Source organism: Ammospiza nelsoni, chromosome 5, assembly GCF_027579445.1.
Source record: "Ammospiza nelsoni isolate bAmmNel1 chromosome 5, bAmmNel1.pri, whole genome shotgun sequence".
NCBI lineage: Eukaryota > Metazoa > Chordata > Aves > Passeriformes > Passerellidae > Ammospiza > Ammospiza nelsoni.
The window spans coordinates 17,740,402-17,812,490 of NC_080637.1; positions in this window are offsets into that span (position 1 = coordinate 17,740,402).

A 72,089-nucleotide genomic window follows, 5' to 3' on the forward strand; every position below is an offset into this window, starting at 1 on the left:
GTGCTTGCTGTTTAAATTTTTAGCGATGTTGAGAGTTATAAGGTGGAGATTCACATGAATCACAAGTGTATTCTAGAGAAAGAGGAGCAGACATTGCTGATCTTGATTAAGAGATGATCCCTTGGCTTACACAGATGTTTGCAAGCCAGAACAACTTGGCATGATGAGCTTTCTGCTGAGGTAAATGTTCAAGTATTTGCACTTCCATCTGAAAAGCTGATAGTGAAATCCTTGCCTGACTGGTTTCTTCAGGTCAGAAATTATTGTCAGTAATCCAATAGAGGCACAGTTCAGGCTGAAGAGGTTGCCAAAAGACAAAATGTTATCCAGACTAATTTCTTTTGATTCTTCAGCATGAGCAGACTGTGACAAAAGATTCTTCTTGTTAGGAAGTAATATTATTCTTCCTGACTGAGCAGTCTAGAACCACTAGCAATCTTTCTGGAGCATATAAGAGCTTTGTTTCCATGAAAGCAGTTCCATTTGCAGTGCTGTAGTGCAGGGAATATGATTTTTTGCCATTCCTAGTAAAAGGCCACAGGTTTGATCCTGAGACTTCAGTCTCAGGGCTGGCCTGGTTTCACTTTGTGCTTTGGGGGCAAGTGTCTCCCCTGCCTGAGCCTGAGCTGTGCCAATGCCTGCGTGGGAAGAGTCCAGCAAACCCAGGAGTTCATTGTCCTGGGGGAAAATTTGAGCCTGGGGAGGCTGTGAAATGGGCCATGCAGACAAGAGCCAGGAGCTTAGAGTAAGATTGATATATTAAAAAAAAATCAAACTTTTTGAGGAGAAAGGAACTCAGTCACTGTGTTTTACTCTACCCAACAAAGGCTTTGGGACTCTGGGGCAACCACTCATCACTGCTGGCTGAGGATGACTGGCACAGTTGACCACAGATCCAACAGGGTACTAGAAGGGAGAGTACAATGCTACTAATACTGCTAGCAAAATTGTTACAGAAGGAAACCAACTACTTGAAGACACAAATTAAGTAGAAAGAACTGTGCTCAATGTCAGTATGCCTGCTCAGTACAAGGACCAGGAACTTATTTCTGACTGCAAACCATAAGGCCTAAAACAATCTTGCAAATAATTTCAGAGAAGAAAACAATCTTTGAGATCTTAAGATTACCCCAGTATCTATTCAAAGGAAGGTATATTCTTTTTATAAGGCTAGTGATAAATACCCCAAATAATTCTCACAGAATTATTCAGGCTTTGATCCTTGATCTTTAGTAAGAACTGAAGAAAAATGCTAAGATTAAATAAAATATATTTTCATTTAAGTCTCAAGTATCAGTTTACAGAAATTTTCTTAGTTCATATTATGCCTTTCTGAGATTTTTTTTTTTGAGATTTTCATGTGATGCTAATAATTTATTGACTACATGAAAGATTTAGAGATGCCACTGAGACAAATGAAATGCAATTAAACTTTGACACTAATCGCTTTGATCAAGTAAGGTCAGAGACAATACTTGCACCTATTAATATTTTATGAAGCGAACTTTTTGCCTTGATTTCTGAATAAGAGGGAAAAACTCAAAGGATATGGTATGTCAAAAGTGTCAGACAGAATTTTTTAAAGTAATACACAAGTGAATCACTTGATGACACAAGTCATGCAGAAGCCATTCAGGTTCAAGTTATTGTGACAACTGTGCTAGCAACAGTTTTTTTCTCTAGATACAGACAGTGTTTTATCTAAAATCTAATTTGAATTACACTTGTGTTTTTCAGTCTCTCTGCTTTAGTTTTGGACTGAAATTTTTTAATTTACTCTTGCAACAATAAATACTTATATTAAGTATTAAAAGAAATAATTATATTTAAGAAAATATATAGGATATAATTAATAACACAAACCCACATAAAAATAATTACTTATAAATTAAATCACTTAAAGTAATATTCTAAAACATTCTATTGAAACATTGAATAGATATAGAAGAATTCATGTCCCTCTATTCATGTTCTGAAATAAAGTTAAGAACTAAATAACAAGTGCTACACTGACAATCAGGAGGAGCCCAAATACAGCAACCTAAAATCATAGAATTATTAGTGTAGTTTTTTTTATTTTCTATACTTCCAATAGCCATTTTTCTTAAACTGAATCAAGAAATGCATTTAAAAAATTGAAGTCACACATTGTTATCCAGCACCAGAGAATTCCTTCCCAAACTGCTGTCTCCATCATTTGATGATTAGTAGAAAGTAGACTGGACACAGGGATCATGATTGTGTGGGTGCTCCTTTATTTTTTGCGTTGTTTTCTTGTCACAAAAGAAAACATTTTTGACAGTATTCCATACTGAATACCATTTAACCTCTGTGAGAATATAGCAACACTAGTGAGACTCCTTTCAGTGTACAGTAAATCACAATCCATCATAGTAATCTCAAGCCTCTACAGCAGAAAATCTCTTGAGGATATATCTTGTACAGACAGAACTGTTTGGGTTATTAAAGCAAAACCAAAACATAGCCTGAGCAAAATGCTTGGTACAGCTTTTCCCAAATATAGTGGAACATAACAAAGGCTTGCTTCCAATTATGATGAAATTCTCTAACACTTACTGAGAAAATTCTTTTTGATATGTTTTTCAGTATATATATTTTTCAGCTTTTCATAATCCCTCTGTATTTCTATCACACTTTCATGCAGCACAGTTTTTCATTATGTTTATTTATTTATTTTCTGGCAACAATCCTAAGCAATTCTCCCTCTCTCTTATATTGTCTCCCTGTTTTTAAGTATTGACATGCCTTGTTCTGGAGGGTTTTGAAAAGAAAAGCCAAGTGGGGATTTACTGGAATTCAAGATGTTAATTTTATTCCTTCTAAGACAGCTGTTTTCTGCACAGCTAGCTGTTCACCAGCTTTTCAAATAGTAATGACATAACACAGTATTTAAAGTCATGTGGGTCACCCCTACAACTTTGTATGGAAAACAGTTTAATGAATCATTAGTAAATACCTATAAAATCAGAAAACACACTAAGAGGATATGGGAATAGATGCTGACATTTGGTAGTGCCAAGATAGAAATTTTCTGTGACACTTATTCTTCTGTGGTTACACATATGAGGATGAGAGATATTAAAACAAGCAAACAAACAAACTGGCCAGCCTGTGAAGTCAACTATCCTATTTGTGATAGATTGTAAAGGCAAATTTTGAGAGATATTTTTTGACTTAAAAATTCAAATTGGTTAATTATCTTATGGCGAACAAACAAGTATACATTAAAAAACACAGATTAAATACCATACTCCACTATTGTACCTGTCCAAACTTTAGTTATCTTTTACCATAAAGAGGCATATGCAGAGCCAGAAGACACCAAGTCTGATAGCCTAAGCAGCAGTTTGCTTTCTTTCCTAACTGCAAAGTTATCTTTGTGTTGCAGTCTCTCAAAACCCTGCACAAGTATCAGTGAGTGTACAAGAAACCCTCCAGTGTGTAAAGGAAACTGTTCCTGCTCATTATAAGGCACAGTGCACATTTTCTACATGAGGAATTATGTGCAATCTCTTTCAAGGACATCAAAGGAGCTAAGTAAAGCATATTAGGGTTTTTTTTTTTTTTATTTTTGTATAAATAGTATCAAAGCCTTGCTGCTAGCACCAATCACAGAAGTATTTCTAAGGATCACTTTCTTTGATACTGTTATCCAAGGAAGGATGTAATATGTTGCTTTTCTTAGTACAAGCAGCTTAAAGCATGAAGTTCAAATTTCTGATCTGCTATAAAAAAAGATCTTAATTCTGATCACAGAATGGTGAGCGTACCTGCATTTTAGAGTCCAGGTAGCACTACCAAATTAAACATTTTTTTGACATAGTTTAAAACATTAAGTGCACTGAAAATCATTATTAACAAATGCCCATCTTCATCATAGTCTCATTATGAACATCCTTATCTCTTAATAGAATGATAATAGAATGTGGTTGACAGTTTTTGTAATCCCATTAAGTCCTTTTAAAGTGAATGGTTATAGAAGTGCAAAGAGCTAAATCCACAATGGGATTTCAGTGCTATGGAAGACATCATCTCTCCTAAGGAACACAAAGCGTTCAGTAAATCAAGTGTTGATTGTTGGTGCTAGAAAACTGAAAACTTTTTCAAAGAGCATTTGTTCTCACAGGTTATTCAAGATTGCCCATAAGGAAGACCAAATTTTTGACTCTATTACGAAAACAGCTGGATACCTATTTTTTCTCAAAAACCTTAGAGAACATTTTGTGAACATTTGTCCTGAACTTTCATGCTCAGGTCAGGCTCCTCTTTCTCATGATGAAGAAATGAGAGATTTTTGTAGCCAGATGATGAAGAATATACTTGTTGCAGTCAAACAATAAACTAGGTGCTTTATCAGTGTTGACATTGTAAAAAGAAATGTTAAATTCAGTGTTGACAATATCCCAGTATTCATGCATCTCCTTAGAAGAGAAGAAGATTCTTTCTTTGTCAAGACTTAGGAATTTATACAGCAGAAATTGTAGTGTGTTCAGACTAGGCAATTCCAAAAATGGTGCAAATTAAGGCCAGGAGAGAACATTCAGACCAGTTCTCTTTCTGCTTCCCTGTGTAATTTTTTCCAGGGTCACTGATTAAGAAGAAGGAGGAAATGAGCCCTACTGTTAGTCTTGGAGGCAGTTGTGTGTTGGAGAAAACTTGACTATTGTCAGCATGTCCCCATTCACACTTTAACTGGGCTGGTTTAAAGTTCTACTTAGGCTTGGATAAACGTTGACCTACCTGCCAGTCCAGCTGTCAAATGAATAGGGAAACACTTTTTGGTGCCTATGAAACTTGTGAAATTACTGAAAGCTGAGTAGACATTCAGAGAGATAGCTCTAAATTCCAGATACATGTATAACAGGGATAAAGTAGATACATATGAAATGACAAGGGGCTAAATCACTCCTGTGGTTTATTCAGTCATTTGTAAAACACATGACAACATATTTTTAAAACTAAGCATTTCTAGAGGACTTATCTTTAAAGTGCTTTTCAGATTTTGAATCTGATGGTAGTCTTTATTTATGGATTTTGATGATGCAACCATACAACAGATAATCATTACTATCTATTAGGTTCCTCCATTAACATTTTGAGAGAAGAATGAAGGATAACTACAGAAATATCTATAAAAAAGCTCACTGAAAAGAAAAACAGTGTGGAGGTTTTCCACACTTTTTTTCAAGTGAAAAGAGATCAGCATATCTGGAAATCAAATTCACCTGGCACGTAGGAAGATGCTAACTTTGCTTGGAGACAGCAAAGATAGCAATGAACTAAGCAAAACTACATCAAGATTTTATGTTGAGGACCAAACTGAAATACAAGACTACTTGTATTTTATTGTGTTTTAATATAAGTAGGTGATGTTTTTCCCTCAAAGCATGCCAATGTTTACAGCAGAACTCCTCAGTTTGAGATAGCCCAAATATCAGTCAGAAACATCTACAAATTGATGTAGATATTTACCTAATTATTCTCCATAACATTAAGAAAATATTTCTTAGTCTTAAGAAATCGCAACCTCATGCTTATTTTTGAAGGATACTGCTCTAATGTTCAAGAATAACAATGGAAAATCAATTAAATACTTTTGGCAAATATATACCGGATATATACTCATTTAACACTTTTTTGCTTTCAGAAGGCAAGAAAATTTTAAACATATAAAATGAATAATATAGATATTTTAGGAGTACAATTTTTGAAAAGCAAGTTTGCATTTTAAAAAATTATTCCATTTTATTAACAATTAATTACTGATCGCTATAATAAGACAAATCCAAACAAATCTTAAAACATAATCATGCTCTGAATGGGGTTATGTTTCCTCAGTACTGTTAGTATGCCATAGGTTACCTAACTCAAATCACCATTATATCAAAATACCAATTATGATCTAAATTCCTCACTTCTCTGCCGTCACAGACTACACTCAGGTGTCCCTATACTCCAAATCACCATTTAAACACACACATAATTTTTAAGGCTGGGTCTTCAGATCCAACACTTTGTAAGATAGTCAAGACATGGGATTTGTTGTAATAAAAACAAAACAAATTTATTTTTTATGGCCTTGTCTTTCTATTTTTCAGTTCAAGGTTGTTTAAGGTTTATTTTCACTTTTCATTTCATCAAAATTTCAAGAAAAATGAACTGAAGAGATAAACCAAATGTACATTACACAGAAAAGTAGGAGGAAAAAAACACTCAACCAAAAAACACTCAAAAACAACCCAAAACCAAACCCTTTTGCAAACATTAGCAAATTTGGCTCAAATACTTTTGCTCCTTTGGGAGAGAAAAATAGATTTAATTCAGAACCCACTGCTATAAATATTCATTATTCTTCCTCTCCTATCTGGAAATGCATCAATTAATTAATTAACTATTCATAGAAGCGCTTCTTTTTCTCCTCACTTTCCACTCAAATTCCTTCCATATTTGAATTCTTCCTTATGCTACATTTAATATGCTTTTTGACTCTGCATTACATGGGCATATGCATCTACATAAATAAAGAAATTATTAGTAAACAAATACGATCATGGTTATGGCCTGTGTAAGAAGGAAAAGAAGGGGAGGAGAAAGAGAACTTTGGATTAAAATTATATTGCCATGACTAAAATATGGTTAACTGTCATACCTGAATGGTATGTGGGCTTACTAGAGTTATGTAAATACTTTGCCTTCTTGCACAACGCTCAGGAGATGGTTAGGTAGATAGAGTTACTACACTGAAGAAGAAAGACTATAATGTACTTCTCAATAATATATTTCTGTGTATAGCTTCATCTAGAAGTGATCAATTAGAGGTGTTAAAATTTTGGGTCATTACAAGATTCACAGGTTTGCTTGCAGATTCTGTCAAAAAGACGAATTTCATGCAAGTCTTGCCCTGTGATTATAACAAAAAATGAAGTTCTAGTTGATACGAAAAAGCAAACAAGACAGGTTTCTTTGATGTTTTACACCTTATTTATCAGTGTAAAGGAATCAGGTGGAAAAGATTCCAAAATCCTTAGGCTGTTATTTCCTATATGCATGAGAGAGAATCAGTTTAAAATTATAGTGAGGGTCTGGGCTTCCAAAGTGATCCAAGTGGAAGTATTTCCAGAAGTGGAATTTGTAATTCTTGCTATATCTTTTAATCACATGATTTTCTTAATAACTTAATCATAGTATGCCAACTCTGCCAATTCTCACAAAACAACAAAACCAACCAAACAAAAAGAACATATCTTTGGTTTTAGTTCCTGCAGATAAAAATATGCAATATGTGAAATATGAAATATTCACACCTAAGGATAGGAAGAAAAATATGAGTGCTTTACTTTTAGCAAAAATCATCTGAAAATTTTGCTGATGTGATTGCAATAGAAAAAATCAGAATTTATGTTATTTGTATTTCACTAAGCTTGCTTTAAGGGATAAGGCTTGTCTTAGAGCATGGGAAAACATTTGGTTATAGTCTTTATGCTCTGGCATTATTTGATATTTAAAGAGAGTGAAGAAAAGGACAGGATTTGAGCACTACAATTTAGGGCCATATAAAGACCTATTAATCAATCAAGACAATTGATTAAGAACTCTGGGGATAAAAGGTCACAAGGATTAATTTAGTTCAATTTTTTTTAAATTTAAATGAAGTGTCAAACATTCATGTGGGACAGAAGGGAATTTCAGTATTAATTCATTGGTATATATAGATAACCGATTTTCCATTCAATGAAAAAAGGTGGTTTTGGTTTTTTTAATGGAATTTTTTTTATTCAATTAAAACCATAACAACACATTGATCAGTATTTTCTATTAAGGTTTTCTGTTTTCCTTTCATGCATATGAACAAAGAATCCATGTTGGCCTAGGTGTTTAATGGAAGCAGATTAACTCAACAGAACTCTTAATTAGCATCTTTATCTAACCTAAAAGTTTGTGGTTTTAATTATATAGAGTTGAACTGGATATTCAGTATACGTATTTTAATATTAAAAATATGAAACTAAAAATCTCTTAAGCTGATTTTATCAATTATCTCCCCTGCTTCTTAATACATAGATTGATGTTGTGGGGAGGGGAGAAGAGAAGAATAATTCAGATTTATTCTGTCTTAGCATTCATGATAAGTGTGACTGGAATGCACACGTACTAACTTATGGAACTCATATTGATGAACACTTGAAGAAGTAAGTCTTTTTATAAAGTGCAGCCTACAGTAATGTTCATAAAATTTGCACAATAATTTGGTTGAGTTCTACAATGCTGAAGGTTTGGGGTTTTATATTTAACTCATTGATTTAAAAACTATTAGAGAATTAGCATTTGTCCTTGTCCTCTATTTTCCCTTTTAATTTTACCTTCCCATGGAAATCAATGATTCTATTTAATGAAATGAAGAACTCCTAGCTGGATATTTCCTGGGCATTTGCAGATTACATGTTTCTCAGTGTATTTCAGTGGGAGACTTACGAGGCATAAAGTTTTCTCTATTTTTCCCCATGATTCCCCATCACATCTCAGTAGATAGCACTGTGTGCACAATAGGTGAAATGTTAAGCCTCATAGTATGTGGTTTATTTCTAATTGGTGACAAACTAAATTATATTTTTTCTACAGTAATGTGTATTTACATTTGCCTTCGTTTTGTGGTCTGTTTTGGTTTTTTTTTCCTTTTTCCTTTGGTCTCTTACTCTTTCACTGTTCACTTTTTCCAACTATTTTATGCACTTTGGGTTTTTCAATTACCTCCATATTACCTATTTGGAGAGCACTGTTTTAAATGTGTATTTTAACACCACAATTTGGTTTGACAGAATGATTTGTAGTGCTGCAGGAAGCCATTCACCAGAGATCTGAAATCTCGTGCACAAACTCCCTAATCTAGCAAGCTTTAATTCCTAAGCTTACTGCTGTTCCTCCATTAAGGTAGTGATGAAATGCAAATCGGAAATTGTTCTGCAGAGCTACTAAGCTGCTAAAAAATGCAGAACTGCTGAAATTCTACAGAACTGTGACATTTAAAACATCATTGTATCAGAGTAATTTGCTTTTAATTAGGAGCAGGTAGAGGAGACTAAGGGGAGTATTTACGTGCATGTTATGTTGATGGAAAAAGAATGAGGAAGTGTCCTCAGCATCCTCTGCTTGATTACTAAATCTTTTGTTCATTCCCTGCTTTTTCAGGTTTTGTATTTATTTCACAATGACACATGTGCAATGAGAGGCAGTGAAAAAAAGGTCATCCCATCCTCACCAAGGGTTTCTTGGTAAAAGCACACTACAAGAATTCAAGTGTTCTGAGTTGGACACGTCACTCTGGTGGCCAACGTTCGCAATCCAGCTCCGTCAGTGCCTTCATCCCCAAAGAATTGTATCTAAAACATTATAAACCTCTTCTTTTCTGTTACTAGGCAGAGCTAAAAATGTTACCTTCACTTCAGGGCAAGAATCAGGCTTAGGGCACTTTATTACAAGGGAGCGTCCAAATAATGGCAACAAAGTTAACATCTTTCATGTTGATCATGACTAACAAGTTACTAAATTTTGTGTTTCCCATTGTAAAATTAAATTGTCAGTACAAGGAGAAATAATGTTTTGTGTAGGCAAGCGAAAATAGTAAAAATATAAGTTCCTTTGGGACACATAAATATAAAGTCTTATACTTCAGTCTGAGGTCAGAATTTTATCTGAGGTTCTGCAGATGCAGATCCTACTCTTGATATCTATTGTATATGACAAGGAATCCACTATATTACATTGTATTAGCAATACAGAATTAAATAAATTACTATTGTCTATGTCAGGGAAAATTTTTCAATTAAAAGAATCACACTGCCTTTCCAAAGTGAGCCTAATAGATGCTTAAAACTTATTCCATATGGCAGATTCATAATTCTCTTAGTGGAGAGGTCAGACAGAGGAGAACATAGCATGAGGTACAGTGGTGTTTGTCAGGTTTCCCTTCTGCAGACATATTCACCCTCATCTCTTTGGTCCCATTTTGCTCCTTGCAACAACTTTCTGTAGCTCCAATAAACCGCAATGCTTTTTTTCCTTGATGTCATAAATATGTCATGGGCACATTCAGAGTATCGGTTCATTCTTCTTCTTTTTAGTAAAAAAATCATATCTTTATTTGCCAAACAAAAAGAGTTTGTTTCTTTAAACTTTTGAGGAAGCCTAACCTTTCACTGAGATGTAGCAAATGTAAATGCAGGCTTTTTTCATAGCGGTAAAACACTTAGTACACCAATATACTAGACTGCTTTGATAGTTTAATCAGTTTTACGATACTAAACCACCAAATATTTGTTGTAATTAATTCAAATTAACAAATATTTTACTTAATTGATTTTGCAAATATTAAATATCTTCTTAATAAATAACATGGTTAAAGGGAATTTCTAATATAACAGCAAGAAAAAGACACAGTACCATTAGTGATATCTAAATTTAAATACTTCCGAACAATTTCATTACCTCGTTTTAACAGGATTTATTGAATTTATTTGAAATAGGTTTACAACTCTCATCAATTACAAAAATGTAGCTCCAAACTTTAACTTTACTTGCATAAATGCCTTCTATTCTTTATAGAAATAAAGCAGAAGAAACGTAAACTTTACATTAATCAGGTTTTCTTCTTGTATAGCCATGCACAAATGCAGGTATGTAGAAGGAAAACACCATTTGCAGTTCTGTAAAATAAATGCATCTGCCAATAAACAAATCAATAAACACAGGACTTAAAAGATTATATTACTTAAAATAATTTTAAGAAGAAAATAATGTTTTTAATGGCTAACTAGCAAGTTTAGAATGAGTAGACAATTCTTTTCATTAAAAATTTAAAACATTTCTCAATTAGCTTTACTCAGAAGAGACACTTAAATAAGGAACACATATATCTTGCAAATTTCTTTGCTAATTCTCTGGTAAGAAATTATAACTGCTGTGACTGGAATTGCTTGTTCACCAGTTTTAAAGATTCTGAATTCTATTTCATAAATCAAGCTTAGTACAAAATCACTGCATCCCATGTCAAACCCATAATTCAGTGATTAATTATTTTGTTGGAAGATTTAGATGTTTGAAAATAGTAAATTCATTGGCTCCATCTTTAATGTCACCTCAATTAAAATTGTTCTCTCTATAATTAGTTTAATTAATTGCACTAATATGCTCGCTTAGGTGAATATTTACTCGGCTGGCCACTTTAATCAAAGTAATAAAATACACAGAAAGGGTTTATTCCATCAAGTTGCAAGTTGGGTCGTGAAATATGAGAGTTTAACTAACTACATTAAATAATTTTTTAAAGAATTTGAAATTTTTTCCAGAATAAAATCATGGCACAGACTCAACCCCTTTACCCCTTCCCCACTCTTCCTATGCATACAGATCCCGATAGCTAGATAGAATATAGTATTTTACGTCAAAATCTGTGATCTTGAAAACTCAAAGATCCCTCTAAGGTTAGTAGTATCACATATTTTTACCTATTTTTATGTACTTTTTTACTTTAATTCTAAGCACTGAAAGTTTTTGTCCTGAGTATGGCCACAGGTCTCTCAAACTTGAGATTGCTGAGATATGTGCCATCACAGGAGAGCCTCTGCCTGACTGCAAGTCAGAAACCATCATGATGGTGTGCAAGTCCCCTCAGGGGCTGGACCCGACGGTGTCGTTCAGAGAATCCCTAACACGTAACAACAAGGCTGGGCACCTCACACAACGCTCTGGTAGCTGCTGCTTTCTTCTTGAGTGCTGCTACTACCACCAGTTTGTTTTCATAATAGTGGTTAGCGCACTTTTCCAGGAGGTGGAAGACTTGATTTTATTCTCACTTCAGTCTGCCAGGATTTGAACCCACGCCTGCTGGTGTGGAACACATTGTGCTGTAACCATGAAGCTGAAGAAAAGGATGGAGATGAGAAGAATAGGAAGGGATTAAAAGAATCCCTTTTTTAAAAGCTATGCTGTGCTCCTGAAACCAAGCAAGTTCCTTGAAGCAAGACACAGAAAAGTTATGAGAATCAGAATATTTTTTTGTGTCTCATAGGGACTAAATTTTCACAGGAGGTAACTTCCATGTAAGGTGTAAGACTGAGAACTCAGTCCCCTATTTGTTTAGGTTGCCTCAGATAGAAGTTGCTTAAAACCCAGAAGCAGCACTAAAAGAAAGTGCCATACATCATAATTTCAGCTAGGCGTTGTAGTTTTAATTTCTCTAAAAATCCTGACATGTCATAGACATGTTTTCTGAAAAATCCTTTTTCTAGGATGTTTTCTCCTGAGAAGCTGGGAAGCTTCAGCTTCTCCATGTTTTGTTGCTTTGGAATGTGATTTGGAGAATTGTTTACCCAGCATGTGAATGGTTTTTACTTGATGACCAATGACAGCCACCTGTGTCGAGGCTGTGAGCAGTCACAAGATTTTATTATTTATTCCTTTCTTTTCTAGCCTTCTGATGTCTCCTTTCTCCTTTCTTTAGTGTAATTTTATATATCATTTTCTTTTAATATATATAATAAGATAATAAATGAACCTTCTGAAATATGGAGTCAAGATTCTCATCTCTTCCCTTGTTGGGGTTGCCTGCAAATTCCACACTAATCAGTGTAGAAAAAAATATTTCACTGTTTTTTCTGTACAGTGGATACAAAATATAGTGTAATTGAGTAATCATTCAATTTTGCTTGTTTGATTTTTAAAATTAAAAAAAAGATCACAAAATGTATTTCAGATTTTTGGTAAATTAGATCATACTTTCCTATAGATATTTCAAGAATACCTCCAGATCAATAAGTAGTGTCATCCATATATTCAAACTAAAATATGAGGTTTACATTGCTGTCTCACTAGACTGCTTTGTTGATTTAGAAGTCTGATATAATATTGCTCCCCACATTTGCACCCCAATTACACTGACAATCAAAAAATCTGACAAGGACTTTCCATACATTCTGCTGTTTTATAAATTGCCAGTAGGAGATTTGAAATTTCTCAGAAATGTCCATTCCAAACTCAGAGTTCCCTAGTTAATCTCCTTTCTTTATTCCTTCCTAGTGCTTGTTCCTTTATTAACAAATCAGAGTGAAACTTGAATCTTTATATACTTTTTGGTTAATGTTAGTCACATATACAATGTTACCATTTTGTGTGTTTCAGAGCAAAATTCATAATTCAACAGTATGTTGACTGCAGTGTTAGCTGGAGGCGTTTTCACGTTTTCACAGATGATATGGAGATAGGACTTTCAGGTGGTAGAATAAAATGAAATAGATTATTATTAGATGGAACTGTGAAGCTGCTTGAAAAATATTGATTCTGTGTACTAAAATGCCCAGCAGTTCATGGCATTTTATTTTTCCTGTGAAACGACTGAGCTATTTAAAAGAAAATAATATTATTTTACTGTCACAGCACATATCAAAAGTTTCAAAAATAAATACTTTCAGAAAAAACAAATGAAAGCATGTCTTTTTTTTCATGCAATTTAATAGTTTGAATTTTTGGTTTGTTTGTTAATTTTAAAAATCAGCTCACTGGCATAGGCCAAATAGAATTTTTTTCTCTTAAGTTACTTCTCACAGTGATATAATGAATCATAGAATGTTTTAGGTTGGAAAAAATCTCTAAGGTCATGAAGTCAAACCAACAAGTCAGCACTGCCACCTCCACCACTAAACCATGTCATTAAGTGCTACATCTACATGTATTTAAAATCCCTTTGGAGACAGTGACTCAACCACTTCCCTGGTCAGACTGATTCAATACTTGAAAACCCTTTCAGTGAAAAGTTTTTCCCTAATATCCCATCTAAATCTCACCTGGTGCAACTTAAGGCCATTCCCTCTTGTCCTGTCACTTGTTACTAGGGAGAGCTGACCAACCCTTCCTGGCTGCACTCTCCTTCCAGGCAGCTGCACAGAGTTACGAGGTCCCTCCCAAGACTCCTTTCCTCAAGGCTGAACAATCCACCTTCCTCAGCCACTCCTCAACAGGCCTGATGTTCAGACACTTCCCCAGCTCCACTGCCCTTCTCTGGATGTGCTCCAGCACCTCAACATCTTTCTTGTCATGAGGAGCCCAAAACTGGATATGGGATTTGGGATGTGGCCACACCAGTACCAAGTACGGAGGGATGATCACTGCCCTGCTTCTGCTGGCCACACTATGGCTGATCCAAGCCAGGGTGCCACTGACCTTCTCAGCCTCCTGGGCACACTCTGGCTTATGTTCAACTGCCTGTCAAACATAATTCTCAGGTCCTTTATCGCCAGCCAGATTTCCAGCTGATTTACCCTAAGCCCCAACTTCATGGGGTTGTTGTGACCCAAGTGCAGCACCTGGCCTTGTTAAGCCTCACACAATTGTTGTTGGCTCATTGATCTGGTCTGTCCAGATCTCTCTGCAGAGCCTTCCTACCCTTCAGCAGTTCAACACTCCTGCCAGGCTTGGTGTGGTCTGCATAATGACTGAGGCTAAGGAGGGGGAGCTCTTTCCTGCTGGACGCATATCAGTGGGGTCATTGCTAACTGGATACATTAAATTTATTAAATGTGACATCATGTTTTAGGCAAAATAATATGCAACAGAAATTGAAAACATAGGTTCTGCCCTGTCTCTGGTATTTAAGATTAATTCAGTATATTACAGTATGTTGAAAGGACTTTAAAATAGATTTCCTGAGTCCTCAGGTGGCAATTAATTCACTTGTTCCAGATCTTCAAATAAGACAACAATATTGCAAAGTTGTCATATTGCAGAGCAGGAAAATGTTATGAAAGCTTCCGAACAATAGTAAAAGAAGCAGGTAAAAAATTAATCCTATCATTATTTACAGATAATTTCTGTAAATATATAATAGCAGACAGATTAAAGTGTAAGTAGTGTTCCTAGCATTACTCCTGTGCTCTAAATCTTATATATGAAAGCGTGTGATGAACAAAGCAAAATAAATTAGTCTTTATTGATTACCATAGGATAAATAATTTGCACACATTGTTATGCTGTTTTATGAACATATGGAATAACTGAATCCTTCAGAAATTAGCCTTCCAGGATGTGTATACCATTATAGGAAACTGTTACACAACAACTCCCCAGAAGACCAACCCTTGAGTCGGTTGCTGATGGATATCTATATTTCTTTTTTATTTTTAATCCAAATAATAGGTAAAGTTATGACTGTCTTACAGGTTTGGTTTTTTTTAATCTTGTCATTATGCACAAGAAAGGGTTATTCCAGGAGACCTAATATATATTTTCTAGCAGGCTGAATGAAGGCAGTTGTATTGGAGGCCTCTCTTGCTACTAACACTGATATAATATTTGTGTATTCATATATCTGCATGGTGAACCAAAGAGTACAATTGAAATTTAACTGATAAAATGTCTCAACAGACTATATTTCCAAATTCTGTTTTCCTGCTTGATTAAATATGTGATATATGAATGCTTATGATAGCAAAAGGCAGGTTGAAGTACAGGCTATGACATTTTTTCAATGAAATGGTAAGAAATATAAGAAGGTAAGTTCTTCCACGGTAAGAAATAATATATGAGTACCAGGTAAGTCTATAGTACCATCATGCAATAGGATTATTCCAACAGCAAAACATCTTGTCTGATATCTGGTCATAACCATCACATAATATACAATTCCTGCAGCATATTATACCATGTTAATATTGTACTATCTATTACTAGAAATATCTACCTTGGTCTCAGTTTGGGACTTAAAAGAATAAAAAAAAATCAATACAAGAAAAAAATACTTTATATATTTTCTACTTGAAAAGAATACATAGCAGGTAAAACACCATCATAACCTAAAGGGTGTCTTTAAATCAATGCATCGATCTCTTCAAAGAACTTTCTTTTGATATTTTGTACTTTAAAGAAGAACTCATGTTCTAAAGGTAGCATTATTTCAGCTGAACTTTAATTTGTGCATGGCTTTGATTGATATACTACATTGTTAAATCACACTGACTGCACGAATTCTTTTAAAATAAAGTCTTGATGCCATTACTGTCTGTCAATTAAGATCTCTGCAAACAAGGAATCTCTGCTAATGCTAACCATTGCAAGGTAATGAGCATCCTAAAGTACTCTCAGGGTCTCTGAGTAACATCACTATATAAATCACATCTAAGATACTGGAGACCTGAAGGGGAGCACCTAACTTGTCCAACTGTATTTTCCATGAAGGGATGATGTTGAACTTGAAAAATGAATACATGGTTTCACATGAGAGACAGGTGTGTGAAAAATAACCTTATGACATTATAATTACACTTTCATTTTTAATTCCTTTCAGGAACTTCATTAAGGGCCACAATGTTTAAGAAATAAAGGTCAGTCTTCTCCATAAGGAAGGAGAAACCAGAAGCTGACAGTCATCACAGCACAGGCAGGAATCTGGGAACTTCTTTCCCAGTGAAATCAATGAGGCCTACATGTCTAACTGTTTATAAGGAACTATAAGTTAGGAAGTTAAAATGGGACATATCAGGAAAATATATTTAAATCCCTCAAACTAATGCATTTCAGTACCCAAGGTTAAAATCCTGAAATGCTGTTTACCTGCCTGTTCATCTCTAGTTGTCTCCTTGGACAATCAGAACATAAAACCTGTGTTCTGTGGTTTTATTCTCATTTGTCTTGTTAATTTTTCTCTCCTTTATCATCCTCAGAAACCCATAATGACAGTTACAATTTCCTTGTATTGTTTATTTATGTAAGTGCATTTTCTTTGCATTCATGGTTTTCTGTCTGTCATAGGAATAACTTTTATGCTGGATGGAATCCACATCCTTTTTTTTTCTTTTGTCAGTATCAGTGATGATTGACCAGAACTTGCTGCTGCACTGGAAAAAACTAGCAAATGTGTCTGGGCTTCAGTCACTGTCAGTGAATTTTATATGAAAAAGAACTACATAGCCAGGCTTTGAACTGGGGATTGGCACCTACAAACTTCCATTTATTGAATACCCTACCATGCAGATGAGAGAATTATTTCATTTTCACTGCACAGTGGAAGAGCTTCAAATTGTGATATTTTCTTCTTCCTCCCTAGCTCCTCACACAAAAACTATTCAAATCTTTCTGCCTAAAGCATTTTCCCCATGATGTGGATCTTAATTCCTGCCAGGTGGATGAGGAAGCTGAACATTCATCTCAGAAATTAGTGTTGGAACATTTAAAACACTCATCGATCTCTATACACAGGGAAAACTGTCCCCTCCCTGTATGTTCTTTTAGTTTGGTTTTTGGTTTTGGGTGAGCTTGGGTTGCTTTGTTTGTCGATGTTTTTGCTTTTCCAAATAACAATTTCCAGTCATTTAAATAAGTCTGAGCTGGGAAGGATTTTGAGCTAGACACCATGTGAACTGCAGAATTTTTCCTGCCACACTGATACACTCTCACAAGAGATACACTTCTCACAAGGGACATTTTATAAAGAGCAGTGGAAAAACAAACAATCAAGCAGGTAAAACTATCTGCAGCATCTGTTGCTAGCCTTGCTCACCCAAAAATAAAAAAAATCCTTCACAATTTTGCTATAATAATAATAAGCATCAATTTTATATCAAGTATAGATTTATTCAGTCCACACTATGAAGCCTGGCAATATGACATACAACCAAAAATTATAAAGAAATACTGAACAGTCATAATATCAGAACACCAGAAACCGTCTCTATAATACCACAGTCAAATTATTTTCATAAATATAATGGCAAACTATATGTTAATAAATATTATAGTTACATAATATACATGTATAGTTAGAGCTGATGACCATTTCAGTAATGTCACAATAAACAGGAATCCTCAGGACTTTCATTACCTCCTACAGCTAATTACTTTCTGTTCTCCTGAGTTCTCTCACAAAGACCTATTCCCCAAGCAGCACAGCTAATACATGATTCTGAAATGTCTTTAAAGAGACATAGTTTCAGTAATACATTTGCTAAATCTGAGCCATTAACATCAGGGCTTACACTCTGCCCTTTGACCTTTTAGTAAAGTTGAGACTCATGTTCTTTATTTGCTTTTAAATTATTCTGTTTATTTAGAATTACTGTACTCATAATAAATTATAGGGATAATTTCTTTGAAAATTTTAGTTTTCTACTTCTCATGGAAAATTATTCTACAACAATTACAATACCTGAGGAAAGAATTAATGTCTCAAATAGTCTCAGTTATTTTGGATACATTGGATATCTCTTTTACTAATAGAAGTGTCCTTTTAACTCACAGAGGATTTTGCAGCCTCATTTGTGTTTTTTAATCTCTGAAAATGTATCTGAAAGAATAATCTTTATAACTGGTATATTTTACTACTTTTAGTATTTAAAGTACTCTAACCATTAATTTGGAGGTTAATTGTTTTGCTCACCTGTTAAGATGTCATAACTGCCCAGAGATACAGTGTTAGAGACACTAAGATTTCTTGACTTCATTTGTTTAGCTTTGTAGCATTTGTCATGGAGTGTGGGGGTGAAGCTTTTGGAATATGCATTGAGCCACCATAATTTAGTCAGTTGCCCATCCTTAAAATCCAATCCCTGGCTTCTTTTTGTAGCAAAACCAGTGTGTGGTCCCCTTACACAAAGCTTGTTGCAAACCTGTAAATGAGTTCTGGGACAGAAATGTTTCAGGAAAGTTACATATCCTCATTTCTGGAGTATCCACTTAGTTTCTGTACTTCAGAGTGTAATTTTCAAAACACATAATCTTCATTAACTTTCAAAAATATTTGTTTGCAAATGTTTTCAAAAACATTTGTGTGCAAAACCTATTTCATCAGGAAACATGGAAAATCACTAGCAACCATAGAATGCAGGACAAGAACAACAGTAGCATACTTTTGCTACATACAGTGTTTTCATGCACTGCTTGACAAATCCTTTTCAGACCACTACTGGTCCTGATTCCTAGTATTGTTAGGATTACACTGTCTGTATTTTAGACAGAGCTTTCTCCTCTGTATACATAATCTCTTTCAAGATCCCAAGGTTGGAATACAGCTGCACCATTGCTCTCAGGGGACATTCCCAGCTTGTTTGATATTCAGCACAATCTTAAAAGCCTGCATTCTTTGCTTGAGCACAAAGAATAGGAAAAAAATCAAAAACCACTCTATAGTAGCTTTCTGGAACAGAATCTAGAGTAAGGCAGTTTGATAAAGTATAGGCAAGGATATCACTAGCATAAACTTCTACAGTTTTGTTAACATTTCAAGTACTACAAGGATGGGGGGAAAAAGATCCTTCTCTTATAATTACATTGGATCAGTGACGTTTTTTCGGAATTAGGTAAGATATATATATAAATATATATATATATATATTCTAAAATCAGGAGTAAATATGTTACTGAGAATAATGGGAGATAAATAAATTGGGTAGCCACATTGGGTTTTTTATTAAAATCTTATTGACCCTTTTCAGTCACCTGAAAACTATATGACTGATTCATCACTACTCTGTGTTTCTGACTTCTTCCCCAAAATCCTCACAGCAGTCAGAGGTTTATTTCAGCCTTGAGATATTATTTTTGTTCTGCTACTATTGACATCTATGCTTTTAGGCTTGCAATTCTATACACAGTTTTCCAATTTACCCCTCTTTTGTGAAATTCTCCATTTATAGAACTCTGCAGTGCTTAAGAGCTGTATCCTGCCATGAAATGAACTTTAATGATGTGTCAGACTTTGGTTGGGCCTGTGTGAAAGGAATTCCAGCCTCCTTTATCTGCTTGTTTATTGTGCAAAGTTATTTGCTTTACTTTTTCACATTTAGTAACACTGTGAGCTTCTTAATTTAAACACTACTGAAGATGACTGACTGTCAACACAATTGCCAATTAATTTTGCAACAGAAAAATTATTTTAAATAAGAAGTAGGAAAGAAGCAGACTGAAGATTTATCATTCAGCTCTGTGACATCTCATGGCCATCATCCTAATAAGTTATCAGAGTTGCTAAAATATCAATTTGGCACATGGTTTCACATGATTGCTTGCATTCCTACTTAGGACCTATCACTTAATTCTTCTGTCATTAGGAAATTAAATCAATGATTCTGGCCAGAACTGGAGATAGCCTCATATTTATATTTAAATTGACTATTAATTTGTGGCATCAGAGAGCTAATTCGGATTGGATAGTGAAAAATGTGATCATATTCATACAGACAAGTGGAAGGCAGGAGCACAAAATAAAAAATTTATCAGTGAGAAGCTTTTCATCATGCAACACTATTGATTTTCCTAAGATGAAATGAAGAAAATGAAACAAACCAAACCAAAACCCTGCGAATGGCTAATTAACTGAAAAGAAAACCTTATAGATTTTTTTTTTTTTATTCCTATCTTTGTTGTCAAAATTTCTACTTGGAAACAGGGTCTGATTTCTAAAGTGTTAAAGAACTATTCAACAGTATTTCTCTCAGCTGGAGTACAATTAAGTCTGAAAGTATATTTGTTTGGTCATGTAACTCCTTGCTCCAGATAGGTAATTATCCAGAATATAAAAGAAAAAAAAATATGCAAAGAAATGTGATCATATATCTACCAACACATAACTTTAAGGATAGAACAGATTTCAAAACAACTTAAAATAAAATAAAAAAACTGTTAAAAAGTCATATCTGGTTATGCTCTGAGAAAGAGAAAGAAGGAGAAACTAGAAATCTATAAAATGCTCCAAGCTGGCAATCTTAAATGAATATGTAAATACTTTTTGGCTGTTTGAGAGAGTGAAGAATATAAAAATTTTGGGAAACATTTTCCCTCAAATGAATTCTCTTACTACTGAGAATGGAGGTGGAGAACCCTTAGTATAGAAAAACAGGCAAAAAAGATTATATAAGTAATACAAAGACCCCATTTAGTAGGTCAAAGATGAAACTCATCTGTACAGAGTCACAGGATATTCTGAGTTGGGAGGGACCCACAAGCATCATCTAGTCCAGCTCTTAAATTATCAGCTCATACAGGGATCAAACCCACAACCTGTGTGCTATTAGCATCATTTTTTTAACCAACTGAGCTAACACCAGAGTTCTGCACCTTTATACTGTATGTTGGGCTACTCTGTCTTTTTTCCGCAAAGGAAATTATCTGCGTCACTACAGAGCGTGACAAGAACTCTGTTCTACTGTACTCAAACATACTAAATTTACAGATTCTGCTTCAAAAGCATGACATACATCATTCCTAATCATCACTCAGCACTCTTTGAACTGTGCAGATGGCCATTTGTGACAGATTTCCAGATTTTTGCAGCCCAATAAGATCTAACAAAATCCCAGACAAAACTCCTATTGCTTCTAGAGATGTGCGGACCTATGGGTGGAGAAGTCTTGTGAAAGAAAAGCTGGAGTAATGACAGCTTATTTTCATGACAGCTGTCTGAAACTTCCCTTTACTTTAAGGATCTTTGTCTAAATAGTTTCTGAGTATGTCCAGATCCCACAGCTGGATAGTATTTGAAGAAAATAGTGGCAGTATAAAACAGAGATCCTGTTTGCTAGTAAGATACTCTAATTAAAACCTTATTGATTTATCTGCAAAATGACCTCTTTAGAGGAAATATAAAAAAGGATTATATTATTCTTCAGTCTGAAGGTAGGAGGTAGGGCACTTTCCTTAAACTGAGAACACATAGACTCTATATCAAACAATATGGCACAAAAGAATGCAGAGGAGCATGAGTACCTCCAGTCTTCTGTGTATCCCCAGGTATTCACGTAACATCAGTAACTAGGAAGTCAGGGCAAATTCATCAGGGATGTGGTCCATTAGCAACATGGATGTGAGCATGTTTGTGGGATAATTGGGGGTGAATTTCTGTTTTCCATGTCTTAATTCAAGGCCACATCTTTGTAGCTTTCTTACAAAGGAGACCTACTATAGTGAAAGGACTCTGTAGTTTCAAGCAAATCTCTGCCATAAAAATTCTGGATTTAGACAATTTCTCATTTGTTTCTGTGTTCTAAGTTGTCATGTAATTAATTTTGCAAGAATAACAGATATATCTGTGAGAAAGGAGTTATAATTTGTAGACTGAGTCCTTAGTACACAGGAAATTGAGTCGTTTCATGTATCACATTGGCTGAATATTTTACAATGAAAACCTTGACCCTATTCATACAGTTTTGTTTGCCTGTTTAAAAAAAATACTGATGTAATAGGAAAATCACTGTATTAATATTCAATGATTAGTACTCAACTAGATTTCTCTTCTTTGGTGATAAAACATAGAGAAATGTCTTATTTATGAATAAGTATTGTCCTCAAAAATGAGACAAAATTTCCTCAGAAACAAACTTAGGGAATTGCTTCCACTGCTAAGGAGAAGAAGGTGACAGTCATTGTAAAATGTGAGGTAATCACTCCAATGATTTTTATCTTGAATTTTGAAACCTTAGGCTTTCTCTTAGTTTTATTTTTTTTTCAAATGGTACTGTGATTTTAAGATCCTGCTGATTATACCAATGGCAGTGAGTAGATTTACAGTCAAATAAAAACCACAGGGGGAAATTTTCCAGTGTCTGACATACTGTTGAAATGGGTAGAACTCAGATCTTGAAGACAGGATTATTTCAAGTTTTTTCCCCAACTGGCATTGAAGAATGTTTTTAAGCAATGGAAAATATTTGAGCATGGTCTCATCTGAACACTATTTTGGAACTAAGAGCATAATTTTTTGAATTCCACTGAAAACAACACCAAAAAAATTCTGTCTGCTTTAATCAGAAGCTACTTGTGTGATTTCTACAGCAAGGCAAATTGGGAGACCACTAAATAGTGTTTACAAAAATTTACCAAGCCCCTTTTTCTGTGTTAGAATTTTGCCCTTAGTTTTAAGCTAGTGTCACTACAACAAGATGAAAAAGTCATCATGTGTTACTTGTGATAAGATTTCATTTCTGTTTTTGATTTAAATTTCTCTACTGTCATTGTTTATAAAATTTAATGAAGTAAATTAGACTAGATAGAAGTGAAAGTCTTGGAGTACTGTATCCTGACTTTGTGCCATGGTATTCATGGATTATTTATAATAGCATTAGGAATTTGATTCAAACCTTACATGCACAGATCTCATTAGTTATCATTTAAATTATTCCATCTTTCTACAGATCTTTCACTTCTGCCCAAACAACTTTCATTCCCCACCAGACAAATGCATCAGCTTTTAGATATAATATTAGAGGTGTCACTCTACTCTAGTAATTCAAACATCATCTGTCTTATCACATTTTCAGTTTCACAGCTCCCAAAGACATCTGGCTATCGTGAAGTCAATGGGAGTCAGATACATAATCTGCATAGGTGCTTTTGAAAATCTCTTACATGCCTAATGACATATTTAGAGCTCTTCTGTAAAATAAACTCCTGATTATTCTGCATAATATTACACTGTCTCATACTGTAGCCCTCTGATGTGCAGGCTTGCCTCGGTTAAAGTCATGTTAAGTACTGAGCACAAGGAGAGAGGACTGTTCTTTTCTGCACTGTTGACTATCATTAGAAGAAAAAAAAAAACAACAGTGGGAGAAACAGAGGCTTAAACAAGACATAGGACTACATGTTTGCAAAATCTTATTATGTATTTAAGGAACATTCTTTTTAAAAGCCTAATTAAAGCACCTTAAGCATATCATTGAGTAAGAACACTACTCAGTCATATTACTATACAAAAAATGAGAGTGGTGAGAGGTATCAGACATACTTATCTGGTATCAAACCATTAAAACTACCATGAAAAAATTACTCATATTTCCTTATTAAATTAGAGGATCAAAATTTGATCTTCATCAAACTTCATTTCACTTCATCCCAGAGAGAGCATTTCATTGAAGTGCTTTCAAATATTTGATAAGTAGTTGTGTGAAAACAACAAAAGAGTTTATCTCTTAATCCATAAATTTGTGGCAGTCCAATTGCAATGAATTTGATCACATTTGAGTGAGTCCTGGCCGAAATTTGAGGGGACATTTTTTTAACATGCATGTGGAGGGAGTAGGGAAAGAACTGTAAATCTGTTTAAATCAAGAGGACTCCTTTTAATCTGAGGGGACTGTAGAGGTGCAAAGCCTGACTTCTTGATGATTTTAAGGTCGACCAATTTGACAATAGTTTTAAGTGTTTTGAAGAACCAAATACTGCTCTCAGTCAAGAGCAGAACAGGAAAGTGCTACTAAAGCTCTTCTCAAGCTATCACATTGACAAAGTAAGAAAGTACTTAATTTTTTATTGTTCTGGAGCATGAGAATTTACCAGAATGTTAATGTTCTGATTAATTCTATTACAGAATGATACAAAATATATGAGGCATTTGATCTAACCCCCCTACAAGCATGATAGTTAGTCATTACAATGAGTTGTGAAGGGTTTGAGTTATGCCTGATCAACACACTTTTCAAAGTCTGAAAGTTGTTAATGAATTACTCAATGTTCTCCTGCAATAAAAAGCTGAATTAAAAATATTGATCTCAGCTTTAAAATTTGCTTCTGAATGACATTCCTGATTTTTGGACTTGATACTCCTAGGAAAGGAGATAGACACACCTTTCACATAAAAAATCCTGTTGCAGCACACTCTGTACAAGAGCTAGGAGTTTATTCTTGGGCTGATTAAAATGCTATCAGTGAATCATTGTCATTAGTCTAATTTACAGCACCATTATTACTGACTCCAAAATCCTTGCTCTCTTAAGAGAATGAAAATTGCATATATTTTCATTCTATAACTCAAGAAGGAATTAAGTGTTTTTTAAATGTAACAAAATATCAAATGTGATGGGATTAGATAAACATATTTTACTAATTCAAGTCGTATGGCGAAATATTCTTCTGTTTGATGACAAACCCATCAACTAGAAAGATACTGGGGCTTATTGCATAATTACATTAAAGATAAGAATATTGAATAACAAAAAGAAAATCTAGTGTGTTTTTCTGGGCATAATGAATTTTTGATGTAGGTATTTATCTAAGAATGAAGACTTGGAAAAAATCTGGGGGAATTTAAATAATATATTTACCTTCAACATCAAAAAAGAACCAAAAAGGACCAGAGGTGTCTCTGGCTTTATTACACAGTCCCTGTCAATAATAGCTAAAAAAACCCCAAAACCTCTTTACAGTAATCACAAGTAACTTTATGCCATCATTGTAATAAATTATCCCAGGACATCCTCCCCTCAATATTCAATCGCACCAAAACCTTAATATTCTCTAAATTTTTGATTGTGGGAAAAAAGGAAACCAAGAAAAATATGTTCAAAGAACCTTTGTGATAACTGGGAAATGAAGCTTTTCTCCAGATTTAAAATTATGACTGTACATATCCAACCATACACATACATTTACATAAATATGCACATATACATTGATGTATTTTGAGTTTCTCAGACAATAGTCAGATGAACTATATTACATACCTACATATTCAAAAACTTGATAGAAAAGCAGTTCTTTTTCAATCAAATATTACTCCTTTTTTTTTTTTTGTTCCAAAGACTATCAGCCAGTTTTCAGATACCATATTTTCCATTTTACAATTCAGACATCTTATTTGTATGCTTTCATCTCATCAACATTTGAAAAGCAAAATATGACACCATGTCTGATGCATGCTCCTGGCATGAAATAGTGTAATAGGGCCCCTTCCCCTCATTAAAAAAAAAAAAAAAAAAAAAAAAAAAAAGAAAAGAAATAGAGGCAGTTCACATTGCTGTTCATGACTTCTTTGTTATAATATATCAATACATTTAAATTATTCTATTAGGTGCTTTACTTTACCACTTTTCTTTTTGTCTCAGTGAAAAAGAAAAATACAATACTTATGTTTCTACCAAAGAACTCACACAAAACTAAATCTATGGAAGACAGTTTTTCATCATCTGACTCACTGTAACATCTAACATTTTTGTTGTTCACTCTAAATCAAAATCTCAAAAAGAAGCTTGCTATTCTTTGAAAGTGATTTTTCCTCTGAAACCTTCGACAAAAATGCCAAGTAGGACAGTGTCCTTGATGTTTGCTTTCTCATCAGATGGAAAACAGATCACCTCTTATAAAACAGCTCTGACAAGTCTATTGCAATGTCAGCTTTTCTTTCTGCAGCTTTATTGTGAGAGTTTCCCCTGTAGTTTTAGAGGGCTCTAATTTCAAGTATGTTAAGAAGCTCTCTGCCAGAGCTGTAGGCTGTGAAAATTTCTGCGGAGAATTTGCATATACTAGTTTATGGACACGAATTACAACTTGCTTGTTCCTGCTTCTGCAAGACATCTTTGAACTTTTGCTTTAAAAAAAAGGAAATTGAATTTGAACATTTTATAAGAAATACCATATGAAATGTTTACTTCAGAATTTCCTGCTGCTTATCAGAAAACTGAATTATAAGTAATTTTTCCATCAATTTTAACATTAATGTGTAATATAATACAAGTTACACGGTGCATATGATGTATTTGCATGTCTACTTACATCATATTTAAAGTGAAAAATGAAATCTAATGACAAAAAAATGGTTTCCTGCAATTCATTGAAAATATGTTTTAATGATCACCAATAAAATATCAATAGTAAAATCTATACATATACAAAGCCATTAAAAGGGGGAATTTAGCTTAAAGCCATATTCACAAAAAATGTTACTAAACTTGCTAGACACATTTTATTAAATCAATTTTTATATATTTCAGAAAGCAAATAAAATTATTATGGTTTTTAACCAATGATATATATATATACCTTTAGTGATACATTTATGACATATCAAATTATTTTAGCACTTTTCAAAAATGTGCAAATAATTTAACTGTGGCCCTCAAAATAATGCTAAATTGTACACAGAACATTGACACAAAACTTTTTATAATGTATTTGTATGATTCAAGTCTTGGTGGAGGACAGAGCTGTGTGTATGGTAGTGTTATCACAATGATTCTCATAATTTATTATTAAAATATATTTTATAAAGAAATCTTCAGAAAGACATATAGAATAACATTGAATGAGCAGTGTGACAGCTGAAAGATTAGTCCAGTTTTAAAAATGCATAATTATTTTATAAGGCATTCCCACTCTGTCCAAGTACTAAGTAGAACAGATGTGGTAGAAGAAGAAGGTAGACAGTTTGACACATTCCTGTCCCCTTCTCATGTATTTCCCGAAATGAAGCTGTAATTATTATGCATGTTGCAGGTTATGCTGATGAGCTGATAGAAGAGGTTGTCAAGTTATGCAGCACACAATCACTCAATGACACAGCAGAAAAAAGAGCGGAGCAGGGTTTGCAAATCTGTCTACAACACGTAAGTTTCCAGGCAGAATGAGCATTCTGGAAAGCCATATGTCACACTTAGGTAAATGAGACATGCATATGTTGTGGACATGAAAACACCCATTAAAAATAAGGAGGTGAATTGTTTGTAAGTTATTGGATGAGATTCAGATCAATCACTATGTACAAATGAGAGAAAGCTTAGAGACACATTCCTATTTCCAATGGACACCACCAAATCAACTCAAGAGGCTACAAATTCATACTCTCTTCTTGGTGAAAAGAGAAAGCTATATAATACGAAAAGACTATAATTAAATCCCAAGCAGATAGCACCTTAATAAAAAACACTAGCTGATAAAGTGAAGAATAAATATGAGAGTGGATTTTAGTAATTTAAAAAATAATTATTTCAAAAGAGTCACAAACCTGCTTCATAGTTAAAAGTGAAGCTCACAAAATCTTTCTTTAAATACTGATGCTGGCTGATCAGTCATGTTAACTAACAACCAAGAAATAACTTAATTTTTATTTCACCTTGAGACTTATTTCAGTATACTACAAAAGCAATGTATAAAACAGAGCCTTTGGGTGGCAGTATAGTCTACCATTTTTCAGTGATCCTTACACATGTTCTGCTTGTTTTAGGGTGATTTCAAACTTTGTAGTCTTGAAATGTACTTCTCCCCAAATAACATAACTGATAATAAAGACTGTTGAATAAGCTTAAAAATATCATTTACAGAATTATTCAGAGAAGGAAAAAAAACTAAGCGAGGAAAGAAAAGAAGAAGAAAAGGAAGGTTAGTGTTTCTTATTTGATGCCAATGATTTTGGTTTTTTCAAAATTCAATCTACAAAATCAACTATATATATCTAATAACAGATCCTCATGAAATTTTTTACTTTATAGTGAGCAGTAGTAAAACTCAAAAATCTTCTCCATTATCTTTTTTCCCTCCCTATAACTCCATGTTATTATTTGATAGCTCAGAAGATATATCTGCATGTGGCCAGGGTGCACATCTTGATGGGGAATGGGAACAGAAAGTAAGAGGAGAATTAATTCTCTAATTTTGTGGTGGGGATCATAATCATCAACATATGCTTTTCTTCTTGTTTTTACTTTCTCTCAAAGTAATTTTAATTTGATTTGGTAAATATTTGAGAGATGTCATCAACAACAGATGATAGAATTTGTCCCACTGTCTCTAATTGTTACCTAACAGAAGATGTAAGTAGAGAGCACAAAAATATAAAACTTCAAATTTAGCCAATATATTAGGGTACTGTTTTTGCTTCAAAGACCTGATGATCTTTGTCCAATCATGTCTTAGTTTTCTGTTGACTTTGACAGGCTCTGAAATTCTTGCCTTCCAGTACTGAAACTTTCATTAGAGAGGACTCAGAGTACATACACAACCTCTAGTAAGACCAGTAGTACTTGGATTTTCAACTCTAGTAATGGTCATGTTCAGCTTACATAAGGAGTTGATGTGAAACATTAAATAAGACAAGAAAGCAGATTACAAATGGCTTTGTATCCCCATCTTAAACAATATATACACCTTGATTATGAGTACCAAGATACAATGTCATAGAAGTATGTTATTAATAACAATTCCTAGAAGATGAAGTCTAAACCAAATATCAGATAGAAAATGCAGCTAGTAGCAGAGTTAATTGAAAAGATGTAGTACTGTCATTGACGATAGAGTATCAATGTTCACATCCTATTACAAAAATGTTGTACTTCTCTACTCTGAAGATTAAAAAATTTTGGCTGTAATTCAGGTCTTGTTTGACCCGATATTTTGTAAGGAAAAGCTCAGTAACTTTTGTATTAAGCAGTAACAGGATAACATGCTACACTAGTTGCAGTAATTGTCCAAAACCCCTATGGCTTAGCTGCTTTTTCTTTCTTTTTTTCTTTTCCATTTTATCCTCTATTCCCTCCTTCCATTTTCCACAAGGAACAAGTTTGGAAAACATCATATATTTCAGGAAAAATAAAACAAAACACTCACACAACCTCATAAACAAAACAGAAGATGAGAGAAACCCCAGTCTTCTCAAACATCTTTGTGAGGGATAGACATCACAGTGATGTGTGTGAGTGACTACACATTTCTTTGAATGCAACAAAAACCTATCTATTATTGAATCAAGGAGGCAGTGAAAACATTATGTCTTGAATGACTTAGAAATTTTTACATATGGTAAAGTTATCTGCAATCTTCATATATATGGTCATGGCCATTCTCAAAATAACCAGTCCTCCACATGTATTGAAACCTTTAAAAACCTATACAAATTACCTTCCCCTCTCCTAATTTTCCTGCTGACATTTTATTGGACCAAGTTTTTGATGTATTACTAGTTTTTTCTTTAGGCTGACAAGGAATGCTAAAGGAAGATCTGATAAGCACTTGGAATAAATCACTAACTGGAGTTCTACATTTAATTTTGCTAAAGCAAACTAAGGGACATCGTCCAGTCTGAACCATATGAAGTGTGAATGGCTTCTTGGTGTAAGAGATATTTGGCAAACAGAACAAAAAAAGAAATGCTACTCAAGGCAGAAAGACACCCTGATTTTGAAGCAGGAGTTAATGAAATAAAATAAACATGGGTACACATAAAAAAAAAATCTCAATAAATATTATGTTTTTTAGGAGGAAAAAAAGAAAGAAGCAAAAAGAAAGACAAAAAAACAGCTTTACAGGGAACTCAAGAACATCAAGAGAGCTTGAACTGTCGAGGATGAGAGTAATGCTACAGGTTAAGTGGAATTTCTCACAAAAATATGTGAAATGTGATAGAAGATGAGTAAACTAGCCACATAAAAACAAAAAAAAAAAGGAGCATCTTAATTGGACACTAGTTTGCAGATCTGACTTGAGCAACTCAAGAAATAGTAGCACAGGAAGAGGACCCAGATATAACAGCAGCTTTGGAATTCTAAGAGCGAGAACTGATAGCCCCCATATAATGGCCTGGGTTGGAAAGCACCTTAATGATCTAGTTCCAACACCCCTGCAGATGACAGGGACACCTTTCACTAGACCAAGCTGCTCAGAGCCCCCTCCAACCTGGCTTTAAACACTTCCGGGGATACAGCACCAACATCAATATGCCAATAAGTTGCAGCTTTGCAAACATCTGCCAACCAATCATGATCATAACAACTGAGGAAAGAGTTGGAAAATATGATGCCATTGCTCTCACAATGAAAAATTACATCTGTCAATATAATCTTATCTTACAGCAGTTATTTTCACAGTCATCACTCACCTAGTCCCTCTTCCTTACTTTCTCCTTTTCAGGTAGTATAACAAAATCCACATAGACTGTTCAGTTCAATTAAAATCTTCAATTTTTTTATCTTGCAAATAATCATGCAAATAGTTGCATCTTCAATTTATTGTGCATGTAAATAATATCAAAAGGTAAGAAGACTTACATTGGTCATTTTGAAGGGGGTTTTCTTTCCAAATTTCAGAATTGCTTAGGCTGAATATGATTTTCAGACGTAATAAGATTTTTAGACACATTCATTACAAAGAGCAAAGATGTGTTTACAAAAGCAAAGGCCACTTGTCAACTCAGACAAAAACCTGTCTCTATTTCCTTTTGTGTCAGGAATCCAATACAGTTATTTATTGCATTCTGCCCGATTTACTTTATATATCTCTGTAAAAAAATGGTGAGTTGATATCCTTTTAATGCATGAGTTTCTATAGTAATTTAAGTTATTCCTGCTATTTGAGTAAACCCTTTAACTATTTCTATTAAAGAGAGGCACAAGCATTTCCTTTAATCACATCAAATAAGCTAACTTTAATGATATTTATATTCTCATTTAGAGGTTTGATTGTGTTTCTCTTTTCTCTTTTTAGAAGAAAACCACCTTCCCTCTAACCTGACCCTTGGCAGCAGCTATCAGGGGTATCTCCAGAGGAAATGGCATGACGCAGGGCTGCTTTCTCCTCCAACATCAGGATTTTGTGAACTTGCATCTGAGCTGCTGCCTGTACTGCTGATGTTTCCGGCATTAATAAAGATGCTGTGCCACTGAAGGCTTTCTGAAATTCATCTCTCACTGCTTCATGCTTCAGCTCAGCACAGGTCTTGCTAACATTTAAGTGTTTGTATTGCTGATTTAGGGAAATAGCAAAACACTGACACATTCAGACTCTTATCTCTGTTGTAACAGGTTGTAAGTCTGATCTCAAACTTTTAATTTTTTTTTTTTTTTTTTTTTTTTTTGTGTGTGAATTCAGATCTGAACAACAAAGGAGAAATAATTACATGAATGGATCAACAGCCTTTCGAGTAGGTGTACGTGATAAATTTTCTTCCTAGGTTTAAAGCTTATTTAGTCTGGGCTCATACTGAAGTCTTTGGATGAACCTCTGTGTTCGCAGTTCTTACTAAGACTGCAAATAGTCCAGCTGAAATAGAGTTTTAATAAAACTATTGTTGTGGCTGCTCTGCTAGAAAGGATCAATGATTTTTGCAGTGATAAGAGTAATAGTCACAAAGAGAGCTGACATACTTAAACCTGCTACAAGCCAAAACTCCAGAGATCTACAGGAGTTAAAAAACTAAACCATCATTTGGTGCCTAATTAGTCAAGGATGTATTGCATTTTAGTCTAAAAAAATCTTATTATCACAATAATCATTATCTAGAAAGAGGAAAATAGAGAGAGAGCAAAACTCGCAGGAAAAATATTACTAATGATACTTTATGCACCAGTGAAAGCTACTCATTATTACAGTTATGAAGGTGATATAAAAATAGAAATAGAATGGAATAGATTTTATCTCTGCTGATGGATATGTCACTAAATTAATAATAGTGCTAAAACTAGGAATAACATTTTTTGAAAAAATTGGCTATACAGCTAAGCATGTGTGTGAAATCAGCAACAATTTCATTAATAGTTATTTAACCCAAATACTTAGATATTATGATTACTTCATCAACGAATGCTTCATAAGTACAATAAACAATCAGTTTTTCTACATGCTTGGGTAAGTACAAACCACACTGATCTAGCAGTAAAATGAGTTTACTGCCTAAATGCTTTTCTACATTTTTAGAATATGAGATGTCTTTGTTAAATCTTTTGCTTGATTCTAACAAATCACTTTTAATATGACATTAGAAAGAAAAATATTTTTTCTATTAATTAGTGAAACTGCAGTATTTTCCACTAGGAATTTTGAACTCTCTTACAAAATTTATAGATGAGGTTAATAAAAGGTACTGAAATCATGCCATTTCTACCTCATTTGAAAAAGCAAAATTAGAGAATAAAACTGCTTAAAGGCTAATTTCAGTATTTTCTCAGCACTTCTGTTTTTCATTTTGAACTATTGCTTCATTTAAAAATTTTATCAGAATTATAAACATGAAAGGAAAACATTACCAAAAAATATTGTTCTGAGACAGAAAGATTTAATTATTTACAAACCAAAATATGTTCAGATTTTAACTTCATTTGGAAAATGAAAACATTTTTTACTTTTGCCTGAAAACGTTTGAACTTCAAGACCTTCAGGAAATCAGATGGAAATAAGCTATACCTGCACTGATATGCTACTTTTTTTTTAACATAGCTTTCTTTTGATGTAAAATGTCAAATCCTGATTTTACCTGAGATTCCTTTCATCATAAAATGAGGTGTACCAAAGTTATTCAACTGTCCCTGTGCAGCCACATAATTTAGTAGAAGGAGAAGAGGAATGATCGAAGGAGGAAATTCAGGAGAGGAGGACTCACAAAAAAGTTTATTTTCCTTGGTCATGATGTGAAGTTCTTCTGGTAGTTTCTCTTCTGAAATCTTAGAAAATTAGAAACCTCTAATCCAATGTATCTTCAAGATGATCAGCAAGGATGAATCAGACACAGTTTCATATGTATTTTTTTAACTCATGTACATTTAAAAACCAGAAAACTTTATTGCTTTTTTGCATTGGTTGGATAGTTTAAAAATGAGCCAGAAGATTATTATTTACTATTTTCAAATTGCATAACATAATACAAATTATCTTTACACTTACATTGATTAAAGACTAGTTCCACCACTTTTTTCTTTTCAAATACCATTGTGAAAAGTTTGGAATCCCTATTTATATTCAAACATATGAAATCTACCTAAGATTTATTTTTCAGCTATTATAAAAGGAAATATAGTTGGTTTTCTGGTGTAGCCCACCGGAGCCTGGACTAGCTCTGAGTAATCCGCCAGCATGCCAAGACTGGGGAACAGCTGGGCACTGGGGTTTGCCAACAGCTGAACCTGAAGAGCTGCTAGCTCCATGGTGCACAAACCACAGCTATGACAGGGAACAACAAAAGGAAAAGGCTCCTCGTCCTGAGATTCCACATCGGAGATTTACTCCAGACAAAAAGGCTAAGAAACAAAAGCCCTGAAACCCCTGTGCACACAGTTTTATATACTAACAATTCAAGGGGCGGATACAAGCAAACAGCCAATAAGGGAGCACCAGGGGAAGAGTGAGGGGATCGCATCCATAACACGGGACCAATCAGGGTAGGGGGAGGAGAAGGAAAGGTCACATGGGCCAATGGGACATCACAGATTAGGGGATTTCCAAATGGGTGTTGTAATCAGGGATTGGTCCAGGGGATGAGTGGCAAGGAACATTCAGGAAAAAGGGGCAGGGTTGCCTTGACAGGTCAGGAAAAGACTAGAACAAAGGGAGGGGAATAGCTTGAGGGACAGCTTTAAGGAAGGGTACAACTCAGGGGTAAACCAATTTAAGGGGGACCTTGTGAGGGGAACAATGGAACAAACCATTTTACTGTAACTTAACAAAATAAACGTGAATCAACAGTGTTCTACTTGACTTACTCATTTGAGCTTTATTATGATAATAACATTTTAAAAAATACAATATTTACATTTCTTTTTCCAAAATGGTTTTGCCTAATGAAGACATCAACATATTTTTATTTTTTTGATGGCAGAAATCGTTGATGGGATATCCGTAAGGCGTATGGTACAAATATTAAAAAATTCAATTCAATTGCATTTTATTTATCCACGGGGGAAAACAAAAAACGACAAAACAAAACAAAACACAAGAAAGTGGATGAAAACAGACATTGTTCATATTCTACTGTTAAAGGAGAGTGTTTTAATATTGATAAATTTTGTAGGTGTACTCCTTAAATTAATGATGTCTAGGATTTGAAGCAACGATTGTCATTTCACTGCCTATGAAATATCAGAGTCAAACTAGGGATAAAGTCATATCTCAAGAGCATGGCTAAAAGAATGTGAAGAAAGGACTATTCCAGCCCCTTCCTCTTGATGTGGGACATGCATATGCTACTGACAGGTAGATTCTTCAACAAATGTGTTGATCTGCCTATTGTTTTATGACAGCAGAGAAACAAAAAGCATTTTCCTCACCCTTTTTTACCCTCAAGAACAGTTTGTTACATCCAGGTGTCTTATGTAGATCTTTTCTTGTTAAACAATTTACTATGATACTGTAACAGCGAGACTGTTTGCCTGAGGATCTTCTACAGCTCCAAAAGATTTAAAAGGAATTTTTCCAGAATTATTAGCATCCTCTTTCTTCAAATACCTAGCTTTTTATAAAGAAAATAGTTATCATCCCAGGGTACATGCACTGGAATGATTTAAGGAACTATATTATAAAAACGTAAACTACAAGAAGTCCTAAGAAAGTCCAGTTTTTTCCACAGAATTTAAATCAACACACTGAAATACACAATTCAGTGTAGGCAATGCAGGTCCTGCCTGAGGAAATCTTTAAGTCTGTCCAGAATTCCTACCTGGAGAGCTCTTGTGCCAGCTAATCCAATGCTTAGTTGCAAGGCAGCCAGCATTTCAGCATCCTCATGGGGCATTCCATTACTCATCATCCCTATCTTGTCTGTGCAGATGAGTAACTAATGAATTTGTGGACCACCTGGGGAATGAATGGCCTGAGTGCAGCAGATGTGTGCACATAGCCCAGCCCTGATAATCAGCCACACCACTTTAACAACAAGACTAGCTGAAATTTAACTTTCATGCCTCCCAAACTCCATGGTTCTTGGCATAAATGCTATTAGAATTTCAAGTTACACTGGTAAAATAGAATTTTTTTTTTTTTTTCATTAGAATAATGAAACCATTGATCTTAAACACCTTTTAAAATTTCAAAGAGGATTTCAAAAGTAAACTGCTTAAAAATTACATTAGTATTCCCAAATTCATTCACTGTTTAGGAAAATTCTAAGTTATTTCTAGTTCATGAGCCTCTAAGTGCATTTAATGCCTACAGTATTAGGGTGTCAACCATTTTTAATTTCAAAACCACCTTGGTTGATTAATTTTCTCTTTCTGGCTACCTCAGATATTTTGTTCAGTTTCAGCCTTTTCTGGTTGCATCACTGTAGATATCTAGAATATAGGCACCTCAAAACACATTCTTTTTGACTTTTTTCCTGAGCAGTGCTAATCTGCACAGTCTAATGCATGGTCCTCCACTTACTCCATGGGTCACATATCCCCATCATCTCAATCTCATCCCCATTATCTCATCCCCATTATCTCAATCTCTTCTCCACTTTTAGCATTGTCATTTGCATTTATTCCTTTGACAAACCCTTCCCATGTGCAGTTTACCTTCATTGGCAATAGTCTAAGTCGCCTTCCCCTCTCTAGTTCTGTGAACCTTCCATTGTCTTTATTCTAACCTCTATACTGTAAAATGTATTGTTCCAGTTTTTTGCCAATATAACACTTCTTTATGGAAAAGACTACTTAGGTTCAGGTTTAACCTGATGTTTCTTTCCCACTCCCAGATCTTTAAAGTGTTTCTTTAGTCCATAAATTATTTTTTAAAGATTTTTTTGAAGTAGTTATTTATACAATCTTGTGTTAAATTACAATGTACATTAACTTCATGTTTTGAATGGCTGAAAGATCATTCAGATCACAAGTCACAAGTATTCCTGATAAAAATCATCTTGATTGTCTTTAGGGACTAGCTGGCACTTGTTTGGGGAAGGGAAGGGAAGGGAAGGGAAGGGAAGGGAAGGGAAGGGAAGGGAAGGGAAGGGAAGGGAAGGGAAGGGAAGGGAAGGGAAGGGAAGGGAAGGGAAGGGAAGGGAAGGGAAGGGAAGGGAAGGGAAGGGAAGGGAAGGGAAGGGAAGGGAAGGGAAGGGAAGGGAAGGGAGTATTTATCTTTTTAGATCTCTGACACTGATGCTGTTCTAATCTTGGGGTTAGATGTAGCATAGAGGAATGTAATGTTATTTTTACATAGAGGTTGATTTAATTTATCATTATCATGGAAATATTCTGCAACAGTCCATACTGTAAGCTGTACAGAAAATTAATTAAGATCCTTAGTGGCTGTGATGTCATTTGAACTAATACAATACTGAAGAAATATGTTTAACTTGACATTAAATGAAATTCTGTCTAACACATTATATAAAATATAAAAAATATTTTATTTTTTGGCATTTTTGTTAATCCCAACTGGCTTCTTAACAGATTGAAACTCCTCTTTACACAGAAATCCATTAAACTAGGATTACACAATTTTGACAATTATAGCTATTTTCTCCATGGCATGTACCCTTCACTCGAATTCATATGTACTTAAGCAAGTACCAAGTTGATACAATACTTTCGAATGAAGTATACAAACACAATAATTTCCTGTTTGTGAATTTCGTCTTTGGAGGATGCTGTCTCCTTTTCTATTTTAAATTTCATTTAAAATATAAATGGTTTTATAGTCTGTTCTCATACTGTGTGTAAAGCAAGATACAGCCTTCCAAAGAGCTCATTTACAATTTTTGGCGATTTGCATCAGTCTTCTGAAAAATCATATCAAAATACTGAACATTATTCAGCCAAAATTCCCCTTAAAATTGTCATTGATGTCAATTAGTTTCAGTTTTGCCTTAACTATTCATTCATGCCTTAAGGGATGTTTTTACTGAAGATTTGGTAAAAGGTGGAACATTATCCTTGATCATATTTTTTCCCTGATTTCAGATTACAGAGGATTTAGGTCTTCTAGTTTGATGGTCTATTTTTCTTCACTGTATTACAAAGACATGTAATCTTTGATGGTGGTGTATGGTAGGGAGGACATCAGAAATTCTGATTGAAAAGAGGCAAATGTACCTCTCTTTCCAAAAAACAAAACAAAACCGCCAAGTGCCATCCATTATGTGCATGTTAGTTTGTTGGGAATCTCTAAAATTTTCAGTATGAAAATTTTGCTGCTGTTTCCATGTTTAACCTATGTATGTCTGCTTTGTTTAAGACATGTTGTTCCTAGAAAGAATTGTATTTTATTGCCTCCAGTACTGCTCAGTGTCTAGTATAATGAATGCATCTTTCACTTTGCCTGAGTTTGCCCTTTGCTGCAACAGCAAAGCTCTTACTCTGAGAATCCCACTGAAGTGACACTGGTTTGTTACAGGCCATGGATCTTCAACCACGCTTTTAAAGGCTGAGTAAGAGCAAGCTGCATTGTGATGATAAACTACACCTGAGAGGAGTGCTTCATGAGATTTTGCCTCAAACCTCCCCTTTCCTTTGCCTGGAGATATCCTGCTCACAAATTTTTTCTCTCACAACAACATAGAATACAAATGGTGCTCGATGTAGTGAGGAAAAGCTGAGCAAGTTTTGTGCCTGTATGTGCTGCGCTGTGACATCCTGGGCTTTCTGCTCCAGAGGAGGGGTGTTCTGTGCTGCCTCTGGACCGTGTGCGGGTCTAGGATCACCCCTGCCCCTGACACATGACTGCCACGACCCTCCCAGCACATCTGAGAGCGGTGTGAGCACAAACCAAAAAGGTCCCTTCCTCCTGATTCTTTAATTAAGTACCAGAATTAGGACATGCTGATAATAAATGATACTACCTACTTGAATATTGATGAGAAAATGTCACCAGTCCGATAATTGTATGCAGTGTCTTTGTGATGAGCTTTGTGATACAGAAAATTAAGAATGCAAGAGTAGAGGATTCTTGTAGATAGGAGAAAAAAAAAAGAGTTGGAGGACTCTATCATGAAAAGCATTTGTGGTTCTTAGAAAGGCAAAGATAGCTGATAATGGCAAGAATGGAATAACAATTTATTTTTATTATTACTGTTCCAGATAAGAGAATAATTGTAGTTATTTTATAAGTGCAACACATAGATAATATAATAGTATTTCAGTAAGTTTTATGATTATCCTGTGAGAGTTCAGACACTTTGTGAGTCACTTGGCTCAAGAGTCTTAACTTTCTGCAAGTAGTTTAATTTTCTAAATTGACATTATAACAAGTGATGAATGACAAATACCTTTGTCAAGAGATTTGACAGATGCTTATCTAATATTCTGCTTACTCTTTTCAGTCAAGATGCTTTGGGTTTTCTACTGAGGCCAGGGAAGAAGATGCTCTTCCTGATAAGTATTTATATAACATATATTTATCTTTTTTTTTAACATCATATTAAAAAGCTGCATATATTCCCACCAACTGTGACATGAAAGAAGTGTACAATAGCTGATTCCCAGCTGTTTCAGTCATTTTTTTGTTTCAGACACTGTTTGACCTGCTCCTTGCCTCACATTATGCAGTTTCATAACAATTTCAATAAGATATTTTTATACAAATTTTTTATTTTCCGATAATGTTTTTAGCCAACCAGATTTTTATATTCAAATCATATATATTTCCATGTTCATCCTTATTACAGTATTATATCTTCATGAAAAAAGTTAAAATATTTGATTATAAATAATTAAGTAATGAGATGGCACAAATTTATCTATTTTTTTATGTTCATAAATAATACTGAGATTTTAGAAAAGATACTTAGCTTCTTTGAGTTTTAACTGATTTCTCTTTGCTGTTTTTGAAGAATCAAGCACCTTGTTCACGAAAGTGAGAGTAAACTGGCTGTGAGGTAGGAATTGGAACTCCATCTTTCATTCCAAAATTGGCTGAGTGTGCAGATGAGAGTGCCGGACTTGCCCAATGCAAGTGTCAGCCTCGTACTCTTTAACATGGAGAAAGGGTGATGGAGGAAGAAGGGAGGATTTGTTTCCAGCTCTTCTCTATGCATGTTAGTCCTAAATGGTTTCATGTAAGATGAATAAACCATTTTTAGAGTCTGACTAGAATGAGTAACATATCCAAAAGGTACATTAAGTGTCCTTGATTCATGTAAGCTTGATGAAAGTAATTTAGTACTGAAGTGCTCAGTTGTAAAATCTGTTTTTTCTGAGCAAATGATTAAAGTAAAAAACTAAGTATCTAAAGCATTTACTATGTACAAGTTATATATAACAGTATTGCAAATGCTGTAGGGAAACCTTTATTATTAATTCAAGACATTATGGGTCTTATTTTTTTGTACTCATTGAATCATTGTAAATAATACCTCTGTCCTTAAAAAATGCATTATTATTTATGGGATTGTCTTACATAGATATCTTATAATTTCTCCCTTTACACTCTTCTCCACTTTTTCTAACATATATGTCAGTTTTTCTGCTTATGTTATTTAATCTTCTTTTTTTGTATTTGTATAATTTTTTCATTGCTACTGGCACTGTTCTTTTACTACAGTCTTTTTGTTATTTAAGCACTAGAGAAGACAGGAATTTTGCCTAAGAGCTGTTTCGATTTTTACTTGCCTATTCAGATAAGGATTCACTCCTTTCACCGAAGTGAGTTTGCATATAGATGCAGAACCCCCACCACATTGTTGACTCTAGTATGAGACAGGATTGAAAGAGAAACTGTGTGAAATGAATAAGGTCCACTAAAACAGCCTATCATTCCAAGTGCTCCTGAGAATGCCCTCCAAAGCTACACTGCATCAGTACAGATGCTCTTTGGGCTGTTTTGAATCCATCATTGAGTGCTTGGACTTCTACACATCCAAATCTGCTCCTGATTAAGAGAGAAAAAAATATTTATCACACACACTTTGAGTTACATAGCAAAAACATCTGCTTAGTGTCATGAGAGGGAAATTACTGAGGGTGTCAGTAAATGATCAAATCTACTCTGAATTATTTTTTATCTCTACTGTCAGAGAGAATCACTCACTACAGTAATTTTCAATGGACAAAGGATAATTTGACTGGTGTTTTTATAGCTAAATAAGTCCATCATTGCAAAGACTGTAAGCCACTTTAATAAGCAAAACTCTGTCTTGTATTGTTCAAATATCTAGAAAATGGGTGCAACTCATTTAAGGAATGAGAATGTTCACACTAAAAAATCTTTCATGAATAAGTTCAGTTTATAAATGAGATAAAACTTTGGGAGATATCTAAATAATATGCTATATTTAGGTTAAATTCATAAGACAATATTTTATACATCCATTTAAAATTTAAAAAGGTGCATTTTTATTAAAAATAACAAAATTCACAAGAATTTATTTTGATGGATGCCATTTTCACTCTTAAAAGTTAGCAACAAAATCTTTGGGTTTTTGCAGTGACTTTTTAACCACCAGCCAGTGGCTTGTTCCCTGGAAAACCTCAGGCATGTCTGATTTGGGAAGAACAGTTTATGTTAATCTGATGAGTAGCACTGACTGTGCTCCATGGAAAAGTCCCTACATATGTGTTTAATTTCAAGTTTCAGAAATACTTTGCATAGTCTGAAAGCACAAAGTTTAAAGCATTGTGACTTCAGAAAAAATTATAACATAATAGAATAATATATAGTATTGATTATCTATTACATAAAATAATGTTTAATACATTATATCAATAATCAAATAGTTATTATTGATCATAGTATCATAGAATGATCTGAGTTGAAAGGAAGTTTAAAATTATCTAGATCCAAAGCCCATGCCATGGGAGGGAATTCTAGTAATGTACTGATATATTAAATAAATTTTAATACATGTTATTAATTAATCAAGGATTTTACTGGTTTATATTTCTTCTATGTTAATATAAAATATATAAATTGATAAAATAATTTCCTATATAAAATATATACATTAGTTTCTTAATCAAACATATTATTAATTTCTATGTACAGTAGTATATATATTGTATATATTATACCAGATTCTTCTATATGGAATATTATGAATTAATGCACAGGAGGAACTAGAAGCCTTGATGCACTCTCAGAGCTATGACACCATTGACATAAGCAAAAGCAGATGGGATGAGTTCTGCAGCCGGTGTGCTGTGAGGGACAGTCACAGGCTCCTCAGGAGGGACAGGGAAGGCAGACAGACCAGGGAGGTGCTGCAGGATTCAAGGGAGGGATTTGATTGTGTGGGGCTTGCAACAAGTGATGACAGCTGAGAGGCTTTGTGTAAGGATAAAGGGAAAAGACAATAAAGTCTACCTGGTTCTTACCCTTATGGGTGACTTTTATATCCCACATGTCAACTGGCAATATCATACATTTATTACAAGCAGGTCCAGAAAATTCCTGAAATGTGTTGAAAATAACTTTTTAGTACAGTTACTAGAGATCCCGCTGGAAAGGATTTGGCCTAAATTTATTGTTTGCCAACAGAGAGGGACTCATGGGTTAAGATGGGTGGATCCCTTGGTCACAATGATCATGAAATAGTTGAGCTTGAAATTATGGGTGAGAAGAGAAAAGCTGTTGGCAAAACTTTTGCTCTCAGTATGGGCAGAGAAGACTTTGGGCTGCTAAAGGAACTAGTCAGTAAGGTCCCTGGTAATCTGCCTTTGAAGTTATTGATGTCTATAAATGCTGCTTACCTTTTAAGAGACATCTCTTAGGAGTGTGGGAGAAGACAATCCCAAAGTGTCAGAGGTCAATGAAACGGGGCAGAAGCCCAGCTTGGCTGAGCGAGAATCTTCTTCCTGAACTTAGGTGGAAAAGGAAACTGTATGGACGTTGGAAGCAGGGACAGGCAGGGCAGAAGGACTACACATTGTTCACCACTATAGGGAGATAATTTGTATGGCTACTGCTTGGTTAGAATTCTGTTGTTCTGTGAAGGGCAGAAAGAGTTGTTAAAAAAATGTTAACAGCAAAAGCTACAAAGTAAATTATATATAAAGAAAAACTAACAAAGCAAATAAAGATTTTAGCATAACCTGATTAAACCTGTCCCACTTCCTATAACAGTTATTTTGCTTAATTTTCCTACGGTGTGGCCTGATATACAAATGGTCCCAGAAGAAAACATGTTGGACAGCAGCTGCATCTCTCAGTCATTTACAGGGGGAGATGAGTGGACTGTGTCCAAAACACTATTATGCAGCTGCAGCAAAGTGGGGTTGGCTATTTAATAGCATGACATGTGAGTGCTCATTTTCATATTTTCCTTGCGGTATGTTACTCTTCCCATGAGAGAACTGACTCGACTCTCCAACAATTCCCAATGCTCAAGTAACTCTATACCATTTAACTATTTGCTCTAAATGACAACAGATAGAATTCTAATCAGTGAAAATGAAAATTGTGAGATAAATACACTGTATTGAAATATTTCTCATCTAACTTTAATTTAAAATAGGATTTATTATTGGAGACAATATAATATTTCAAATTTTATTTTCTACAATTTTGATCTGATTGTTTTATTCATTTCAGGTTATGATTTTGTCATTAAAATTCTTTCTGGGTTGTGTCAATCAGCATTGGGGTCACTTAAACATTATAGAAATAATTATGTGCTAATAGGTAAAGAAAGTTCACCTTTTTATTACTTTTCTGATATGATAGGCACTTTCCACTGAAAACCACAGGGAATTATATGTTATAGAGTATTATATTCTTAAAGTGCAATTTTCTCAGCTTCTGTGTTGTAAATTAGATTAAAATAAAATGTTCTGTCTATTTATGTACAATATTTATGTAGTGAAAACACCTCAACTGTCAGTATCTCAGATGTTATTTTGTGTTTACAGCTGTATCAACAGGTAGAATTACTTTTTACTTAATCCTTAATGTCACATACCATAATTATCTAACAAATCTCAATACTGTATCACTTTACTATTTTGTGTCACCTCAAAATCTGAGTATGTGATACATGAATATATGTGAGTTTGATCCATATCTTAATTTTTCAGCTTGCCAACTTTTAACTTTGTGTTGTAACTCACCCATGAAACTCAGACCTTCATCGGGAGTCCATTATCAGCAATTATGGAGTCTTACTTTCCTGTTTTCTAGACCTCCTTTATCTTCTTTTTTATTTCTGTATCTCCAAAATAGACAGAATCAGTTAGGTAACCTGTTTCATTTCAGAATTCCTTAAGGAAATTCAGAATACTGTAAATAATATATATATTATTAGTAGCAATGTCAATATTATTAATTATATTAATGTTAATAATAATCCCTGCATTCATGAACTAAGCATAATATTAGAAGATGTGAAATATGAAATATTTTGAAAGGACAATTTTATGTTAATGTTTATATTGTCAGTAGCCCACTCATTACAATGTTGTTGAGGGTTTTAATATGATTCTTCCAAGCTGGTTAAATTACTTGATTACTTTTTCTAAATCATCAAACACTTGTTTATAGAAAATTCAACTGTATCAAGACAAGAGATATTAATAATCTGAGAGATGATACATACCTGGAACCCATGAGATTAATATTGAATACTGTATAATCAGGCAAAACTGAATTACAATTGTATCATCCATGCCCCAGGTGAGAGCCCTGGATGCAGAACAATTCTGGGCTTCATTAGGTAATAATGGAAAAGAAAAATAGCACCTTGAAAATCCAGTTCACACAGAACACTATTTAGAGAAAGTTCTAGAGGATTAAGAACATGAAATGGAAAAAAAAACAGGGATGATTAAGAGCTCTTCTAACCAACTCAGAAATTAAATTACCTTTTGCTAAAATATTCAGAAATTTAAACACACTTATAAGGAGGTTTAAGAATCAAAGATCTGACAAAGCCAAAATAAAGTAAAAGAAGGAATGAGTAACCTAAAGATAAATTAGGAATCAAACCTCAAAAAATTTAAAATGAGAGGACTAAATTTTCATATTAAACATGTAAGTTAGAGAATCACAGAAAAGATCAAGTAAAAATATTAAAGGATAATCAACAGAAGTGGCTTTGAGTAGCTTAGTTTTCCTCTTATAAGTCAGTGCATTTCTACAATGAACTTGCTTGTGAAAAACAGTAAATTGCATTCCAAATTAGTATATTTCAATGCAGTTTATTAACTCCTGACTGGCTTCAGATCCACTGTTTTCCATTGCTCAGAATAAAATGAAAAAGTCTTTCCAAATTAACAGATACAGATTGCAGAAGACAGTGAAATGCACAATTACACTTCTGAATTTGTGTAATGGTTTAACCCCAGACAAAACCAAATACCACGCAGATGCTTGCTCACTCGCCCCCTGGTGGGCTGGGTCGAGGCATAAAGAGTTTAATAAGTGAAATAAAGATAATAATAAATATAATAATAAAAATATTATTATTATTATTGGTGATGGACATAGTAGTAGTAATAGTATTAAAACAAAGAGCAGAGAAGAGGAATAAAACAAGGAAAAACAAATTATGTACAATATATTTACTCTCTATCTGCTGAAACCAATGCCCAACCTGTCCCCAAGCAATTATTTGCCCTTTCTAACCAACTTCCCCCAGTTTATATACTGGCCATTCATGCTACAGATTATCCATTTGTCCAGCTCAGGTAATGTCCTGATAATGCTCTCTCACAACTTCTTGTGTACCTGCTCACCAGCAGAGCATGGAAAAGCCCCTGACTTAAGCCCTTGAGCACTGCTCAGGAACAGACACATCAGTGTTTTATTATTCTCATACTAAATCCAAAACACAGCGCTGTAGCAGCTACTAAGTAGAAAATTAACTCTATCCTAGCTGAAACTCTCCAAGGAAAGTTGCTAAATCTTTAATTATTTAGGTTGCTGGAGAGATAAAGCCTAAAGCTTCAACTGTGGTTAATTGAAACTGTATATTCCATACAAAAAATAAAATTATGTGAGTGGAAAGAAAACTGAGCTAAGAAAAACAGAATTCATCTCACACATCTGAACATGGATATCTAAGCAATTATTGAGGATTTAGTATAAATCAGTACTGTCTTCTTATCAAACTCACTGGTGAACCTCAAGTGCTTTTGTGATCAGTAGGGAATCTTCGGACTAGCAGATTCTTAAAACTCAATGATTTACTGCTGCTTACAGTGGAGCATTCTGTCCTGAAGTAATGGAGCTTTGAGAACAGTGAAGTAGGGGCTGAGTTGCATTGCTGTGTCAAAGGCCAAAGAGATTTTCTGAATAACCATTATAAAACCATCAGTGATAATGAGAATCAATAATTGTATTGATATGTCTAACACTATAGTATGGTGCATGGTTCATCAAGGTTAAAACACACATAAGTTCATCAAATCTTTCAGAACTCTCTTTGAACCAACTCTAAGGATGGGACATGACACAGTTGAGCAGCCAGTACTTGCTCATGTAATTATTATAGTTACCTCTATTTAAAAAAAGAGGCAATAGATAATAGAGTAATTCTTACCCTCCAAATATCTTAATTAGTTAACATATATTAATGAAGGTATTCTGAATAATTGTGCTAGTATGAAGGGAAAAGGCTAATATATACACTTGTCAATATCTCATGCTAAAATATTGCTCTAAGTATTATCAAAATTGCCAATGTATTTAAAATACAATACACATATGAGTGTACACACTGTTTTTTCTCAGAATATGGCCAGTTGTAATATCGAAATAGAAAAAAAAGAACATAATCTAATGAATATTGATCTAAACATGAAATGAGACTTCTCAGAAACAAGCTGTTTGCTATATTTTAGAAGGATTCTGTAATACTGCATGTGATGATCAAAAGTAGCTGCTAAAATAAAAAAAGCATCTTGAAATATTTTACTGATAAGAACAATTCCTGTCATTGAAAGAAAGACAGGCTATGAAATTACTTTAGAGTTAGGGTTGAAATAATTCAATAGATATTGCTTTTTCAAACTGTATTTGCAATTGCAAAATAATTGCATCCTATTGTAGGCAATGAGGTGAAAATTAACAATAATACACATTGGAACATGTCAGATTCTGAACTCATGGTGTTTATCAGGATAGAGAGAAGACTAATTATATTAAGTATAAATGAAGCAAAATTTTCTATTACAACTTAGGTGGACATGAAACAAGTCCTATAACAGTCTAGATAAGTGAAATTTAAAATTAATGGAAGTCTTTTGTTTATTTGTTTTCCTGGTTTTTTTGTATTGACAGCAATTGTTATGAATTAATGAGTACATGAAGAAAGTCAACATCCAAAGGATCAAATAAGATGTATTTCCCTACAGAATGCATCTTTCAAAAGACAATGTAGCCCTCCCCCTCTTAATCACCGTTCCCGGGCTCCTTCACTTCATACAGAGATTCCACAAAGTTTTTTTAAACACAAATTGGAAGTATAACGTAGATATCAAAGAGTAACACAAATGATGGATACTTGGGTCGGAGGAGTTACTCAGCTAACCAACAATGTGTTCACATCTGCAGCAAAGTAGCTGGAGGGTCTTTGCAGACTTCTCAGCCGCCAGGGAGGTCAGGCAGGTCGGCCTCTGTTGCACTTTTGAGTGGGCTGATGTGCATTGCTGCTGGGCTGCTCTCTTCGGCTCACTGCTGGGGCGTTTCTTCCTTAGGATTTCATATATTTTCCTATCAGTGTTTTCCCTCTCCTACCCTTGAACTATCCCTGTATCAGCAATCTTATCTCTCTCATCTTACATAGCTCTGTGCCATGTACTTTTTCACAGTCCTTTTTCACAACTTGGCAATTTTAATGTTTGAGTCAAGGTCATGGGCTTGGACCATATCAAAATTATATCAAATACCAAAAGCCTCAACTCACATACAACTTGAGCCCTAGGTCCTGTAAGTTCCCATATATTTGGTAAGTATTTTTGACCTTGCCATCTAATAATGTATTCAATTTCTCTTTGAATTTATACTTTTTTTTTCAAGCATCTAAGGCATCATATGGTAAGGAGTTTTGCAGTTTGACTGTATTTTAAGTAAATGAAAGTAATTCCACTAAGTTTTGTCACCTTTTCTCTTAATCTTTTTGATTCTACAATACAATTTTTGAAGTGAAGCAATTTGAATGATACTTTGTTTCTGAAATGATGGTACTCTGTCTTGTGTGGGAGATGATGATACAACAGGTTTACTCATGTGAGAGTAGGTAAATGCTGCCACCTGAGAGGCAGACTTTCCAATACTTTGACTCCTGGCCTGGAAGGGAACACTGAAATCAATAATAGGTAGGCCTATGTAGAAAAGAATAATGATAATGAAACCCACCAGATAATCATGACTGACCTTGATCATCCAGAACTAATTCACAATGGCTTAAGGTAATCCTTACCTACATTTTATCTTGAACTCACAGAAAAGTGCTGATCTCTGTTATCCAGTACAAGGCATGCTCTGTCTCAGACAAGAAAGATATTCCTTGACAGCTGCTCTATTTGCCATCATTAATACCATCCTTAATCATAAGACAGAACCCAAATCTTGCTCAGCTCAAACTGCAGATCAAATTATAATCTTCCTTTAGAAGTTTAAGTCAGAATTTAAAGGGCTCTCGTTCAAAATAATAGGACTATATCTTGTATAATAATAGAAAAGTTTGCCTAGACATCTCTTTTGTTATTCTAATGTCTGCCTTACTGTTTTCATGCTCCCAGGCTCCTGGATGATAACCAATTAGAAATATGAGAAAAATGATTTAAACTTAAAAATTAATTTAGTCACATCCCAGTAAGAAGAAGGTAGATGTTCATAAAAGAAATTTTAATGAAAGCAAATCCTCTACAGGAATTGAACCCACACCCTTTCATAACTCTGTTAGTTACCCTATTCACAAGGCAATAGTAAGTGAGAAGCACAACAGAATCAGGTGTTGTATTAGCCAACAGAGGATGCTCTTTGATCCTTATGAAAGTAATAAAAATATATTAAGAAGAGAAAAGTAATTAAAATTTTCCATGACTATAGAATGTAGATGAAGTTTATTCCCTTGGTCATTCCAAAGACTATGTGTGTGTAATTTAATGACATGCAGAGGGAATACAGCATATATCTGCTCCTTGGTGGCAAAAAACACCTGAAAAGAAAGAAAACTTCTTTTTACCAGCTTCTGTTCTGTAAATTCTGTCTAGGATAATGATAGTATATGATTAGCAGAGATGATCTTCTCAAAATATTAATAATATTCAAATATTTGGATTATTCATTATTCATTATCTTATGCAATGTCTGCATAAGGTATTTAAAATTGGATACAGTTCAAACCACTGGGAACAATATTTTACTGAGAAAGGTGTATCTAAATGATATAACAAGTGTCTTCCATTACTAATGCCTTTTTTTCCCCATGTCTTACAGAGTTCATTCTCAAAGTCAGTGGTCTTTTTACATTGTCAAAAAATTTCATCATGGCTTAATACATATTATTTGGAGGAAATGAGTTTTATAGTAAATAGCCTTTATTTCAGAGCTTGAACTACAATGTTAATACATACAGAAAATAAAGTGACAGGTTCAGAGATAAGTACTTGTACTTATAAACATCCAATAAACATCCAGGTGGAAGACTGAGTGACAGCATCAAAGGATTCCCACAGCCAATAATTTTTCTTATCTGAAAACAAATGTATCATTTCAATGTAAGCATCTAAGGTTATGACACTTTATGACACTTTTCAATTTGGACTTTCTGAATAACTTTTGAAGAAAAGCAGATGCTTCCTAAGTCTGGTGCAGAGCTTACACTACTCTTAACACTTTACAGAGAATCTGTCAAATTGTTAGCCTTATGTCCAAAGTTAATTGAGATTACTTACTTTGTCCACACCCACCCCATTTCTGAGTTTGTAAATAATCTTTTTAGAATACATTTTTGTAGTTTGTAATGAGATCCAACTTATTTATCCATAAATCCAGAGTGAATCAATACATGTCAATAGAGTCATCAAAGTCAAATATTTACTCCAGCCAAACACTTGGCTGTTAAAATCAGGCTAACTGTTCTTCAGCTTTGACTAAGAAACCACCCACTGAATGAAGAATTTAATGTACAAAATTAGAAAACTAAGGCTTGAGTTTAGGTTATCAAAATCACATTTGTGTTGAGATTTTTACTTAGAAACTGCTATAAATGAAAAACTTTGTTAGTGCATCACCCATACACCAGAATTAAAAAAAATAAAATAAAAGCCTTCTCATGCTTCACTTTTTCTGTTAAGAAAAGCCCAGAAAACATGCAATATTATGGGTGTATGTAGTTTTTGTTGTATATATTGATTTGCTAATCTTTGTAAATAGCATTTTTCAGAGAAGTCTGGTCTCATCAGCTAACAGTTTTGTGGGATTATTTGCTCCTTTTTCATCAGTTTGACAAAAGAGATCATCTCCTTGCAAAACATCTTGGACACATAATGCATTTAACTAGAAAATGCTCATAATATTTTTTTCTATTGCTTTCTTCTGGGCTTTTGGCTCATTTGATAATTATTGTTCACTACAGTAATTTGAAAACAAATTCCTGCCCTTGGGTCGGAGCTTAAAAAGGCATCCATATAGATGTTCAGAAACACAGGTAACTAAGTTTACATATCTCAAGCATATCAGTCATGAAGTCTGTAAAGGCAGGTAAGGAAATCACTCCCTACATCCTCATGATGAAAAATATAGATGTATGTTTGATTAACATTTCTTCTCCAGCCAGACTATAAATTATTGTTGAAGTGAAACCAACAAGAGTGGAGTGAGAATGAGTAGATAATTTCTGTTTTGAATATCATTGAAAGCTTTTTTTCAAAAATATGACATTTGTATTCTCTCTTTTTACTTGGAATAAGTAATGAGCTTTTGTATTCTGCGGGAATGCATTGTTTTAATTGCATTTCTGAGTTGACATCATTGTGACTGATTACTAAGGTGTTGACTGTGGAGAAAGAAAAAAAGCTTTTTATCAGTTGGGCTTTCTTCTCTCTGGGTGATAGTCTTTTTCCAAGGACAGCAGCAGACAATGCTAGCAGACAATGATGCCATTCTTCTCTTTTCTTGTCCTAAAACCTGCTTTGTAGCAGCAGTCCAGAAGCCCAGTTGTCTGTTAGTAATGTAGAAAGAAAGGACTTTAAAGGCCATGCTTTTCTGTGTGACATGAACAATAAAATCATATCTGAACATGCAGTCCAACACAGGTCAGTGACTCAGAAACACTATCATGAGTAAGACTTTACACTATTCAAAACACTTAAAATCTCCATGTTAAGGCTGATTTTGCTTTTCCTAAGAAGTATTCATAAACAGTTTGGATTTGGGCTTTTTATTTCTTTTACAAAGTGCAATATAATCTTGGGGAAATCAGATGAAGGACTAGGAAGTGTTAGCACTCAGAAAAGCATGGTTTTGTAGCTAGAACAGGGTGCAGGTAGCATGCGGACTCAGAGCCTAGACAACAGGGGGGAAAAAACTCTTGGGACACATAACCCCTCAAATCCTGGAATCTAGAATAGAGACAAAGACAACTAGGAAACGTCTGATATATTATAACATTATTTTTTAAAATTTGTTCATAAATTTAAAGTGATAAAGAAAGCCTACCCCCTAAACATTATGAAATAAAGTGACTCTTGCTGGTGTTTTTCAAATTATTCAATATCTCTGGGGAAGTGTGTATGTAATTTATTCCTAGGCACACCTGCAGTTAGGCTTGCTTCATTGTGCTTGAATTATCAATATTTAGGAGACAATAAACATGAAAAGCAACAATTTATTAACAGGAATATGCTTCTGTCCCAGCACAGATGCATATATTGATAAAAGGCACGTCATCCTGCCAGCTGCTTACGCAGTACCTACACTGCACTGACACACAGGTATTTGTGAGCACAGCTCTATAGCTTACCTCAGACCTGACAGAAAGCAGACCTAGAATATTAGCATATTAACAATTGCATTCCTTCCTTGGCCTGAAGCCAACAGAGGGTTGATTTTACTTCTGCTGCATTGCCTCCAGGCCCGTGCCCAGGGTGTCCACAGCCCCTGCAGCAGCAGCAGGGCCCATAGCACCACGGTGACTGCATCTCAGCCCATCTACTGAAATATGGCAGTGAATAAATTACAGCAAGCAGAACACTTGGTGCAACATGAAGATTAATTTTTGTCTGTATATCACCACCTATCAAGCAAGAAAAGCTGCTGTGGAATTATTTTTTTTCTAGAATGATTATATTCTGCCAGCAGTATACTTTTATGGAAAATATCTTCTAAGGATATTGAAACTTATATGCAGACTGTGGGCAACTGGTTGTCTATTCAAAAGTGTTAACACGTTGATTACTGAGCTACTATCTTTCTTATTTTTTTATTATTTGGGGTTTTTTGTGGTTCTGTTGTTTTGGTTTTGGAGTTTACTGTAATTAAAAAAAAAAAAACAAGCACAAAAAAATGCAAAACAAAGAAAAAAAAACAACTCCCCCTCAAAAAAAAACCCCAAAAAACAAACAAAAAACCAAACAACCAGATCTCCTTTACCTGAAAAATGAAATTTTTTTAATCATATAATGAAATGAGAATTCACTGATTCTATTTTTTCTATTTTAGACAAGAGGTACTTATAGCAGGTTTTGGAAAGAGGGCATGGAGGCATAGGAAACAAGGCAATGTATTTATTTTTTTCCAATTTGATAGCTGTTTATCATGTTGCAGATGTGTGGAGTTCTTAAATATTTAAAATCATAAATATTTACCCATTTTGATATATGGTATATCTTGAAGAATATTTTTGGAACAAGGCCAATTTTGAACTTCTAATCATAAAATATTTTTTCTTCTTCAGCATATATATATATTTTTTACCTCAGTATGAACAAAGAGAAATAAATTCACACAAATATCTTTATTTCTCTGTGGTTAGATGATATAATTTAGATAAATAAGGAAGATGAAATAAACAGAGTAAATGTAAAAAGTATTAAGGGTAAAACTTAAATTTATCGGACAATAGTTATTGTTATACCTTTAATTTTCAGTCTGGAAAGTGTTGCACTAAAATATTTAAATATTGTTTGTGATATAATTGTGTTCACCAATGATTTTACAGAGTTTTTATATTTTTTAAAACATCAGTGATTTTAACTCAACAAATGGCTACAATTTTTAGCACCAGAAAAATGAAAGAGCAACTTAGAGTGTTTTACAAGTCACGTATTACTCTGGGCTGTGAGATCTGTTGTCTGCCATATGAGAACAAAGCACGCATTCCCTGCTTCTCTTCCACCTCATTTCCCACTGCTTCTGTTTAGGTTTCCTACTTTTGGGGAATCAAATGTCCAATTGCCATTTTATCTTGTTAATATTCCACAGCATCATGATTGCTGTCCTACGTAAAGCTAACAGCTCAGACTTCAGGGGATTCATCTTTCTGCGCAGTGTGTCGGGATATTATCTCTCATTGACACAGCATGGGCTTCTTGCACACCATAGCTACCATATAAATGTAAAATGTGCACCTTAGATCTTGTTATATTTTGTGGGTCTGATTTATAGAAAAGCTAAATAGCTGCAATGATAAATCTATCTAATGTGAAAAAGCATGTTTGAAACCACAGTATGTGGTTTGTAATAGAATAAACTTTACAAAAAAAGAGCTTTCTAAATGTCAACATTTGTTGAAATACAGTGAAAAAAACATTGGGAACCACAAATTGTGCTGTATTTTTTAAAAAACATGCATGAATTTGCTTATATTAACTTTATAATTATTGTCAAACTGAAAGAATGCTTGCAGCTGCCTTGAAAATTGTGTTTTGGGCAGTTGATGCTCTGTAACTATCAGAGATTTAGTTGAAACTTCTCTCTGTATGGAAAATTCATTGTTACGTGCAGGTTTTGTTTTGCTTGATTGTTTGGTTTTTTGGTGGTAGTTGGATTTTTTTCAGTTTAAAGAACATTTTAAAGATCTATGTTTTTAAAACTTTAGATAATTGTTTGATTCAGATAAAACTCACTAATCATTTTTCACAGAGATTTTTTGGTCTGCTCTTATTAGGGTTTCATTAGAGACTGCCTGCTTCTCATCCTGTACCATCAGAAGGGATCACAGACTCCTCCAAGAGAGCCTGTTGCCCTTATCAGGTCCAGAGTGAAGCACAGTGAGCTGGCAATGCCTGCAGCACACAGCCCCTAGACACACACCAGCACTCACTTCTGCATCTGTTTGTGACCCTGGGACTTTTCACCTCAGGGAATTCCTCCTTTCAGCATCTCAGAAGCTGAGCTGATATAATGTGCATATGATTGCCCTCTTTTCAGTTGGGATAGAGTTAATTTTCTTCTTAGTAGCTGGTATAGTGCTGTGTTCTGGATGTGACATGAGAATAATGATGATAACACACTGGAGTTTTGCTTGTTGCTGAGTACTGCTTTCCCTAAGTAAAGGATTTTTCAGTATCACATGATCTGCCAGTGAGTAAGTGCAAAATAAGCCAAGAAGAGAGAGCATTGCTAGAAAAGGTGATCAAAAAGAAACCTAGCCAAAGGGGTACTCCATACCATAACATGTCATGCCCAGTATATAAACTGAGAGCTGGCCAGGAAGAGCTGCTGGTCACAGTTCAGGGATGGCCTGGCATAGGTCAGTGGGTGGTGAACAATTTTATTATAGATCTCTTATTTTTTCTTGGGGTCTATTCTTCTCTCTCTAGTCTTTTAATTATTATTATTAATATTGTTATTTTGTTTTGCTTCAATTATTAAACTGTTCTTATCTCAAAACAAGGGGTTGGGGTTTTTTCCTGATTCCCCTCCCTACTGGTCAGGGATTGAATAAGTGAGCAGCTCTGCAGTATTTAGCTGCTTTCTGGGGTAGAAACACAGCAATGGTGTACACGAAGAAACTAAATGCAAGGTTAAGTAGACCTTCTGCAATGTCAACCCACCTGGTCTCAAGGATTGTTGTTGGGAGCAATTTATCAAGAAACTGATTTCAGTAAGGAACATGATCCAGCAGGAATCATTTGGAATAGCTCATTAGCCTTGTAACATGGGAGTGCCCAGTATTTTTGACTTTGTTTAATTACTTTGTGTTTATGTATATGCTTTAATTATTTTTCTCATTAACTTTTACTTCAGAATGTGTTGTACATGCACCTTTATTAATCCTATAATTACCTTTTGTATCTGTATGTAAGTACATACAAAAGCAAAGGCATATATAAACATATCTAAAGGATATCTATATGTAAGTATTGAATTTTATAAATATTTGTGTACTTACTTATATATATATGTATGGAAAATTCTTTATATTTTCAGACGTGAGCACTTCCTGATCTGAAGGCAAAAATGTGAACCATCAGAGGCTGCTCAGGGAGCAAGTGGACATGACAGTTTCAAGAAATGGAAACTTGCCAACTAAAAATGCATATGAAAACGCATGTAGTACGATACTGAAAAAAGTGGCAGCTGCCATTTATGCATTCCGTTTCTGTCATTCTTGATAAAGTGGAAATTTTGGCTGGTCACAGTCACACTGTGCAAGCACAGGGCTGTATGAGCATTTTTGGGATTGTGACTTTGTCTAAAATCATAACTCCCTGGTAAGTGCTAAGCAGCGTTGAAAAAAACCCCAAGCTGGACAGGCATGATCTGTGGGACCCAAAGTGATACAACCATGCCTGCTGAGGGACCTGGCACTGCAAAGCCACTCCCAGTTTTTAAAGGTCATGGCAAGTGGAGGCGGCTTTTGAGGCTTGGAGGAAAGTAATGATCATTGTCATCTTCAGGAAGGGTATGAAGGAGGACCTGGGGATCCTCTACTGAACTAAAGAGTCTCACCTCATTCCCCAGGAAGGTGATGAAGCAAATAATCCTGGAAACCTTTACTAAAACATGAATGAGACGGTGGCTCTTGGGTGTTGTCAGGATGGATTTATGAAGGGGAAAGCATGCCTAATCAAGCTGATAATCACCTTCTAGGATGAAATGGCTGCCAAGGTGGATGAGGGCAGAGTGGTAGATGTGTGTAACCTGACTGCAGCAAGGTTTTCCACAATGTCATAATATTTCAGTGACAAACTGTTGAATTCCACACTCGTTAAAGGGAGAGTGAAATTTTTTGTAAGCTGCCTGAGCTGCCCAGATCAAAAGTGGATCCAGTAGTGGAGCAAAGTTCAGCTGGAGGGCAGTCACCAATGTTGTCCCCTAGGGGTCAAGGCTGGACCAATACTTTTTTACTTAATTAATGATGTGAATAATGGGATATCTTGCACCCAAAATGAGTTTCCAAAAGATGCAAAAGTGGGAATTTTGATTAGGTCTGATCATTGTGCTGCCATTGAAAGGGATCTCAAAAGGCAGAGAGGAATCTCACAAACTTCAACAAAAGGAAATGGCAAATATATTTCAAGGTGGCAGTATCTGGTGAGGTCTTTGCAGAACAAGACCTAGTGATCTTGGTGGGCACCAAGGTGAATGTCTGACTTTTTGGCCAACAGCCTCCTAGGCTGTGTAAAGAGAAGCATTTCTTACAGGCTGAGGAAGGTGACCCTTCCCTCTGTTCAGGACTTGTAAAAAACTTTTGGAGTACAATTCTCAGTCCTTGTTTTGCCAGTTCAAGACATGGGCCAGAGGCAGTCCAATGAAGGACCACAAAGATAATAATCTGTGCTGATCACTATCAGAGACTGGTTCACCTGTAGTATGGGGATAGGCTGAAACAACTGGGTCTGTTTAGCCTGGAGACAAAAGGGCACAAGAGGTATCTTACTCATGTATAAATACCTGCTGGGGGAATTGAGAGCTTTGATATGTGAGGAAATCACCACATGGCTGTGAACACAGAGACAAAAATAACAAAAAAAAGGAAATATAAATTAATGTAAAATTACCTTGGGGTTGGGAGGTGTCTGTTACAAGGAAGAAAACAGCACTCTCAGGCAGGCTAACTTCTATCAGCATGAAGAGATTCAGAACAACAGGCAGGGCAAGTTAATTTGATTTCTTCTTATTACTATTTTGCTTTCTCTGCTCTGTTTCTTCAAGCTACCTCTACCAACAGAATGGAAGGTCTCCTGCTCTGGAGGTGGGATCAACTTTGTGTGTTATGCACCTCTCTTTACCAATGGTTTCAACTGTTTTCTTGCAAAACTTAAAACACACATTTTATTTCACATCCTTTCCTCCATTGTGCCTACTTGGAAACATACTCTTTTTTCCTCTTCACATTCATAACTTTTCCTCTGTTCCACTGCTCTCATTTTTTTAAATTGTATTATTACTCCGTGAAAGATAAAAATCTATCTAAATAGAAAGCTATCCAAAACACCATTAAAACTGAGGATTTCATAAATGATGTCCTTCCTTCTCTCCCCTTATCCCCTCCTAATTCTTTCTTTTGTTTTACCTTCTCTCATGTGATTGTATTTATGTGTAATGAAACTCTTCAGGGGCAAGGATTATAGCTAATTTATCTGCTTGTGTAATATCCCAGAGTACGGACAGATTAAACAACAGTACCCTAGGGTAGACAAGGCAGTTTAAGATAGGAAAAGAAATTTTTCAAAAATATTGCTTTTATAGATTGTTTGGTCAGAAAGAGAGCTGCTGCTTGGTCAGTGCAGTGTAATGACAGATCTCCTACAATGTTTAGTATTTGAAGGTCACAGAGTATAATTTATTTTAAAGTTCTAAAGATATGTTCTCCCTAACCCTTCCTATAAGTATCCACTTTCCCATATTGAAGACCTGCCATAGATTTTAATTTTAACCATGATAGAAGTATATTTTTGTAGAGACTTCAAACAAAAGGAGACTTTTTAAAGCCTTGATATAATAAGGGTGAACTTCACTGTGACCTAAGCTTTGTTCTTCATGTGTAAAAAAGTACCAGGTAAAATATTATTTGTTTATAATAGTCCCATGAAATTATAGTTTATGTCTTCCAGTAATTGTTAATTTATGTCTTCCAGAACTCAGACAAAAACAAAGATGGGAAGGATAATTTTCTCACCTTCCAAAAATCAAAGTGACTCCAATGAAACCAATAGTATTTTGAAAAATTTTGATATTTTAGAATGCTTAAAGTAAACTGCAGCTCAGATGGAATAAATCCATACTAAACTCAAAAATCCATCCTGAAGATAAAATTTGTTTTTAAGAGTATTTAAGTCAAAAGGCAAACTTTTCAAGAATATGTATTATTTACACAGAAAATAATTATATACACTTATATTTCCTCATCATCACAAATTAGGAATCATAATTCATCAATAAAACCATATGGAATGTCATTGAAAGCATATGGAAATTCAATTTATTTCTACAAAAACCACAGAAGGATATCTTTGCTTAAGATGGAAGCTATTGTGTTTGCTACCACCCTCATAAACACAATATTCATCAACCACACTCAATCTAACAGTTACATTAAGCATTAAAGAACAGATACATCTGTACTTCATTTATCATCTAGGGAACGCACTTTATTTGCAATTTCAGTGGTTAGAAGTGAGGATTCTTATTGAGTCTTTAAAGTAAGAGATTAAAATAACACACAACATTCCACAGAAACAAAAGCAGAATAAATAGACTGTGGGTTAAGATGAGAAACTGCGAGCCTAGAATATGTTTAAATGGTAAGATGCATCAGTGATGACTTTGCTTTAAGTATCTTTGATGAAAGGAAAAAGGAAGAACAAAAACACAAATGGGAAATTTCATCCAAAAAATGACAATACAGAAGCTATTATTATTTTGTACCTAAACAAAGTAAGCCAGGTCAGATTGCATAGCACTACTTCAAAACTGGCTTCATTTTAGGCAGGATTTCTTATGAACTGTAGAAAAAGGTAATACACAAGGAGTTCTTTAAACATTTCAGATGTGCAGAAGTGCTTTTCAACCCTTACATTGATAATCAGCACTCATTTGGTTGTTTGCAGTGCTGCCAGCCTTGGAATGTGTATTCACATACTCATGTAACTGGTATTGCTCACAAGCATATTTTCAGAATCAAGTCCTTTTTTTATTCTTTTTCTTTAATTTATTTGAGATTGCACAACAACGGGAAGCTTTGCTGTCAGATTAAATGCTATAATTTCAACCCCATTCTTACCTGATCCTCTATTTAATCTACAGTAATATTTTATGATTCAAGCCCACATTCTGTTACTTTCCTCCCCATATTCCTGTGCTCTTACTGTGCCCCCTCGTTGCCTGCTTTGGCATCACCAATTGCCCTGGGATAATTCTCACCCTGTGCTGAGGCTTATTCACTGGGGCTGTCCTCTTTGTCACTTGGCTCCTGCCGTGCTTGAGCAGCTCACTGCTGGCACACGCTGCTGGAAGCCTGGGACGGGGCTCTAGAAATGTGTGCACTTCCAGCTCCAGGAGCACGGGAGCTCGCTTTGCCTGCTTCGAGCTCCTCTGGCACCAATCAGCTCTCACCTGAGATGTGTGCCTGCTTCCTGCAGGTCCTTTATCTTTGCCGCTTTGACTCAAGGCGGCACTTAGCACTCAAGGCTGGGTTAGAGCTGACTGGTTCATGGTTAGGGCAGATGGGATTTCTCCATGCACTTTCCTCTTCCCGGCAATATCCATATTTAAGTTTCTAACTGAGCCATTTACAGCATCTTTAAATGACCAGCGCTAATTATTTTTATCTACTTTAGATGAGTGCCTGGAAGACTTTTACTTTAACGGCACAATCACATGTAGAAGATGTGCACAGAGGTATGACTCCTTTTTGTTTTTTCCTCTTTATGATAAAATGCCCAAAGTATCCTATCCTTTTTTTTGGTCTTTATTTAGTTATAGAAAATTTTAATTAAATATAAAAATAAATCAGAGTAGATACAGCTTCTTAGGGAAAGTGGAACAGTGTTCCATAAAAAGAATAGTTAGATACACACACATGCTCATAGATACACAGACAGAGATATATAAATGTGTAAATCTATTTAAACACAGACCATACTAACTGAGTTTTCCCTGAGATGATTTATCCCCTCCAAATTCCACACACAGAATAAATGCAGGGAAGACTAGGTTTTTAAAAAACAAACAAACAAACAAACAAACAAACAACCTGATATATAAAACACTTTTAATTTAGTTTCACATTTTTCCTTCTTTGCTCCTCTCTATTTTTATTTTTCAGTTTCTACCAAACATTTCACTTTTTATAGTTTTTGAGTCTGTCTTCCACTTTTTTTTATCCCATGTCATTTTCCTTCTTTTCACTGATTCTTAACTTCTGCTATTCCACATCCCCATGAAACTGACTGTCCTCTGCCAGAATTTCCTCTGCTGATCGAAGGCTTGAGACAGCCACACTGTATCAGCTTCCAAGAAACATATCAAGAATTTTTTGTTTTAGAATGCTAGAAGACACTGTCAAAAAGTACCATGATACTGTGCTAGCCAGAATTTACAATTATTTCAAGGTTCACAGTGCAGTCTTCATTTAAAGTAAACTGGAAAAGCAAGTCTTGGCTCAGTTAGCTATAGTGTTTCATAAAGCCTGGACTTGTAATGTACACATCTTTGAAGTAGGTAGGCTTTTGTTATTCTTGTCTTCAAGCATAAAGCAAGCCTTAGGAATGTATTTGAGTGATGTATGATGGATATTCAGAATTTTACTAATATTATAATGTAAAGACATCAGAAAATAATATGTAATCTCTAAGAGACTGGAGAGCAATGGGAAATATTACTTCATTTTATCACAAAAAATCCCCTTACTATGTCTCTGCTATAAGATAACTGTAATTACTTAGCTGTGCAACATTTTTGGAATGTACTTACAACAGTCAGGGATTCATATAAGATACCTAAATCAATGTCTTGCTGTCACAATTTGTGTAATACTTCAAATGACATTAAAAATTAAAAGCAAAGTTTCAAATGCTATAACAATGACTACTGCCTGGTAATCTAGATACAATGGAAAATTTACAATATTATCACCATCTCTTCCTTGCATGTTTCATAATAAATTTCTGATAATTCCTTGTCTTTTGAATCAATCTCCAGAAACTGAATTAATTTTACTGACAGTCTGATTTTTATTCATGTCTTCCTCATATATGCTCCTTATACTAGTATGTTCTTACAATATTTTATTTTCTGGTGCTATTGCATTTTGTTTACCTACATTTTATAGGCCACTTCTTATTTTGTACTAGAACATCTACCATTGTTTGAATACTATTGTCACTTGAACAATGTTCCTTCAAGGAATTAGATGAAGCAAGTATGTTCTTAATACTCATGTTGGTCTGATGATATCCTCTAAAAGTGAATGGTGAAGTGCCATTGGTTCCAGTGACAGTAAAATTAGAATATTGGCTTTCAGAAATAACTGAAACTGCTCATGCTAAGCTAATTCTATTACAACAAAGATAAGCATACTTGATCTTTCACCTGTGAAATATTGTAATGTTAGTGGCAAGTCCCTTATCGGTCAGTGTCAAATTAAAAACTCATACTCAAAATGAGTAAGATGTTGAAACAATTATCTGTTATTCAACAAATAAGTTCTGTTCTATGTATCATTAAATTTTTCAATTGTTCTATCATGCCCTGTAAGTTCTTTTTTATTTCCTCATGCAATCTTCAATTTTGTATAATCCTTACTAAAACCACTGTAATTGTGCTCCAAGTATTTTAATAAAACATGCTTCAAATGTTTCCTAAAGACCCTATGTTTCATAGGGTCTTTTTTCAGCTATGAATTTTCAGGATTATTCCAGGATTTGGTTTGCCTGAATTTGATCAAACAGTGGCATCCAGTGGGAAAAGCAGATATATATTCCCAAGGCATGTAGCTATTGATATATGTGTCAGGTATGTTTATTTTAGAAGGGTAAGAATATTAATAACCTATGAGAAATCAAAAATATTTTTTAAATTTATAAGTAGGAGTACTGAAGGCTTATAAAGCTGATTCAATCTTTGCTGGAGAAAGAACATAGCTTTAGTTGCTCTTTGATTCCCCTAGTTTTTGCTGAACTCTTTTCATTTTATGAAAGCACAATTTGAATCATTATCACTTTCTGACAATTGCTTCTGCTACTGCTATCTTCCCTGAACAAAAGTGCAGTATTGAGTGCAACCTACTAGTGTCTTGATGAGAAATATGGATACCTAATCTCCTTGAAATCTCTTTTTTTTCTGCCTTTAATGTGCATGAATACTTCATGCCTCACTGAAGCGCTATTCATGTTAGCTCTCTAGAAATTATTGAGTTAACACTTCAATCTAAAATAAAAATAAAATCTTCAGAAATTCTATGACAGAAGCAAGATAATGAAAGCATGAAGTGCCTGGGGAACATTGATGTCTCCAAGTTCAGGTCCTTCAAACTCACTTTATAGACATTGACTTCCCTCACACTGCCCTTCACCTTTGTCCCATGTTTCAACTTGTGGGAAGCTCTCTGCTAATAAACAGTGATCTAATCAGCCTAGAGCATTTCACCTATATTAGGCAAGAAAAAAATATATTTAAAAGAAATTATGCAAATTATTTTTATCGTCAGATACGCATAGTTTTTCCAGTTTCCATTTGAAATCTGGTCAGTACCAGTGTCCTGCACAAATTTCATATGGTGCAATTGTGATTCCATTTACATAAACTAAGTTTATTAGCTTTGGACTAAATTTTAAGTAGCCAATGTGTGCTTGAGGTTAAGTTGGCAGATGCTTGTTCATATAGTACACTGTTATTTCATTTGCCTAGATGAAGGCTTGGTGACAGTAAAATAAGAAAAACCATTGCCCCATAGTTAGGTTGGTGACAGGATTTTTTACCAGAGACCCAATTTACTGCCAAGAGGAGACAGTAATAACAGATTTGGATAGGAAGGCATGTATTTGTGCATTATTGCAGTCTGTATCAATTGGTGCAGATGTCAGTGGTACCTAATTCTTATTACTCAGGAGAGTTCCACTTGGAAAACAGGAACTAGAAAAAGTAGAAAATTTTATCACTGAGCTCACACAGGCACTCAAAGACACACAGAAGTTACTGACAGGAAAATAATATCAGGATTTGATTTTAAATTGAGAATTTTAACATTCTGATTTCTAGATCATATTTGTGGTTAGTAAGGGAGGAGAGTTTAGTAAGTAAGGTAAATCATCTTAAAATTACAGGCAAGAAACACAGACACTATCAAAGGAAGAGACCTGCCCAGAGCTGGAAATTAAAATATGAGAAACAAATAAGGAACAAAGCTGACCTGTCCTAACCTTATATAATATTTTAATCATTATTTGCTTAAAAAGTCAAAGATCATACAGAGATTATTTACTCTTTCAGATGTTAAGGTTTAGGTAGGTTTTTGTGTGGTTTTTTTGTTATCTTTTGTCTAAAAATTGCAAGGGCCTTCAATTAAAGGAAATAAAAAAAATTAAAATTCAAGCTCCCCAAAAAAAAAAAAAAAAAACCAAAAAAAAACAAAACCCAAAAACCCAAACCACAGAAATTGAACAAACTTGAAAGCGTCTCACAGTCACTCAGTCTTGCCATTGCCAACAAAATTCTTAAAATTTTGCAACAATCTTGCCAACCATGGTACTACAGTTTGTCAAATTTCTTCTGTCTAGATCAGTTTTGACTGGGTTTGGATTTGAATCTATTTTTTAAAATTCATTTATTTGTAGCTTCAATGTTTTCTAAAGACAAGGTTTCTGCATGTACTTTGTTTTGCATATGTTTGTCTTTGTATGATAAAATAATAGGGTTTTTTTCCCTCTATGATAGCAGTTTATTAGTGTTTTTAAGTGTTAAGTGGATAATAGATAAAAGGAATTTAAAATTTAAAAAAAACCAAACAAAATATAATAAAATTCTCAGCTAAATACATTTTAATATGCCTAATATAAAATTATTCTTTTTAATAGGAAATATTAAGAACCCATGGTTTTTAAAGAACTCATAAGTTACTAAAATGCTCTCTGAGCAATCAAAGCTAAGCATAAAGTAAACATAATGTAATCTGAAAATTACTGATAAAATACTTTTTCCAAATGAGAAATTACTTTAGCATTCTTTATCAACAAGCCATCACACTTTAGGTATGCTGACATAACCCATACAAGTTTTTGAAGTTAAAATTAAAAGAACAATGAGCTAATCTTAAGAAGGAATGGGATGTTTGAAATTTAATGTCCCTACTGTAACACTTCTTTCTTGACAGTCAGAGAGATGATTCCCCTATATTTTATGATACTAGTATTATTTTATGATCCAGTAAATTTTATTTCTCTGAATGAAATGAAATTAAGAAGGAAGTGGGCTTGCACAGTAGAAAATGATCAGTTGTTGACACCAGCTTTGGCCCACTTTGATTCTAATACGGAAAATACAAAATTGCAGACAGTTTCATTTTCACTTAACCATCTTTAATGTTCTTAGAAGGATGAGAAATAGAAGTCATGGTCCTGTTTTGCTATTGAAAAAACAAAATGAAATAAAAACAAGAAAAATCAGTTTGTCCACACTGTAGATCTGACCAGTGTGATCCACTGTAACTATTCAAGCTATTTCTGGGAGAAAGAGACAGATTTCAGAGAGAAATAGAAAGAGGTGTCTGGTGCTTTAGGGGAATGCTGAAATTCTCATGTCCTACTTATAATGCTTTTTCAAAAGCCACAAGAGCAACATTCTGCACTCCTAGGTACTACCTCATAGTAGCCTTGGCCCTTTGGGCCAGTATAGATTTCCTATCACATTTTCACTATTCTGTTTCTCTTAGTCTCCCCAGTTGTGGAGGCCTTGATATTCCTGAGCTCCTGTTCTTATGTAAATACTTCTCTCCACTTCTGTTCTGAGTGGTCATGATAGCTATTCTGTAACAAAATTCAAATTAAGATGAGGATGCAGGGAGGGTAAGAGAGGGAGATGATGGGGCAGAAAGGAAGAAAAGGTGGATGAAAAAAATTATGAAATTTCACTAGATATTTGTGCTTTTTTGTTCTGTCTCTTCATTTTAATTTTGCAGTGAAAACACTGCAATCTAGATTTCCTCTTTGTAAGCTTACAGCAATTCTGTACTTTGGGGGAGGTTTCTTCTAATTAATTGTCTACAGTTTCTGCATGATTTATTTCTCTTATTCATCATAACTTAATTGCTTCCCACCAAGAGCTAGTTGACAGAACTGTCAATTTCTTTATGTCCTTCTGTTAGTTTGACTCACTGATTCATCATCTGCCTTCTTCAGATCCACTCAGCACCATTTTTGATGGGCTGGCAAGCAGGAAGATCTGTCACATTGCCAGCATATTTTTCATTCTTCAGATCTACCCTTTCCAGCTCTGTGACTGAAGAGGGTTTATAGATGTTTAGCTGACTGTCCATGATCAGCAAAAACAGCTGATAGAGATAAGACATGAATTTAAAATGTGTTCTGCCTCAGCATACTCAGCATTTTCTATTTGAAACATCAGCCAGTGGTAAACTGGCAGTGTTATACAACAATTACCCTCCCAAGGCTTGTCGAGACTACTACTATGTCTTCCTGTAAGGCAACCTGTTCCTCTGACTTCTTTTAGAAAGGAATTTCAAAAAGATGCATGAACAAGGAATAGTTCTCATACTCTCAATGGGAAAAAAAAATCAGCTGTAACCTGGTTCCCATAATAGAGAGATATAGAAAGAAGGGTCCTTGGGATCGCAAAATTTTAGGTCTAACAATATTTTTTTTAAGGAACTTGTCCTGCCTTGCCTTGCCTTGCCTTGCCTTGCCTCATTAGCTGACATTGAAGTACAGTCAGTTTTACAGTGTATGACACGCAGCAGACTTTGAGCCGGGTTTAGAGAATATGTTTAAGCAACATTCTAAATGACCGCACCGTGTCAGTTTTTGGAGAGGGCTCACAAATGCAAAAGAGCAAGCTTCCCAACCCTGAGCACATTTGTGAACTGAGCCAGCAAACAAGTTTTGAAACAATACAATTATACATGCCTGATGGAGAAGAGTAACCCACGTAGATTTATTCTGTGCTTCCTCACAAACACGTTTGATTGATTTTTCTTTACTTCTATTCCCCTTAGTTGTGTGTTCCCATAAACTCGAGTTCTCGATCATTTTTACATCTTGTGCTTGTACTGCTGCTTGCATTGTAAGGCAGTCTTGTGTTATTTATTATTCAGATGTAACAGAGATCAGACTCCAGTCATTTTTATGTACTATGCAATATATCTCCTTAGACTTGAGAGCAATAATATAAAATATGCAAATAGAAGAAAGTTAAAATCAAAATATGCAAACGTTGTTTATTTCTTTCTTGAAGCAGATCTAGGGAGAAATAAAGAAAAAAATGACAGTGCTGTTAATAAAATCTACTACAAAAAATATTTAGCAGATACCATCTAATGAGTTTGTTTTTTTTTTTTCCCTGTAATTATTTGGAAATCTAAGTACACTTATCTTACCTAACTGCCTTATAGTCACTGTGGCAAAGCATCCTCTAGGCATTCAGCCACTCAAAGCTTCAGATGAGCAATTCCCACAAGTCACTTGTGCTAAACAGGCCAATGAGTGGCACCCAGGAAAGAGAGCTTTTCTGCAAATTGTCTCCTGTAACTAAGTACTAAATTCGGAACTCCAACTAGGTACTTTGGAGAACTTAGTGTCTAAAAACTCCTCTGGGAGCTATGCAGTTACATCTTAAAATAAAAGATTATTTTTATGCATGCACTTGTCAGATATTTCCTCTATAAAACCCTTATGTTTGACCTTTCTCAGCTAGTAACAATGGTAAGTGAAAAGGGATTTTCAGATATCTTAGCCATATATTCTTACAGTTAATATAGCTTAGGATTTCAAAACAGGCTTTGGGTATTTTCATAAATATAATTTGGTAAGAAAAATATCCCTTCAAATTTTAAATTGAAAGTGCAGAAACACAGCAGATATTACTGACATTTCTTTAGAAGCAATGAGCTTCGTTCATGAAACATCATAGTTTATTTGATAGATGTCCCTTAATATAATAAATTTTCATATGACTCTTTTTTTTTCCTTAGTGAGAAAGATGTTTGAGTAAAAAAGAAATAGAAGCAGAGGTAAGAGTGCATTTATTCACCAATTGGCTGATCAATTTTACAGATGTCAGGAATGCAAATTTGAAGGATTTTCCAAATTTTTCAGATTTCAGATTTCCTTTCTAAGCATATATAGCAGATCTCAGTTTATATTTGGAATTAGGTCCCATTTCTTTTATTGTTTCAAGGCAAAAAAAATCAAAATGAAAGGGAAATCAATCATGTTTCTACCACTATATGTGGATAGGTCAAGATTCATCATTATATTTAAAACAGGATTAATGACAGAGATAAGATAAAAAGACATGGAGTCTTTCTGGAAAGAATGTTCCAGTTAGCCATTGTTCATTTAGAGAAATATGCATTTACCCAGCATATGAAAATATTAGTAAGTTATTGAGACTGAAATTGTGGAAACAACATGAGTCACACTAAAAATGTTAAAGAAACTACCCTCCCCTTACTTCAAAGTTTTTCATGTTCATTATGATAAATGTTTTTTGTTGTGAGTTATTTCTGATCATATGTTTGTGAATGAAATTAAACTATGATATTTAGCAGACTCTAGATACCTAAATGTGTATTTGCAATCATCTTTTTTTTATCAATTTATTTTAAAATTATGGTCATATACTATATATATAAAAAAATGCATAATCTAAATAGCATAATATGCCTTTCTTAGTTAGCTTCACTACCTGGTTTTGATTTATGCAAAAAATAATGAGCTTTTACAGTTTTTATAATGATTTGTTATTTCAAATAAAACCAGAAACCAAACCCCGTGGTTAATTATAAGTTTCATGCAAATAAAAAAAATATTCTTCCACTTTATACACGCCAAATTTAAAAAATAAGATAACATTATTTATTTTGTTTTATGATGGTAGAAATATGTGTGTCTTTCTAAGCATATATGACATAGTAATAAATCTCTCTGTAAATATTGACAGAACCTGTCAGTTCTAGACCACAACTTAAGCTGAAGGTTTTCAAGTAAGATCCAATTACTCTTTCTTCCATCTCTGTTGCTTTGACAGACTTGCTTGATTAGCAAAAGTGTGTGCCCCATTGTAAAAATCTCCATACTAATATGTGTTTTACTACTCCTGAATAACTTGGGAATAGGACAATTAGATGGTATGTTGTTGGCAATAGTAATATGCATATCTCTTGAGTATTGCTTTAAATTGGTTTATTTTTAGTATACAGGGCCCTTGTTCTGAAAAGATATATTTTTTCATCTGTTTATCTGTAACTCCTATGATGGAAATTCTCTGGGTATAATATTATAATATGACTGGTGAGTTCCACTGATTCTAGTGGAAACTAGGAAAAATCATGACTAACCATTTTTGAGCATTTTATATTACTTTTCTTCATTCTGACTACTTTTGCTTAAATGCAATTCTCTTCAAGAGAATTAGCTATTTTTGAATAAGATCAAAAACCAAGATCTGAGTTAAGTTCCAGAGTGACAGCAGTAAGTGCTCAGATGTACCGGGTTTGCGTGGCTGGGTTGTGGCAGCTGGAGCATTATGGGGATGGCTTTGCTGAGAAGCTGCAGCAGTGTTTCTCCATGTTCTGCAGAGCCAGTGCCACCTCTGGCCAGGGCCATGGCAATCAGGAATCGTAGGAATTGGTCTGGGATGGACTCACATGTGAGATGTTTGTGAGAACTGTTTCCTGTGGGAGGCACCCTATGGGATGTGGCACCCTATGGGATGAAATGACCACAATCACCCAGGTCCCCATTCCCTGTCTCTGTGCACTGCTGGAGAGGAGGAGGTAGAGCCTGGGAAAGAGGGAGGAGTGGGGAAAAGTGTTTCTTTTAAAGATGTTTTATACTTCTCATTATCCTGCTCTTTGTTAAGAGTAAGTTCATTACTATCCCCAGGTTCAGTCTGTTTTGTCTGTGATGATATTTGATGAGGGATCTCTTTCTGTCTCTAAATCAACTCACAAACCTTTCACTATATTTTCTCTGCCCAGTTCAGTTGCAGAGGAAAGTGAGCAGCTCTTGTGGGTATCTGGTTCCCAGCCAGGGTCAACACACCCTTGTAACTCTCTATGCACTCTTGTAACCTTCCAACACCTCTGACTATATCAAGTTTTGGAATTCATTGGTTAATAGAGAGAAAACTCAACTACATTTTTTTTTTCTTACAGTAGGAGCTACCTAAGCAGCATGCAAAAGGTCTTAGTAGCTTGATTTTATATTTTATTCAATTAACAAAAATATATTACAATGTTTTCAATGCACTGTAATTTTTTTTCACTACTCTTGTTGTTTTTCACTGCAGTTAGGATGCGCAAAATCCTAAGAAGATTTCTAAAGCTTTCTCACTGTCTGTGACCCCTCATCCCAGACATATTTTTTTTTTTTGTACCTGACCAATGAGCTCTCTGGAGATCCAAACCCTTAAAAGAAAAAAATAAAGGAAAATGCTAAGGCAGAGTTAAACAACTTAAACAATTCTAATTATCCATAACTATTGTACAATCCTGACTCAGCTGCAGCAAACATGTGAAGTGGCACACAGAAAGATTGTTTTTCTGCTAATAATCCTTGTTTGAGCATCAACATTACCTGAGGTTAATGGGCCTGGGTGTCAGATTTCCTCCAATTAATGTGTAGTAGGCCTGCATTCAGGCACCTGTGCATGTGCATAAGATGCCTGAGCTCAAGGTGTCTTCATTCTTGGCATGGAGATGTTCAAAAAGGGCATCACTGCAGTCAGTGAATCTCAGAGAAAGCCATTGGATCACCTTAGATAGCAATCAGAGTTTAATTTGCCTAAGAACAGGGGTAGTGCCATTTTACAAATCTTTTGTCCAGAAAAGCAGAAGTAAATCTCCAACGGTTTATTTGATGCAAATGCATTATTGCCAGTTCCCTATCAATTCTTAGTGGGTTTCTGACTGATACTAAATGCCTCTGTGTGGGTAGCCACATAAGGTTTTGACATTATTTTAGGTGCCTCCTTCTACGTTGAATTGCATTGCTTCTTTCAGAACTGCATCATCATTTGAAAAAAGATATGTCCTCAATATGTAATAGCTAAAGAAAGGTTCAGCTGTGAGATATATTATATGCAATATGAAGTCAACAGCAGCCTTTTAGTAGATCTGCATTATTCCTCCTAGTCCCAGCTTATATGCATTTATCTGTGTCTTAAATATTTAAATATAGCTACATTATATCGGCAAAAGAGAGAAGGAGTGGTTTAGGTTGTGAATGATAACCTGGACATTTTTCTACTCATACTTAAGTATAGTTAGGAAATATTTTATGGTGATGTGAAAATATGCTAACAATTCTTTACTTAGAAGATTCTCTAGTATTTCACTAAAATGAGTCAAGAACTTAAGTCTAGATACATTAAAAAACCATTTTTGATACCCTTGGGCATTATATAGAAATAGACATGATTTATTTCACTCTCTTATTTAACCACTTGGTATTTTGAACTACAGAGCAAACAGTATTTTGTCATTTTTTTTCTCCAGTAAATTTTTCTGGAGCAAGTATGACTACTTATTAATATCACACATAATAAAACAGATGACCCAGTAAAATAAAAAGAAAAAAAAGATACATGAAATCTGGAGACAAATCCAAATATCTGACTGACCTTTACAATAATTCCATAAATTAAAATATCTTTATATCAGTGTAGAAAGGCAATAAGAAAAATATGTCATCATATTTGTAGTTTCTCTTTGTTTATTATGTTAGGTCATATGTCACTGAACCTTCAATGACAAAGCACTGAATACAGAAATTTAAAGTAGTAAATATCTATTAAAAACACTCATTATGCATTTATTTGCAACTAGGAGGAAAACAATCAATTCAAAAAATGTTATTCACAGCTGAAATTAAATGGTGAACTGGCAAGGTGTTATTGGGTAAGTGTCACAGTTATTCATGATTTTGCAATTGGGTGAGAGTGTGTCTGCATTTTAATTAGAAGACACTGCTAAATTCTAACTTACAAAATATAGAGCATTTCTGCCCATATGTCATTGTGCTTTTATAAATATAACAAGTGGGCATTCTTATTTCTCAATTTTTAATAGACATAGAGTATTTATTTTCCTTCCAGACACAAGTTTTCAATTCCATTATTGCTGGGCATCACTTTCAGTATCACACTCAATGGGTGGATCTTACTGAGTTCAAATTTTGCAGTTTTGAACAAACTTGCCAATATAACTAAAATATTTACCAAACAGTTGTTAAGGAAACTTCCCTGTCAGACCATTCAGGAGTCTCTCCGGCAGTCAGAAGGATTTGAACACCTGACCCAGTATGTTATGAATATGCAGAAGAGGTTTGAAAGGTGGAGAAAGTATGCACAATAGTACCAGACAAGCTTGCCTGAAACACAAGTATATGACTCACAACCTGGGGTGAAGCGTTAGTCAAGAGGTGCAGTTGGAGAAGCAGATTGAGCTCATTTTAACCAGTCATGTTACTTTTATTAAACACTAAAAAAATATAAAATAGAATCATAATTTTCCCATTAGTAATTTTCGTAAAATCATAGCTGACAAGAATTTTTTATTTTATTTTTAAACTGATTTTTAATTCTGATGGTTTAGTTTTTTATTTTTGTAAGTTCCTTAAATAAGATATGTTTCCTTAAATACTTAGTGAAATTCTCATTTTAAAAATTGGATTTCTTTCCATTTTACAGATTCAGGATAGTTCATAGTGTAAATTTTTTAATATATGCCAATTTGCAGTCCTCATTATTAATAGTTGCTCATTGTTTTTGTATGAGTGAATCCTTTTGAGTGTGCATGGGTCTTTCATTGAGCATAAGGAGAGTCCAAAACATGTTCCTCTTTTTCTAGTTTTCTTATTATATTAAGATGAAATTAAGATGGGTTTCATTTGATTTAGTTTGTCTCATGTCCGGAAAATATTTATAACCTATGAAGAAAATCTAAGGCAATGGTGTTTGTTTAGCCTGAAGAAGAGAAAGCTCAGGGAAGCCCATATTCTAGCATAAGTGTTAAGAGCTTGTAAGAAAAGTGGAGAAAGATGTTTTACCTGGGATGATAGTGACAGGACAAAGGACAGCAGTTTTCAAGTTAAAAATTAGGTTTAGATTTCCTTGGGATAAGGAAGAGATTCTCGACAAAGAGGGTGATGAGGCACTGGAACAGTTGCCCTGGGAGGTTGTAGGTGCACCATCATCAGAAGGATTCAAGGTCAGGCAGAGTGGGGCTTTGCGCAAACAGATTTAGCAAAAGAAGTCCATGGCTGGCTTGATCTATTTCAGCCTTTGGGGGTGTTGAAGAGGAACATGGTGGTGGTGGTGTGGGTGTGGTAAGTGGGTGAACGTGATGATCTTTAAAGATAGCTTCCAACCCAAACCCTTCCATGATCCTGTGGTTTTGTCTGATAAGAATTCTGGCTGATTTATTAGAAATCTGTTTGATGAGACAGTTCACACAGACAGTTCACACAGGGCAATTTCTGAGTAATTTGTTTTTTCTGCAGGAAATATAATGGGATTTAAAGGTGATTACCATAGATTTGCATGACAAGCTTTGTCGCAGAAAGAAAAGATTCTTAGATCTTACCCTA